This window comes from Heptranchias perlo, chromosome 17 (assembly GCF_035084215.1).
Source record: "Heptranchias perlo isolate sHepPer1 chromosome 17, sHepPer1.hap1, whole genome shotgun sequence".
In the NCBI taxonomy this organism is placed as follows: domain Eukaryota; kingdom Metazoa; phylum Chordata; class Chondrichthyes; order Hexanchiformes; family Hexanchidae; genus Heptranchias; species Heptranchias perlo.
Window position 1 is genome coordinate 24,307,553 of NC_090341.1, and position 70,649 is coordinate 24,378,201.

The 70,649-nt window shown below is 45.4% G+C and overlaps 2 protein-coding genes across 3 annotated transcripts in view; one reads left to right on the forward strand and one right to left on the reverse strand.

The window, feature by feature from the left end:
* The window catches only part of LOC137334404 (interleukin-17 receptor B), a 34,631-nt gene extending 23,205 nt beyond the window's left edge, over nucleotides 1–11,426 (forward strand). The window contains exons 10-12 of one of the 2 annotated variants that reach the window (XM_067999117.1): nucleotides 110–157; nucleotides 8,658–8,744; nucleotides 10,169–11,426. In XM_067999117.1, coding sequence (XP_067855218.1) covers nucleotides 110–157; nucleotides 8,658–8,744; nucleotides 10,169–10,851 — 818 coding nt within the window. In that variant the 3' untranslated portion in view covers nucleotides 10,852–11,426. The remainder of the gene's footprint in view (nucleotides 1–109; nucleotides 158–8,657; nucleotides 8,745–10,168) is intronic. The other variant, XM_067999118.1, reaches the window with a different exon arrangement.
* Nucleotides 11,427–28,519: 17,093 nt separating this feature from the next.
* Nucleotides 28,520–51,351, reverse strand: actr8 (actin related protein 8). Its single transcript, XM_067998740.1, has 13 exons — nucleotides 51,093–51,351; nucleotides 44,610–44,780; nucleotides 42,981–43,091; nucleotides 42,325–42,429; nucleotides 41,257–41,430; nucleotides 38,509–38,602; nucleotides 37,235–37,367; nucleotides 35,760–35,913; nucleotides 34,445–34,540; nucleotides 33,596–33,736; nucleotides 33,105–33,369; nucleotides 30,569–30,732; nucleotides 28,520–28,908 (listed from the first exon to the last, which is right to left on the reverse strand). Exons 1-13 carry the CDS (start codon nucleotides 51,204–51,206, stop codon nucleotides 28,765–28,767), a joined length of 1,866 nt encoding a protein of 621 aa, XP_067854841.1. The 5' UTR covers nucleotides 51,207–51,351; the 3' UTR covers nucleotides 28,520–28,764.
* Between the last annotated feature and the right edge of the window lie 19,298 nt (nucleotides 51,352–70,649).

The window sequence follows — 70,649 nt, forward strand, 5'->3', positions numbered from 1 at the left end:
CAAAATATTCAATTCAGAAATGTTTCCACTTTTTTTTGCATGATAAATATTAAGACATTTTTAGATATAATAGTGGCTTTAAATACTAAATGAAAAGTTTTAATTCCAGACAAGATCTCAAACAATTTCACTGGAGATTGGGAAGAACCGAGCAATGGTAAGTATAAGAGCGAGACAAATGATCATCTAAAAGAGATTGTTTTCACATCAATGAGGAAAATCAGACACTCTATTCCTCAATTTTTATTCTATCCAGTAAAAATTTGAAGAATGAGTTTGTTGTTCCCTGTGTGGTGAACTCATGGGTGGGAATTTGCTCAGAACTGCTCCTGCTCCTTTGCCTGAAGTGTGGCATAAACAGGATTTCTGCATAAGTTATAGTGTTAGAGCAGGAGCAATTCTGAGGAAATTCCTAGCCTATGACATCATTGATATGTGGGAGCGGGTGGGGCGGAATAAAATGTGTAAACTTCACATAAAGACGAACAAATCAAAGCTCACACTTTTGCTGACTGCTCACAGTAGATATAGAGTGGGAGATGACATACAACAGCAGCTATTCAATTTTCTTGCCTCTGGTGATGATTTATGTTGGAGTAAGGTTCTAGCATGCTGGGTCCCTCTGGTGAGTGGTGGTAGACTAGTTGACTGGGGGACAGGGTGCAGCACATCACGAATGTGCCTTTGTCATTGAATATCCACATTTCAAAACTTTTCAGTGAGGTCATTGGGTGTGAATGAAACTTAGCTTTTTTTCTTCCTAGCCAAAGACATAGGCAGGCTGACAGTGGAGTCAAGAAATTTGCAGAGATCAGCTAACTTGGCACAATTGTTTTGCAGCAGTCAGACAACCAAAGTATTACCCTTCCTCTTCTCTGTAGCTCAGTACTACATCATGTGGTGTATTTACCCACTGAGCCATCGGGGGAGCATAATACCCAATTTATTAGACAAGATTTTTATCTGTGATTAATAATGTATCTTGGACTCGTGATAAACTGGGCACTTCATTGGCACTAATACAATATCATCTATGAAAGTACAGAGATGTGGACAAATACACTTTTAATGATTAAATACATACAGTAGCTAAAACAAAGAATAGAAGAAAATATTGACAATGCATGATTGGACAGTAAGTAGGTCAAATGTCCAATCACTTATCTAATACATCCTGTCATATGATACTGCTTTCTCAGTATTTGACTATCTCGCTGTGGCTTTTCAAACCATCACTCGCCTAATTTCCCACAAAATGCCTACAATTCTTAAAAGTTCCTATCAGCTAGTTCTTAGAATTGCATTTGCTATGGTATGTGCACAGCTCTAATTGCCCCCCTTTCCACATTGAGGCACAGAAAACAGAAACGGAGGAACCAGAGGAAATTTCTGGGTTAAGGGGATGTCTTTTCCTTTGAAGTTCAAACAATTTCTTTGCAGCAGTGAGGCAACTAAAGTATGAACAAAATGTAGCCAAAGAATGGCCCAGGTATTTTGTCTGCTCTTGGGTGGTATTCGCGCCCTCCTAGGCAGATTGGATTATATCCAACAGGAAATTACATTTTTGGACTTTTGCCAGAGATTAATTGATATAAAGTGAAGGATTCGAAGGAAACAATGTATTTGGGGAGCCTGCCAGGAATACAGCAAACTAAATGGATAAAGAGATAAGGGTAGAATTGAAACTAAAAAAAAGACATACTCCAAGTACATTTTTAAAATTTGTTCATGGGATGTGAGCATCGCTGGCAAGGCCAGCATTTATTGCCCATCCCTAATTGCCCTTGAGAAAGTGGTGGTGAGCCGCCGCCTTGAACCGCTGCAGTCTGCGTGGTGAAGGTTCTCTCATATTGCTGTTAGGAAGGGAGTTCCAGGATTTTGACCCAGTGACGATGAAGGAACGGCGATATATTTCCAAGTCTGGATGGTGTGTGACTTGGAGGGGAACGTGCAGGTGGTGGTGTTCCCATGTGCCTACTGCCCTTGTCCTTCTAGGTGGTAGAGGTCGTGAGTTTGGGAGGTGCTGTCGAAGAAGCCTTGGCGAGTTGCTGCAGTGCATCCTGTGGATGGTACACACTGCAGCCACAGTGCGCCGGTGGTGAAGGGAGTGAATGTTTAGGGTGGTGGATGGGGTGTCAATCAAGCGGGCTGATTTGTCCGTAGACAATAAAGGAGAGGATGACAAAAGGGAATACGAAGAGGTTAGGAAAGATATCAAAAAAAACAATCAGTAAAGCAAAGAGTGAGCTATGAAATTAAATTATCAAGGAATATAAAAAGAAATAGTAAAGTATTCTACAGACACATAAATAAAATAAATTAAAAGTAAAATCAGGATAGGGATAGGGCCACCAAGGGATGCACGAGATAAACTCACAGGTAATGACAGTGAAATCGCAGAAATATTGATGTTACTTTGCCTCAGTATGATATTAGAAAAGATCAAAAAAGGTATAAAAACATTTATGATAGAAAGGGGGAAGATAATTGATAAAATAATCAAACTTAGAGAGGATAAAACCCCTGGTCCAGGTGGATTGTATCCACGAATATTAAAAGAAGTTAGGGAGGAGATAGCAGAGGCACTATTACATATATATAAAAATTAACTTAATTCCTATATTTAAAAAGGGAGATAGAACTAGTCCAGGGAACTATAGACCAGTTATCTTAATGTTGGTGGTAGGAAAGATAATGGAATCCTTACTCAAAGATGTAATAGAAAAACATTTAGAAAACAAAAATATAATCGAGTAGTCAGCATGGATTTCAGAAGGGAAGGTCGTGCTTGACCAATCTTATTGAATTATTTGAAGAAGTAACAGAAGGGCAGACAAGGGTAATGCAGTAAATGTAATATACATGGATTTTCAGAAGGCCTTCAATAAGGTATTGCATTGTGGACTCATGACTAAGGTCAGGGGACAAGTAGCAGGATGGATAGCAAGCTGGTTACAAAACAGAAAACAGATAGTAGGGGGTAAGGGTAGTTACTCAGACTGGCAAAAGATGGGAAGTAGTGTTCCACAGGGATTGATGCTGGGACCACTGTTCACAATTTACATCAATGATTTGGATGGGAATCGAAAGTACAATTTCAAAATTTGCGGACGACACAAAATTTTGGTGGGGCGGGTGGTGGTGGTTGGAGTTAATACAAAGGAAGAATGCATTAAAATGCAAGAAGACATTAATAAACTTGCACAATGGGTGTGTAATTGGCAAATTAATTTCAATATTGATACGTGTGAGATGGTGCACTTTGGTAGGAAGAATAACAAGTCTAAAGGGGGTAGAGGAGCAAAGAGATCTCTGGGTACAGATACACAAATCACTAAAAGTAGCGACGTAGCTTAATAAGGCCATGAAAAATGCAATCCAAGCACTGGGGTTCATTTCCAGAGGGATAGAATTGAAAAGCAGAGAAGTTATGTTAAACTTGTATAGAATCTTAGTTAGACCACACTTGGAGTACTGTGCACAGTTCTGGTCTCCATATTATGAAAAGGATATAGAGGCATTGGAGAAGGTTCAAAAAAGATTCACAAGGATGATACTGGAACTGAGAGGATATCCTTATCAGGAAAGACTAAACAGGCTGGTTTTCTTTTCTCTTTTTAAAAAAAAGGAGTGACCTGATAGAGATCCTTAAGATAATGAAAGGGTTTGATAGGGTAGATGTAGAGAAAATGTTTCCACTTGTGGGGGAGTCCAAAACTAGAGGTCATCAATATAAGATAGTCACTAATAAACCCAATAGGGAATTCAGGAGAAACTTCTTTACCCAAAGTGGTAAGAATGTGGAACGTGCTACCACAAGGAGTAGTTGAGGCAAGTAGTGTAGATACATTTAAGTGGAAGCTTGATAAGAACACGTGGGGGAAAGGAATAGAAGGGTATGCTGATAGGATTAGATGAAGTAGGGAGGGAGGAGGCTCATCTGGAGCATAAACACCAGTTGGGCCGAATGGCATGTTTCTGTGCTGTAGACTCAATGTAAAAATATGCGATTTGAGAACCTTTTCATTCATTCATCTGACGAAGGAGATAATCTCTGAAAGCTTGTGATTTTAAAATAAATTTGTTGGACTATAACCTGGTGTTGTAAGATTCCTTACAAATGTAAAAATAGTTCTAGGCCAGAAATTCAGATTGAATAGTTGATGAGGATGAATTGCCTGCAAACCAGCTGTGGCTGGAGAAATATTTTATTTATAGTTGTAAATAATCCTTCAACTCTTTGCACAGCCTTTAAATTGATTCCAGAAGCTTAGCTAGCCATCATTAGATAGAGATATGTCTTGGCTTACATAACAGGTGTAATTTTGCAAGATTCTGTGTGGCATTTCACGAGATGGGAGCATTGGTCAGGGTAGGGCTGTAACACTATTCTAACACTATGGTCTCATCAACTGAGTTTCCGTGCTAGGAGCAGAGCCTCACAAAGTTACTATAAACACTTCCAATCAGTTGATGCTGCTTTGTGATGCAATTCCAGTTGGATATTTCAACACATTTATCCACACAGTGGTAGGGGTTGTAATTTACTCAGAAGTGGTAGATTTGTAACTTTTGTCTTTGACCTATTAGCTTGAATTGAGCCCAAGGTGATGGGATCATTGTAGGTACAGCACAGAAGGAGGCCATTCGGCCCATCGTGCCTGTACCGGCTCTTTGAAAGAGTTATCCAATTAGTCCCATTTCCCTGCTCTTTCCCCGTAGCCCTGTAAATCTTGAAAGTCTCTTTCTGCTGGCTGTAAAGGTACTCCTTGTTATATTACCAAGGGATATTGCATTTTGCCAGTGTATTGCGTGCATGTGTGGAAGAATGTGCACTGTATGATGCAGGCACTTAAGTAAAACAGTGATCCCTTGCAATGTGCCATAAGACTGCTTTTGAGTGACTGGTTGCTTCTGCAAAGAACTCTTTTGGCTCTTGGTCAGGTTCCTCTTCCACTTATGGTTGACATAGTTTTCTCCTTCACCATGATCCACAACAATGACCCTTTGCAGGGTGAAGTTGTATAAGATACTGCAGACCAAAGCCAAGCTATCCTGTAACAATCTAGGATAGCTTGGCCAAATTATGCAGTAACACTTCCCCTGCCGTGTAGAGGTATCTGAACCTTAGTTTCCTTATTCGGATGGTTTATTCCACTAAGACGACCCTGATAACTGCACCTTATTGCATCTCTCTTCGGGTCACGCTCTTGGGTGTGTTAAAAGGGTTATTAATTAGTGGTCCAAGAGGATAACCCTGGTCCCCTAGCAGCCATGCTTGGGGAAAGTAATAAAATAACTGGCTTGGGCAAACAATGCATTTGACACCTGTAGTACAGGTTAGTAGATTTAACAGACATCACCTGTTGTTGCTTAGAATGACCTAATGGTGTAAAAATTCAAAGTAGCAGTCACCTTGACAACCACTGTTCAAAGTGGTTTGAAGATCTGTCTGCACTAGGTTGCATAGTTGTGTCATACCCACCTTAATAAATTGTGCTCTCCATGTGCAGGAATGAATGCCTTGACCTGTAAACACAGGTGGCAGCATATAGCGGGACCTTCTTGAGCACTTAAGCTGTAAATGCACCTGCCTTGCTTGCCTCCACTGATTCTCTTCCTCCTCCAGAACCTAAATGGAGAGGAATGCCCAGTGGAATACCTATAGGCACAAAGAGACTCCATAAAATTGCAGTTCCCATCACTAACATCTGTAGATAAGAGATGTGGTGTTGCTTGAAGAAGATGTGCAAAGCTTCAGTAGTGTAAGAAAAACAATAGAAATTGCTTTGTCAAAATAGAACTACTTTCTACAATTACCAAGCAGACTCTTTTAAGAAAGAGCACCCAATAAGGCTGATATTGGGGCATAGCATCCAATACCCAGTTAAATGGGCACTGCACAAGTGCAGTGTTATTCAGGCACTGAGAGCACATTATGGGGCCGTCATTACATACTTTTGGGCCTTCAATAAGGGGCACTTCTGTAACACATTTTGGCACATTATGTGCAACAAGTGTACAGCAGGCCTCAGTGCCTGATAATATAGGTTACCTGTGTAGTAGTGCTACAGTTAAATTTAGCATAGTTAGATTTAGCATGGTTATGGAAAAGGACAAAGATAGAACAGGAGTTAAAGTTCTCAACTGGGGAAAGGCCAATTTTACAAAGCTGAGAAGTGATTTAGCAAAAATGGACTGAAAGCAGCTACTGGAAGGTAAATCAATGTCAGAACAGTGGGAAGCATTCAAGGGGTTCAGTGTAAACATGTTCCCACAAAGAAAAAGGGTGGGACTGCCAAATCTAGAGTCCCCTGGATGTCAAGGAGCATACAGGGTAAGATAAGGCAAAAAAGGAAAGCTTATGTCAGACACCAAGAACTCAAAACTACAGAAAGCCTAGAGGAGTATAAAAAGTGCAGGGGTGAAATTAAAAAGGAAATTAGGAAAGCAAAGAGAGACCATGAAAAAATATTGGCATGTAAAATCAAAGAAAATCCAAAGATGTTTTATAAATACATTAAGAGCAAGAGGATATCTAAGGAAAGAGTAGGGCCTATTAGAGACCAAAAAAGTAAACTATGCGTGGAGGCGGAAGATGTTGGTATGGTTCTTAATGAATACTTTGCGTCTGTTTTCACAAAAGAGGGGACGATGTAGACATTGTAGTTGAGGAGGAGTGTGAAATATTGGATGGGACAAACATAGTGAGAGAGGACGTATTAAGGGGATTAGCATCTTTGAAAGTATATAAATCACCAGGCCCAGATGAAATGCATCCCAGGCTGTTAAAAGAAGCAAGGGAGGAAATAGCAGAGGCTCTGACCATCATTTTCCAATCCTCTCCGGATACAGGTGTGGTGCTGAAGGATTGGAGAATTGCTAACATTGTACCATTGTTTACAAAGGGAGCGAGGGATAGACCGAGTAATTACAGGCCAGTCAGCCTAACCTCGGTGGTGGGCAAATTATTGGAATCAATTCTGAGGGATAGGATAAACCGTCACTTAGAAAGGACAGTCAGCATGGATTTTTTTAAAGGAAGGTCGTGCCTGACTAACTTGATTGATTTTTTTGAGCAGGTAACAAGGAGGGTCGATGAGGATAGTGTGTTTGATGTAGTCTACGTGGGTTTTAGCAAGGCGTTTGACAGGGTCCCACATGGCAGACTGGTCAAAAAAGTACAAGCCCATGGGATCCAAGAGAAAGTGGCAAGTTGGATCCAAAATTGGCTCAGTGGCAGGAAGCAAAGGGTAATGGTCGACGGGTGTTTTTGTGACTGAAAGGCTGTTTCCAGTGGAGTTCCGCAGGGCTCAATACTAGGTCCCTTGCTTTTTGTGGTATAAATGATTTGGACTTAAATGTAGGAGGCATGATTAAGAAGTTTGCAGATGATACAAAAATTGGCCGTGTGGTTGATAGGAGGAAAGTTGTAGACTGCAGGAAGATATCAATGGACTGGTCAGGTGGGCAGAAAAGTGGCAAATAGAATTCAACCCAGAGAAGTGTGAGGTAATGCGTTTGGGGAGGTCAAACAAGGCAAGGGAATATACAATAAATGGGAGGATACTGTGAGGTGTAGAGGAAGTGAGGGACCTTGGAGTGCATGTCCACAGATCCCAGAAGGTTGCAGGATAGGTAGATAAGGTGTTTAAGAAGGCATATGAAATACTTTCCTTTATTAGCCGAGGCATAGGATATAACAGCAGGGAGGTTATGCTAGAATTGTGTGAAACACTAGTTAGGCCACTGCTTGAGTACTGCGTACAATTCTGGTGACCACATTACAGGAAGGATGTGGTTGCACTAGAGAGGGTACAGAGGAGATTTATGAGGATGTTGTCAGGATTGGAGAATTTTAGCTATGAGAAAAGATTGGATAGGCTGGGGTTGTTTTCTTTGGAACAGAGGAGGCTGAGGGATGATTTTAATTGAGGTGTACAAAATTATGAGGGGCCTAGATAAAGTGGATAGGCAGGACCTATTTCTTTTAGCAGACAGGTCAATAACCAGGGGGCATAGATTTAAAGTAATTAGTAGAAGGATTAGAAGGGAGCTGAGGAAAAATGTTTTCACACAGAGAGTGGTAGGAGCCTGGAACTCACTGCCTGAAAGGGTGGTAGAGGCAGAAACCCTCAACTCATTTAAAAAGTACCTGGATATGCACCTGAAGTGCCGTGACCTACAAGGCTACGGACCAAGTGCTGGAAAGTGGGATTAGGCTGGGTGACTCATTTTCAGCCGGCACGGACACGATGGGCCGAATGGCCTCTTCCTGTGCTGTAAATTTTCTATGATTCTATAGACTCAGTATCACATTATTGGCCAATTGGCATTAATAGCCTGCTATTATGTATCACCAAAATCATTAGCAGGAACACCAGTGATGCATGTATTGAAATAAACAGATGCGATACAGCCATTACAGTGAATTTAAACACACTGTACGGTTCAAATAGTGTGAAGAGGTGCTTCTATTTGCCCTTTATATAATTTTGGTTTGACTGATGGACGAAGGTTCTAAAAAAGGGCTGACAACATTTCCAAATTTAGTACTGGTACTCTTTTTAATTATATGTGTGATTAAAGGATACATAATAAACACGATACAATTGCAAAAATGTACACCTTGTTTTAAAAAAATAATTTCTGTATAGGTTGGCAATATTTGATCTTGGGTTTCATTGTACTGACTGAGATCCTATTTGCTTTGGGAGCTGGGCTGTTTTTCATTTTTAAACGAGGTAAGTCATTTGAATTCTTTTAAATAAAACTAGTCAATGTTTTTGTAAACTTGGTTTCATGTGTGGAGACATCTAGCTGAAAATAAAATATAGAAATATAAGTTAGTGCACATGCCAGATTTTGCTTTCTTCCAGGTTAAAAAATGTATTTCCCAGCTATTGGAACCCATATCCTAATTCACACCAAGCCCCGTTCACCCATCACCCCTGTGCTCGCTGACCTACATTGGATCACGATCCGCAACACCTCTCTTTTTTAAAATTCTAATCCTTGTTTTGAAATCCCTCTATAGCCTTGCTCCTCCCTATCTCTGTAACCTCCTCCAGCCCTACAACCCTCCGAGATCATTGCGCTCCTCCAATTCTGGCCTCTTGTGTATCCCCGATTTTAATCGCTCCACCATTAGCAGCCGTGCCTTCAGCTGCCTAGGCTCTAAGCTCTGGAATTCCCTCCCTAAATCTCTCTGCCTCTCCTCCTTTGAGATGCTCCTTAAAACCTACCTCTTTGACCAAGTTTGTGGTCATCTGTCCTAATATCTCCTTCTGTAGCTTGGTGTCAAATTTTGTTTGATAACGCTCCTGTGAAGCGCTTTGGGACATTTTACTACGTTAAAGGCACTGTATAAATGCAAGTAGTTGTTGTAATTTAAATAATACAAAATTCTGATGTCAATGAAGCATTATTGGGTACGAGGCATCATATTACAGCAAACATCTATCTGCTGTCCTCTTGTACTACCAGGTGTCATATAGTCCACTACTGTCCAGATCGTCCCTTGCTCATTTTGCCTCTGCAGCATTTTCCTCCACTGTTGTCATTGCTGCCTCCATGTTTACTGCCACTTCTGCCATTTAATTTGACCGCTTGTAGGCTTCACTCTCAGCTCTATAAACTTAAAGTCTGCTCCTTGACTGGTTTATATCCACCAATCAGAGAGCTGCCTTTCCTAATCTTTCTAGCTGAGGCTGAGCCAAAACTCAAGTTGGTGTTGCATGTAAGTGCACAAGGAAGACAGGAACTGTGGGCTGGGTAAAGCTGGATTTGGTCAGAGGACTGCACCATGCATACCCGTGTTAGTGATATTACTATTACCACATGGCATGATTTGAACCCCCAGTAATTTTTTTAACCCCCTACAAGGTAATGAAGTCAGTTTAATTACATATAACTATGCTATCAATTAAATCAGGGCAACTTGGTTAGCCTCCCCCACCCCCAATAGTTTTATCCTATCAAGTATTCCTTTTATAGAGATCTTGAACACAATACTGATATATTTTGATCTTAGTCTTCAGCTGAAACAATCTAATCCATGTGCAGTTTTGATACTGATCTGCATGGAAAACCTATTTTATTTGTGATTTGATTCTGCATTTCTGGAAAAACAATTAAAAATTCAAAGGAAACAACTCTTCTTTTATAGGCAAAGTCAATGAAAGAATCATACTCACCACTGATGCACAACTACTGCAACCAGTTAAAGTCCTACTAATTTACTCAATGGATAATGAACTCTTCCAAAATGTTGTCCTGACTTTTGCTGAATTCCTGCAGAGTTTCAGTGGAATCCAGGTAATCGTTGATATGTGGCAAAAGAGAAACATTGCTGAAATGGGCCCTGTTCAATGGCTTGCCTCCCAGAGGGAGACAGCAGATAAGGTCATTATTGTGTGCTCAAAAGGTGCCAAAATGAAGTGGGATGCCATTTGTTGTAAAACAAATATTTATCAAATAATGAATAATTCAGAGGACATGTATTCTACTGCCTTAAATATATTTTGTAGTGACATGCAAAATGGTTCAAATCTGCATAAGTATATTGTTGTCTATTTTGATAAAATAAGTTCAGCCAAAGATATTCCTAGTATTTTCAGTTCATGTGTAAAATACTGTCTTGGGAAAGACATCAATAAGTTTTACAAAAATCTGCAGGATGCCTCATCGAAAACACCTAATGAATGCTGTATTCGGTTGTCAAATTATAATTACAAGAGTCTATATTGTCATAAGATGAAAAATGCAATTTTGGAGTTTAAAGAATCATTGAATATTCATCCAACTTCATCCAACTTCATCCAATATTCATCCAATATTTATCATACTTGAGATTGTAATGGAGGATTTAGAATTGCAACATGCAGAAAATTTTCAAAGAAAATTGATGTAAAACCCCCTCCCTGATTGCTGTAAGTACTGAGCTATACAGACCACAGAAAGTCTCCGCTTCAATTCTTGATCTATGCTGAGGTGACCAATCTCAATTGCTGGCTTTGTGACCTTGGTGTCCTTGGGCTAAGGAAGGGAAGTACTTTCCATAGTTCCTGGTGTTAATCAAGCAGCTCATACTGGAATTACATGTATGTGAACACTAAGTCAGATTCTAGTTGTGATGACCCTCAGTCAAATATTGTGCTCAGCCAAATATTGTGCTGTCACTTACAGTTTGAACTTGCATATGAGGAATGCCATGGAAATGAGGTGGAACTTCTTAATCATCAAGTCTCACTTTATTGTCATTGTCCCAGAAGATGCATATAGGAATAAGAGGAATATTTTCTTAATTGATCATATTCTGCGTGTAAAATAAATATTAAACACAATTATATGTATACAAAAATACTGTTGAGTGTTTATATGTTGTAACCCTTTTTCTATTTTATGTTTTGAATATTTTAATAAAACTGACTGCTTTAAATGCTGACTATTTTATGAACTTACAAAACCGAGGACAGAGTTTGACCATGACTTTTGTGGAGATGAAAATATATCTGGACGGCTGACATTCACTGAATAGCTGTCCATCTAGACTTTAGGTGGAATGTCCACTTCCAACTACACTAAAATAAAAATAACACAATTTAAAGAGAGACATCTATTAGCATAGAATCACTGTGGATCACTTAATCACAAGGCTAATACAAGTTCTGCACAGATGCCATCAAATATTTACAAAGAACTGGAAAAAAAATTATATGGCTATTTTTGCCATTCTTTTATACAAATTTAGACCACCCCCAAGCATCCAGGTGTGAAATAAATGAAATCAAACAGTATCTGTAGTGTAAAAAGTAATTCAATGCATAAAATAATTGGTATTTTTTAAATTGTTTATAAATTGCATTATTATACCCATCATATCTTTCTTCCTTTTTATTTAAAAAAAACTCTGCCGCCTTGTTCTTGTAGGATAGGAATACGCAAGTATGACCGTAAAATGTCTGAGGCCTTTAAGATAATCTAGATTTTAAAAGTGTTTTAAGAAACATAGCAATGAATCGTCTGAGGTTTCGAAAGCAAATTATGTACATTAGAGCACTCTGCAGTCTTCAGATATTCAGAATTATCATTAATCATAGTCCTTTATAAACCCACAAGATTATCACTTTCTGCCATCTGCACTAGTTCTGTCAATTTATCACCAAACAAATCCTAAAATATGGGTAACAGTTATTAGCGTTTTCAAAAATTTAGCATATTTTCTCAATAACCTTTAAAATTTGTGTTCTAGAAGATTTTTTAAGGTGATAATGGGGAAAAAAATTGTTCAGCGAGTGCAATTCAAAATCAAACGGAAATTTTGCTATCGCCTGATGCACCTGCAGTTTAACCATTAATCAGATAAGTATGTAAAGCACAAAAACAAGAGACCAGAAAGTAGTGAGAGAAAGCTAAGATGATCATCACCAAAGGACAAAAAGTGTTCAGGTTTAAACAACCAGCCATTGTTAACTCAGCTTTAATAAGTACTAAATCTTAATTTGGTGTGACTATATATTCCTGTTCTGCTGCAATGCAGCAGAAATAAGTTGAAATTAAAAAATATAACCAATTCAGTGACAAAAACAAGAACTTACATTTCTATAGCTCTTTCATAGAATCATAGAAAATTTACGGCACAGAAGGAGGCCATTCGGCCCATCATGTCCGCGCCGGCCGAAAATGAGCCACCCAGCCTAATCCCACTTTCCTGCACTTGGTCCATAGCCTTGTAGGTTACGGCACTTCAGGTGCACATCCAGGTACTTTTTAAATGAGTTGAGGGTTTCTGCCTTTCAGGCTCTTTGATGCAACAAAAACATCTGCACACTTACCAAGGTGGATTTTAAGCAAAAAAAAAAGGAAGGTAAATGAAACTGGGGAGCGAAGCTGAAACAGTCAAAGGGTTTTTAGGCAGCTTTAGAAAGCTGAAGATATTTTGAGAGAGAGTTTCAGAGAGTAGATCACTTCCACTGAATGAACAGCTATTGAAACAATTCAGAAATCTTGAATGATAATTTAATAGTCCAGCTGATTTCCCATGACACAACTTACAGGTAATGGTATTGTGGAGCATAGTTGTGATATTAAACTGCTACCCTGGCCTGTCCCTTTAAGGTCATAACACAAGTACCCCTGTAGGAAAATAAGCAAATCCAGGGACAGTGGAATCCTGTTATAGTGAATGATTTAGCTAGTAGCCCAAATGATCACTGTACTAGACTAATCAGTATATATAAGTGTGTACTGAAGATAGTGAGGGTACTGAGTGGAAGACAAAGGGGCATCTGTTTCAACTGTTGATTCATATCTGTACGTGGGGTTCTGATAGATGCCAGCTTCAGCCTGGATACAGTACTTTGTGACCATGCTGAGAAGGGGCGAAGGATACTTTGATCTTTCTCATCTTTCTTCAATGACAGCAAAATCCTAATTCAGGGGTATAAGACACATGATCAAGCTTTTTTCTTTCGTGGTTCAGAATTCCTAGATATGTTATTTTTTAGTAACCTGGAGGGAACATCAGCCTGTTGGGCATGGCTCTTTGCCAAAGGCTTTTTTTGTGTTGACCTAGATTAGCAGTTGATGATAAGTAAGCCCGGTATGCAGCACTGCACTTGGGCTTCTAGAACACTAAGGTGGCCGACATGCTGCTAGTTGTCCTGAGTAGGTCCTTCCACCATTTTGAAAGATGTCCATTCTGTAGCTGATGAGGAACTCTTGAGACTTGGGGGGACAAGTGCTGGAAGATATTAGTTGGAAACAGGGTATAAGAACATGCACTCGGAAATCCAGGACTTGATGCTTATCGTGATTGCATTACAAAGACACAAGCAGTAGCTTTGCACTTCCAACTGGTGGAAGCAGTCCAGAAGAGAACTATTCAAAATCACTGCTTGCACCAGCAGGGTCCTGCCAATTTACAGGAACTGTTGAGATATGAGGAGATGGCCTTTGTAATTTTAGTCTGGATTGTGTGGACGGAGTTGAGGGATTTTGAGCACTTTACTCCTCCTTAGTGTAGACAGCTTTTTGTTGGGAAGGGCCATGTTAACTAATGGTAGGATGGTTGAGGATGGCAATTAAGTTAGCTTTGACGGAAATGTACCAGCAAGTTATTTCTAAGTGTACTGTATGATGTTTCTTTCTTCTGCAAATACTTGTGTAGGAGTTGGATCTGGAAATTACAGGAACCAGTTGTCAATGAGTGATTGCAATCTTAATGGTTGCAGCTCTGCTTCCTGGGCCAATGGATGCGCCCATTTTATGTGGGTGAATGGGTGCAGTGAGCACTTGGAATGGAGCTTGTCAAAAGAACATGAAATTTGGCATGATCGTCACCATAATTAGGATATTAAAATAAGGCAGGCACTAGCAATCATTGCAACTTCCTTTTGACTACAGGTTTTCTTAGCCGGGTCAGCTGTGTCTCAGTGGTAGCATGCTCGCCTGAGTCAGAAGGTTGTGGGTTCAAGATCCACTCCTGGGACTTGAGCACAAAATCTAAGCTGACAGTCCAGTGCAGTACTGAGGGAGTGCTGCCCTGTTGGAGGTGCCGTCTTTCAGATGAAATGTTAAACTGAGGCCCCACCTGCCCTTTCAGGTGGCCGTAAAAGAACCCACGGCACTATTCGAAGAAGAGCAGGGGAGTTCGCCCCGGTGTCCTGGCCAACATTTATCCCTCAACCAACATCACTAAAACAGATTATCTGGTCATTATCACATTGCTGTTTGTGAGACCTTGCTGTGCACAAATTGGCTACCGCATTTCCTACATTACAACATTCGCTTCAAAAGTACTTAATTGGCTGTAAAGTGCTTTGGGACATGCTGATGTTGTGAAAGGCGCTATATAAATGCAAGTCTTTTACTGCAAAATATGGGTGCTACTAAGCCGGTGTGTGGACTCCGATCCAAAAATATTGATCTGATGGGAATTATGGGCACTAAATTAGGCTGTGTAGTGCCCGTTGTTTCGGCGCTACACGGCCTCTTCGACATCCAAGATGGCGTCTTGGACTAGCACGCATGTTTCCAGCGTGACGTGCGCCAGACGCCATCTTGGTATAGGAGTTAGTGCAGGCGCAGATAACGAATGCTGGAATCATGTAAAGTAGGGAGAAAATGGCTTCAATCAGTGTGCAACGCTGATTTCAAGTGATAGACACCATTTTGGAACTCAACGCAGTCTTAAATCCGACCATCTGAACGTGTCTTAGAGTGCCTGAAGGACCCCCCACTGGCGCTATTTAAAGGGACCATGCAGGATTTACAGGTCAGTGGCTGGATTATAGCTTCTGGCTGCGGAGACATTTGTAATTGTTTTTGGAGGTCTGCTACACTTGAATACTAGGACGCGGGGACATAGCCTAACATTTAGGGCCAGGATGTGCAGGAGTGAAGTTAGGAACTGCTTCTACATGCAAAGGGTGGGAGAAGTTTGGAATGCTCTTCTGCAAACGGCAGCTGGTGCTAGCTCAATTGAGAATTCTAAATCTGAGATTGATAGATTTCTGTGAACCAAGGGTATTAAGGGATATGGGGCTAAGGCGGGTATTTGGAGTTAGGTCACAGGTCCACCCTGATCTGATCGAGTGGCGGGACAGGCTCAAGGGGCTAAATGCCACTGCCACTTGCTTCCTCCTGATATGTGCCAGCTTCTCCTGCAAGAAAGTGGGACGTGTATCTGGGTGATGTGCCTATCATGGTTAAATAGCTGCCAGTGCGTGTGGCCTGTGATTTGTGGGTGGGCGGCTTGCAACAATAATAATGTGTAAGGGTGAGAGAGTTGAGTACTGATGGGAAGAGTGTGTTGGTAGGTGGGTGTTGGGGGGTTTAGTGCGTGGAGCAGTGGATGCGGCTAGTGGTGTAGTTGGTAGGAGACGCGACTTGACAGTTGACCTCAATCACCTTGACCACTCATGTCAAAGCATTGAACTTCTTCCTGCACTACGTCCCGTTCATGATGCTGTGCGCCTGGCATTGACTTCATCCCCTACTGCCTTCCACTACCTTTTGGGTGTATGTCTGGACGGCCTCTTGCTCTCCCCCCGCCCCCGCCCTGGATATAGGATGTCCCTCCTTCTGTCCACCTCTTGCACCAAGGCCTCTGGTGCATCAGCAGAGAACCTTGGTGCACGGAGTCTCAAATTGGCAGATTGGGGAGGTCTGGCGTGCAGATTGGAGGATGTGGGATTTAGTGGTGCGCAACCTTTATTCAATGTTTTAACATAACTCATCAGTGTGTAAAAATAGGGATGGGACCTGCATCTGTGCTTTATGTGTGCGATGTCTGATCTTTGTTCATACTCTGTGCAGACAGCAAATAACAGGTACCAGCTACCTTTAAGAGATTTCGAACGGACAGCCTGCTTTTAAGAGATTGGAGCTCCCCCTGCTGGTGGAAAGTGCAAAATTGCATGGAATCCTCGTTCAACGCTGATTTCCAACGCAGATTGCAGGTGAGTCCTCAGTCCTGACAAAAATCTCGACCTACCTGCGCAGGGACCATTGGGTACCGGGTAATGGCGGATAGTGCTATTCCCACCCAAAAACAGGCCCTATCCAATTTTTCCCCTTATATCTCCTAGACCGGTGGCAAAGGAGCAGGAACAGTTAAACGGAGTAGCTCCATTTCCTGCTGATCTACGATTTTAACGCCGCTGCTTTTGGCAGTGGATGACCTTCCCATCGGAGTAATTAATAAATGCAAATCAGAGTCCCATGACTAACATGGGACCCTGATGGAATTTTAACCCACCAGCTGAGATCACCCCACCAGGTGAAGTTTTTTTTTATTCGTTCATGGGATGTGGGCGTCGCTGGCGAGGCCGGCATTTATTGCCCACCCCTAATTGTCCTTGAGAAGGTGGTGGTGAGCCGCCTTCTTGAACCGCTGCAGTCCATGTGGTGAAGGTTCTCCCACAGTGCTGTTAGAAAGGGAGTTCCAGGATTTTGACCCAGCGACGATGAAGGAACGGCGATATATTTCCAAGTCGGGATGGTGTATGACTTGGAGGGGAACATGCAGGTGGTGTTGTTCCCATGTGCCTGCTGCCCTTGTCCTTTTAGGTGGTGGAGGTCGTGGGTTTGGGAGGTGCTGTCGAAGAAGCCGTGGCGAGTTGCTGCAGTGCATCCTGTGGATGGTACACACTGCAGCCACAGTGCGCCGGTGGTGAAGAGAGTGAATGTTTAGGATGGTGGATGGGGTGCCAATCAAGCGGGCTGCTTTGTCCTGGATGGTGTTAAGCTTTTTGAGTGTTGTTGGAGCTGCACTCATCCAGGCAAGTGGAGAGTATATCATCACATTCCTGACTTATGCCTTGAAGATGGTGGAAAGGCTTTGGGGAGTCAGGAGGTGAGTCACTCGCTGCAGAATACCCAGCCTCTGACCTGCTCTTGTAGTCACAGTATTTATGTGGCTGATCCAGTTAAGTTTCTGGTCAATGGTGACCCCCCAGGATGTTGATGGTGGGGGATTCGGCGATGGTAATGCCGTTGAATGTCAAGGGGATGTGGTTAGACTCAGGAAGCCAGCGAGGCCATTGAAAGTAATTCAAAATCCTTAGTGGGGCCTGGAGGAGCAGGAATCCAGGCCTCTGCCGTTCCAGGCTTCCCCTCGCAACACCCCCCTCCTGGACTTGCCTGCTGACGGAAGCCCTCTCCTAATGCCAACTGCTGCTTCCCGCTGGAAACAGCTGAGCAGCTGACAAGCGCAATTCAAATGAGGCAGCAGTTAAAACCTGCTGGGCCTTCGACTCAAACTCCCAAGCGTGAAGCTTTGAATACTTGCGGCAATTTTTGCACGATGAAATTTATAACTCTAACAAGATTATAAACAATGGTTGATAAAGGTTGTGAGTTCTCTCACTTATCAGAAAGTACTAAAATCATGTTAAAAGAAATAAACACAAACCAGATAGTTTTATTAAAAGTATCCTGTGACCATTGTAAATATTTCCACATATTGGTCCTGAACACATGGTTATTATTAGCATATAAGTACACTAGGACTTAGGTTTTCATCACAAAAGTTACAATGAAGTTTAAGGTTAGTTAAGGTTACAATTATGGTTTAGATAATAGAAACGACATTATGTATTACAGTGAAATGCGTTGCTGTTTGAAAATGGTAGTCATTTCACACCGACCCACGTAATTTCTCATTCAAGGTAAATGATTAATGTGTGGGATTGGGAAATACTGGAAACCTGTATAAACGAATTTAATCTGAGTCATTTTTTGATCTGAACCTTCAGATTTTGTTATATTTTGATTAAGTCTTCCACCCACTCAAGAAAAGAACACTGTGATAAGCATGTGTGAATGATGAGCAGAGATGTAATGTTCCTCTCAGATTTCAGTCCCATTACCAAGAAAGTGATCTGAAAGATAATGCCTTCTTAAAAGGAAGTTCCTAGGAATGGTGACTAAGTTATGACATTATCATCTTGGCAACATAATATAACAAAATAAATATTAAAAAACATCTAACACCACATATATTTATAAATCTATAATAAACACATTCATTATTTAATAAATAATAAACAAATTAAGGTTTTGTGGTAATTTCATGCCACCTTTTGGTATGCAGATAATGACTGCCTAGATGTAAAAGTGCATGTGAGCTGGACTCACATAGATTTGTAATTTCCAACACATGTTTAACATGGCAAAGCTTCAGCATAGGTGAACTAAAAGCTATTGAGGAGCAAATTTTAGCAGCGCATTAATTTTTCAGTTGTTACGTGGCATACTTATCTGGAATTATAAGTCACACTTAGACTAAACCTGATTGAAAGTCAGTGTAATGGAGATTTACTTTTATTACTGTACAGAATGTCCCAGTGAAAATGAGTGACTGTGCTCTAAGATGAACATGGTGATATCATATATCAAAACAGACAAGTATCAACCACACTAGTGCTCAAAGCTGTATGAGCAATGAATTCTCTTGCATTAAATTTATGGTGAATTATGTTGAATGCACAGATACTAAGTGGATATACATACAACATCCACACAGAGGATCTAGCTGAGCTTTCACAACTGCCAGCAGACAGGTCAGCTTCTACCTGAGTACTGTCACAGTCCCCAAGAGAAAAGTGTGCATTCTACAATCTGTTTTACGTTCCACCTAGGAGGGTGAAAGCCATCACACTAAATGGTTCCCATCAACATATCAACTTGGTTTGACTCAGAAGAGCAAACATGAACAACTCTCCCACCTAATTGGCTGCACTGCAACTTCTTGTTAGTGCATTTCTTTCCCTCCATAGGTAGATGGAACAAAGCTGGATTAAGTTAATGACTTATCTGTACAAACAAAAGAAACAATATGCAAAACATTCCTTATGAGAGCACAAATTGGAACTGCAGATAGCTGCATGCGTCCTATTGAGACTTACCTATGTAATTGTGGACTCAGAAGGACTTTCTCTGCAGTATCTGAATTGGGGTGTATCTTCACTGTAGTAAAGGCACAAATGACTGGAATGATGTTGGAGGATATATTTCCCTCATTTGCATCTGTTTACAATATATCTGCCCAAATAGGTGCATTTCCCAGCAATTTTTCTGCCCTGCCCCAGTTCCACCAAAAAAAAAAATCAGCAAAGGGAGAATGGCAAATTCTGGCCTTTATATGTAGGGCATATAAGGGCAGGAACAGATAGGACAAATTCAGACCAGGAAACGGGAAGTAGAAAAGCAGTTAGTGACGTAGTTAGCAACTCAGAAAGGTAAAAGAACCCCGAATAGCAAAAGGGAGATAGAAGAACAAATATGTAGGCAAATTTCTGAATGCAAAAATAAGAGGGCAATAATAGTAGGGGACTTCAACTACCCTAACATCAACTGGGATTCAAACAGTGTGAGGGGTATAGAGGGCGCAAAATTCTTGATCGGTGTCCAGAATGTTTTTAGCCAGTATGTGACAAGCCCAACAAGAGGGGATGTAATTCTAGATTTAGTCCTGAGAAATGAAGATGGGCAAGTAGGTGAAGTGACAGTGGGTGACCATATTAGGGATAGTGACCACAATTCAGTTAGCTTTAGCATTATTATGGAAAAGGACAGGGTTAAATCAGGAGTAAACGTTTTAGATTGGAGGAAGACAAATTTTACAGAACTAAGAGGTAATTTGGCAGAAGTGGACTGGACACAACTACTTGAGGAGAAATCAGTGGCAAGCCAGTGGGAGGCACTAACAAGTGAAAGAAAAAGAAAAAGAGTGGCACTGCCAAATTTAGAGCCCCCTGGTTGTTTAGAAGTATACGGAGCAAGATGAAGCAGAAAAGAAAGCTTATGACTGTCACAGAAAACTAAATACTGCAGAAAGCCTAGTAGGTATAGAAAATACAGGGATGACGTAAAAAAGGAAATAAGGAAAGCAAAGAGAGGGTATGAAAAATATTAGCTAGTAAGATTAAAGACAACCCAAATATGTTTTATCAGTACATTAAGAACAAGAGGATAGCTAAGGAAAAGGTGGGACCTATCAGGGATGATAAGGTTAACTTGTGTGTAGAAGCAGAGGATGTGGGTAGGGTTTTAAATGAATATTTTGTCTCCGTATTCACAAAGGAAAGAGATGATCCGGACGTAGTAGTTAAAGAGGAGAGGTGTGAAATATTGGCTAAGGTAAACATAACGAGAGAGGAAGTACTAGAGGGACTGGAATCCTTGAAAGTTGATAAGTCACCAGGGCTGGATGGATTGTTTCCTAGGCTATTGAAGGAAGCCAGGGAGGAAATAGCGGATGCTCTGAGGATCATTTTCCAATCCTCACTAGATACAGGGGAGGTACCGGAGGACTGGAAGACTGCAAACATAGTACCATTGTTTAAAAAGGGTATGAGGGAAAGGCCGAACAATTATGGGCCGGTCAGTCTTACCCCGATGGTGGGCAAACTATTAGAATCAATACTGAGAGATAGGATAAACTGTCACTTGGAAAGGCATGGTTTAATCAGGGATAGTCAGCATGGATTTGTTCAGGGAAGGTCATGCCTTACAAATCTGATTGAATTCTTTGAGGAAGTGACAAGGAGGATTGATGAGGGTAGTGCAGTGGATGTTGTCTACATGGATTTTAGTAAGGCATTTGACAAGGTCCCACATGGCAGACTGGTGAGAAAGGTAAAAGCCCATGGAATTCAGGGAAATGTGGCGAATTGGATCCAAAATTGGCTCAGTAACAGGAAAGAAAGGGTAAATTCGATGGATGTCTTTGCGAATGGAAATCCGATTCCAGTGGTGTGCCACAGGGCTCAGTGTTGGGTCCCTTGCTGTTTGTGGTATATATTAATGATTTGGACGTGAATGTAGGGGGCATGATTGGCAAATTTGCAGACGACTCAAAAATTGGCCGTATAGTTGATAATGAAGAGGATAGCTGTAGACTCCAAGAAGATATCAATGGGTTGGTGGAGTGGGTGGAAAAGTGGCAAATGGAGTTCAATCCGGAGAAGTGTTAGGTAATGCACTGAGGGAGGGCAAACAGTAAAAGGGAATACGCAGTAAATGGGAATATATTGAGAGGGGTAGAGGAAGTGAGAGACCTTGGAGTGCATGTGCACAGGTCCCTGAAGGTGGCAGTACAGGTAGATAAGGTTGTGAAGAAGGCATACGGAATGCTGTCCGTTATTAGCCGAGGTATAGAATACAAAAGCAGGGATGTAATGATGGAACTGTATAAAATGCTGGTAAGGCCACAGCTGGAGTATTGTGCGCAGTTCTGGTCACCACATTACAGGAAGGACGTAATTGCTCTGGAGAGAGTGCAGAGAAGATTTACAAGAATGTTGCCAAGGGCTTGAAAATTACAGCTACGAGGAGAGATTGGATAGGCTGGAGTTGTTTTCCTTGGAGCAGAGGAGGCTGAGGGGAGACTTGATTGAGGTGTACAAAATTATGAGGGGCCCAGATAGAGTAGACAGGAAGTACCTGTTTCCCCTAGCGGAGAGTTCAAGAACTAGAGGACATAGATTTAAGCTGATTGACGGAAGGATTAGAGGGGAAATGAGGAAAAACCTTTTTACCCAGAGGGTGGTGGGTGTATGGAATTCGCTGCCCGAATTGGTGGTAGAGGCTTAAAAAGTACCTGGACCTGCACCTAAAGTGCTGCAAGCTACAGGGCTACGGACCGGGTGCTGGAAGGTGGGATTAGAATGGGCACCTGGTTGTTCTTCAAGCCGGTGCGGACATGATGGGCCGAATGGCCCCCTTCTGTGCTGTATCTTTTCTATGGTTCTATGGTATTGTAGAGATATTTACATTTTGATAAAGGCTTCAGGGTATAGGGGCCCAGCTTAGCCTCCTCCTCCTTAAAAAAATTAACATTCAGTACAGTACATCCTATCTCATATAAGTATGTTATCTTAACCCTTATTCCAAAACAATCAATTTTTAGCATTACTAGATTAGTTAATAAATGTTTCACAACATGCTGTCTGCATCATTCAACTATTTTACATACAATTTTTAAATATTTTCAAGAGGAACATGCAGGTCAACTCTCCACCATCGTAGATTACAATAGAATATGAATTTGAGATTGTGCTAATAAAACAAAGTAGAAAAGGAAGCAATGCTCACAAAAATTCCCCTCCCACGATGTGGAACTGATTACAATCATGCAAATCAAAACTCTATTAGTGCAAAATTTAGTCAAACTTTAGTATTCTTTGATAAAAAAGATCTCATGTGCAAAGTCAATCTACACCTCCTCAACAACACATGCTGGTTCAGTTGGTTTTTTGTTTGACTTTATTTGGCATATTATTTTCAGGATTTAAGCATAAAAAAGACTTAACTTAAAAAGTATAAAGCAAATTATCTAGAATACAGGTTTATATTTTGTTGCAGCTTCTTGTAATTTTTCTGCTGGTGTGCTGTTTACACTACCGACATATTTAAGTACATCCAAAATGAAATTAGTCGTGTTCAATTTGACTAAAAGATGTCCCACTTGGATTACAAGAGTGAAGTTTATAGCTAACTATACAATAGCTCCCTCTAGTGGTGTAGGAGGTTAAAATGAACATGGAGAATGAAAAATTAAGAAACAAAAGCGAAAGAAAAGCCAAATAAAAAGTAGATATTGGAAAGCTGATGAAAAATGAGAAAAGGAATAGAATAAAAATACAAAACAATATAACATTGTATAGAGTGTCCAATTGAATTTGTATTATTTATGAAATGTATTTTAAGATGCCCCTTGTTACAAAAAAGTTAGAATCGATACCCTGACAAAAATATTTACCATGGCCACCAAATTAATCCTGTCAAGGAATCATCAGCGGTTTACCACCTAGTCTATGCCTAATAACTAATGATGCCTAAATTTGGCTAGCTGAACTGTCATACATCAATGAGTATGGATTATATTAGCATTTTTCAGGATCCGCACAAGTTACTGAGTGAATTAGTTAATCCCTTATTGCAAATTATCAAAGAAGTCAGACAACAGCTTGATCACAGAATAAACTTTGGCTGCACTTAATCATTGAGGCCTGGAATTTCCTGTGACGGCATAATCGGCAAGTTACGCTGAAATTTATGCCTGTTGTTACACCGATTTCGCTGACAGCAATTTACACTGGTATTTCCTGCCAATCTCATTAGCATATGCCGGAATGTAAAAATGTTTACTATGATGAGCTATGTCCCTCTGTGCCGCTGCCCCCGTTTTATTCAAGATAATGTCACATGATGAATTATATCTCAGTGAGCAAGTCTCTTTCCACTCTGTATCTCCTCTATCTCCCCATCACTTCTCACTCATGTTCTTCAGCTTTACTTTTCAGTCCAGATATTGGGATGCTCTCAAGATAGGTCAAACACGCAGAGTCAGCATGAAAGTAAGTGGGCCGCAAAACACTTGGGGCAGTGGGGGGGAAGGCGGCAGCAGAATTTTGCAGCCTGGTCTGCCCCAAGCTATTCTTGATCCCCGCCCCCATTGCCAATTTTCTCCTCAGCTGTGTAAGGACTATGTCGCTGCACAATTCTGTTGTCAAGTAAAGTGAATAAAATGCTGTTGGGGGATATGAACAAAGTGGCATTGTGTTCATTTGAAAAATCTTACAAGTGCTTTTGTGGCTCTGGGAATGACTTTAAGTTCTTCAATGTCATGAGTGGGAAGTGAAACATAACAAATGTGGATAATGGGCTTGAGACCCAACAATAGATATCGATGAGATGAGGAAACTTGGCGGCAGGCATGTGGGTAGGTCACACCCTGATGCGAGAATCCGGTGTGGGCAAGTGGAGAGAGCAGAGGGTAAGTAACCCCGAAAATGCAACTTTGAGAGCTGGGAAGAAAAAACCGAGGCCAGGAGAGGGGTTGAGTAGGCCCAAAATCACAACTGAGCAGCTAGAATGCAGTTGGCAGGCACAGGTAAAGTGGTGTACCTAGGCCCCCAGTTTGAATGGGATGGCCAACAGAAGTAGAAGGGCCGCAATAAAAGCACAAAGATAAAGGGCAGACAGACCTGCAAGTTGGGGCTTACACGATCCTCTCCAGCCAATTGGTCAAGTATAAGTAATGTAGTACTGCCACAATGCCATTTAATTTGGGGGGTTCAACTAAGCGGCTCGAATCAATACATTAAAATAAAAAGGAAAATTGAAATGTGACAGCAATGTGATGGAAATAGTGTGATTACATAGCATGTTACAAAAATAGTGATGGAATTGAACACTACAGAAACCATGAGACCGACAGGAAGTGCATATGCAAAACTTTTATTATAGAAGGAAAGAATTTGCATTTATATAGCACCATACTGGATGTCCCAAAATGCTTCACAGTGAGATACTTCTGAAGTGTAGAGACTGTTGTAAGCAAGGTCTCCCAAACAGCACTGAGACACAATGAAATAAATAATCTGTTTTGGCGGTGTTGGTTGAAGGATAAATGGTGGCCAAGACATGGAGAAATCCTCTACTTTTCATTAAATAGGGCCTTGGGATCTTTTACATCCACCTAAGAGGGCAGACAGGGCCAAGGTTTAATGTCTCATTTGAAAGATGGCACCTCTGACTGTGCATTGAAGCACTGCACTGAAGTGTCAGCCTACATTATGTGTTCAAGTCTCAGTGGGGCATGAACTCATAACCTTTGGACGCAGAGGTGGGAGTGCTTTGAGTGAGCCAAATCGGACACTTATGTAGACAGGTGTGTGAAAAAATCCCTAATTGCTACCCTACCATGTTAAGGCAGATAATGGTTTCCAAAGGGGACACATTCTCATGTGTAGATTGTCAGTCTAGGATTAGAAGTCCTTGCAATCCATTAAATAAAACACAGCCTCATATTTCGAGAAATATCTGCAACATAGGAGGCAAATGTAAGAAACAATAGTCTTACCCTCCAAAATCCAACTGTTTACAATGTACTTGTGGAAGAGGTCACAGAAATTCTGTTTTCCCATGTCATTAGAGTCCATGCGATGATCACTGTACTAATTTCATAGATACAACTTTCTATGGCTTTTACAAATGCACGAAAATGACAGACAGGAAAAGACCATCTGGTCCATCGAGCCTGTCCGATAGTTATGTTGCAATTAAGCATCATGCTCCCCACCCACCAGCAGTCATGTAATCTCCTGTGGGAGGAGAAAAGACAGATTAAAACAAACCAGAGGCAAATTAACGAGGAAAAATTTCCGAAAAATTCCTCTCCAACCCCCAAAGGACATCCAACACATTCCAGGAGACCAGTGACGATGAGGCACATCACCCAACATCCCACCTACCTTCAGTACACAGTGGCATTAGCCTCAGCCAGGGACTCGTCCAGCTTCCTTTAGAACACTTGCAGTGAATCTACACTCACTACACAAGCCAGGAACTTGTTCCAGAGGTCAGTGGAAAAAAAACTCCTGACATCTAAAATAAAAGCAAAATACTGTGGGTGCTGGAAATCTGAAATAAGAGCAGAAAATGCCGGAAACACTCAGCAGTTGCTGCCTGACCTGCTGAGTGTTTCCAGCATTTTCTGTTTTTGCTTCTGACATCTAACCTGTTCCATTGCTTACTTATATGCATGTACCCTGGTTCTCTCTAACTTATCTAATTCAAATAGACTATCCACATGGACATAGTTCATTCCCTTCATTTTTTAAAATATCTCAATCAAATCTCCCCAGTCTATGCTTTCCCAGAGTAAAAAAGCCTAGCTCTCTACACCTATCATGATAACTAAGCTAGGTATTAATCTAGTGGCCCTCCTCAAAATCTTTTCCAGGGCCTCTATATCACCCATGTGAGAGGACTAAAACTGGACTCAGTATTCTGGATGAGGCCTAACCAAGGTCTTGTACAAGGACACTATAGTGCTTTTTGTTTTATACTGGACCTTTGTCCCTTTCACTGTCAGGTCAGATTACCTGAAGGTGCTGGGGATCTGGTTCGGGGAGGCCGGGGCGTGCACCAAGAACTGGGAGGAGCGTATTGCTAAAGTGAAGCAGAAACTGAGACTGTGGGATCGTCGATCCCTTTCGATCGTGGGTAAGAACCTGGTCATCAGGTGCAAGGTGCTCCCGGTGTTGTTGTATGTGGTGCAGGTCTGGCCCATATCTCGCTCCTTTGCTGCGACAGTCACCCAAGACATCTTCCACTTTATCTGGAGATCAAAAATGGACCTTGTCCGCAGGGACACGATGTACAAATCTCCAGAGAAAGGGGGGAAATCGTACCCAATGTCGCCCTCATCCTGATGGCCACCTTTGTGTGCAGCTGCATCAAGCTGTGCGTGGACCCACGGTATGCAAACAAAAAGTGTCACTACGTGCTGAGGTTCTACCTGTCCCCGGTGTTGCAAAGGATGGGCCTGGCCACGCTGCCACGGAACGCTCCATCCAGTTGGACCGTTCCGCCCCACCTGTCCTTCGTAGAAAAGTTTGTGCAGAAAAACATCTTTGACCACAAGTCAATCAGCAAGTGGTCCGCACGTAATGAGACCCCGTGGGAAAAGGAGATGGTGGATCCTGTCGGTTGGTTCCCCGAGCAAACTGTCAAAGTCATTTGGTAGAACGCCTCATTGCCAGAGCTTTCAAACAAGCACCAAGACGTAGCTTGGCTGGTGGTGAGAAGGGCTCTTCCTGTCAGGTCCTTCATGCACTCCCGGGCTCTCAGTGCCACCGTGTGCTGTCACCGAGGAGGCTGCGGTAGAGACGAGACCGTCACCCATCTCCTTCTGGAATGTGCCTTTGCAAAGAAGGTCGAGAGAGATGCAGTGGTATCTGTCCAGGTTCGTCCCAGGCAGCTCTGTAACACAGAAGTCTGTGCTCTATGGACTGTTCCCAGGGACGCACACCAAGACAGACATCAACTGCTGCTGGAAGACCATCAACTCTGTGAAAGACGCCCTTTGGTCTGCCCGAAACCTGCTGGTCTTCCAGTGCAAGGATCTGCCCTCAATCATGTGTGCAGACTGGCACATTGAAAGGTCCAGGACTACGTGCTCAGGGACGCACTGAAGCCAGGTACGGCCGCCGCAAAGGCGCTGTGGGGAAAGGCCACCATTTAGAACATTGTATATACCGAAGGGCTGGAATCAGGGAAAAAAAACTCTCGGGCAGAATGTAAAATAGCAAATGAATGTAATGTATCTCTAATCAATAAGCTGTTTGATTGTAATGCAATGAGGCACCCTAGAGTGTCATGAACTGCAATTATCATGTATGATGTGTAACTGTATCGTTTGAATCATATTTGAACTGTACTTTATGTATCTTGCAAATATGTTTGAAATGTGATATGGCATCTTTATTGTATGTATTGTTACAAATTTTATTCATAAAGTATATTTTTGAAACAAAAAAAATTGGACTGTTCTAGCAATGCATCGCAATACCCTATGAGCTTTTACTATAGCCTCGCGGCACTAATCGTGAATCTTTAGAGACTCATACATTATAACACCTAGATCGCTTTCCCACTGAACAGACTCAAGTTCGAAGTCCTGCATGGCATATACATACATACCATTAACCCCACCCATGTGTACACTACGTTCATCTGTATTAAATGTGATCTGCCAGCTGTGCACCCATTCCATCTAGATCTGATTATGGTCTTTTTTCTCATCCAAGGTTTTAACATCATCACAAACAGTTACAATTATGTCAATATGCAGCAGCATGATGCATTTCCAGTGAGTTGTCTTCAATATGAAGCCGAGGGGAACGCTTCATTCGTAACCTGAATGATTTACCCTCAGCTAAAACAGTACCTAAAACTCTCAGCCAAGACACCATAAGCAGACTGGGAGCAGGAGGCAAAGCAGCCGCAGCTGAGATACTGGTAGTTCACTGGAAGAAATCCCTTGCCTGCCGAGGCAAAATGAAAGGCTGTCTGATTGAAATCCTTTCAAATGATGACAAACAATCAAATAGCGATCAACTCTTCTACCTAGTAATTTTAAATATAAAGGTAATTTCTAAATAGTTTGGCAGATGTGCTTACATGCCTAAAATTTGAGACAAATATGAGATAGGAAAAACTTTATTTATAATAAACAATACAAAATATTTGCACAGTAACACGGATTTGGATAAACTCTTCCTCTTCAATTTCTAAAATACTGTCCATACACCAGTAGGCTTTTTAATAACTTCTGTAACAGTTTTGCAATTGTACTCATTTTATCAAAACAGCAGGAAGACAAACCTAATATTGATATATTTCCATGCTTTCAGAAAAGTCAGTCATGGACTTTTATTATGTAAGGCTCATTGTGGATAGGACTTTTCACCATACAAATGGTGCTCTCTCCCGTAGCATGCGCACTCCAAACCGTTGCCACTCACGCTGGTGTATCCAGAGCTCCTGGGTTGTATCCAGACAAGCCAGAACAGCACCACCTTTCCATGCTATTAAGCGTGGATCCATATCCTAATTATAAAAAGATATAAAGTGAAAACAAATCAGCTTATGAATCTCACCAACAGAAAGGCAACTTAAAACTGTTGTAGTGCTTTTTCTCATTTTCTAGGAACACTGTAGAGGATTTTTAATCCTCTCGTGAATGTTAAAGAGAATAAAAATAACAGAGCGAGCAGGAATGGAGATTTCTTCACAGTGCTAATTAGGATATTCAACTGAATTCCTGAAGGCCAGCATATCTTGTCCAGAGAACGGTATGGTGACCACTTCTGCTTCCTTGGGAAAAGCATAGAAGGTACTTCCACCAGTAGATCCACTCCAATTCTTAAAACTACAAATTATGACCATCATTTCGAATGTTTTCAGGAGTTTGCACACATGTAAATTTCTGTAAGTGATTGAGGATGACCTTTAATCCACTGTCATTTAGTACCAGTTTCCACTACCCCAGATCAGTCTTACTTTTTAGAATGATTTCATATACAAATTAATTTTAATGGAGCAGCAATTCTAAATGAATCAAACTGTATCAATAGTTACAGCTCCTGATTGAAGCTTGATTTTCATTTATTCTATTAACCTATGCTACATTAAATTCACATGTTCTGCAAACTTCAGAACTTAGCTGTACTTATTGTGGACCAGTGCTCCCAGTGAATTTAGTTGCGTACATGCCAACTCATCTCTCAACAGCGGGATCGATTTTAACTTCCCCCACTTGTCGGAAACCAGGTTTTGGGGGGGGAGGGTGGGGACAGTTAAAATGGAGCGGGAGACTTACCCACTCCTTCCCCACTCCGATCTTGCTGACTGCAATTTTAAATTGCAGGCGATAAAGACAGCCGCCCCAAGTTCTTTAAATATGCAGATCGGGCTCCAATGGTGTCCTCAGGGGAGATTTTAACCTGAGGCCAGAATGGGGGAACAATGGTGGCTTGCCTGCCAGGGCCAGAAGACCAGTAAGGTGAGTTCTAAAAAAAAAATGTTTGAAGAAGTTTCCTCATGGGCTAGGAGGATTCCCCTCCCAGAACACTTACCATGTGCCAGAGGCCATTCCCCTGGATCCGCTGCAGAGGTTTCCTACTGCCTAATTTTAATGGCCGGACAGCCGATTTTTTTTGCTAACTTCCTGGTCCTTTGTTCGGGAAATCAGCAAGCGGCATGCTAATCAGGCCGCACCTACCTGCTGCGGCTCCCAGACAGGACTGCCACTCGCTTTGCTGCCTTCGCCCACGGAGTTAAAATGACCCCTATATTTCTACATGTGGGTGAATTCTGTTGGACTAATAATGAAGCAACCATCAGCCAGTTGAAGCCTTTGATGAGGTAGGTAAAACAGTGTAACTTTGGTGGTGAACTGTCAGTAACCCGGGTCAGGCAGAACTGTCAGTAACCCGGGTCAGGCAGAACTGTCAGTAACCCGGGTCAGGCAGAACTGTCAGTAACCCGGGTCAGGCAGAACTGTCAGTAACCCGGGTCAGGCAGAACTGTCAGTAACCCGGGTCAGGCAGAACTGTCAGTAACCCGGGTCAGGCAGAACTGTCAGTAACCCGGGTCAGGCAGAACTGTCAGTAACCCGGGTCAGGCAGTTATTTAAACTGACCCTTTAATAATATAATTCTATACCCTTATATGTTCTGATACAGTATGAAGGAGATATTTTTCTCACCTTGGGTCTTGTGATAACTTCAACATTCTCTACTATTCTTCTGAATGATGGTGGCATCTTGTTCAGAATTCTGTGTTGTAAAAATTCTTGAGCACCATGGAACATTAGACCTCCTCCAATCACCAAAATGGAACTGTACATTTTCTTTTTTGTTTCATCAGAACCTGAAAGTGTACAAAAGGTTTTTCTTATGTGATGTACAGTACCAGGAGAATATTAAAATAGTACACATTTCAAATGTTTCTTCCTTGAATTATACAAAGGGCTTTTGTTCAGAACAATTTTAATAAATTAATCCATTAAAAGTCACATACTCAAACTTCGTCCAAAATTTAGATAGTTATATTCCTTATGAGGAATTTCAGTTATTCTATTACTGCAATTTCACAAAAATAACTCGCCTCCATAAATGTGGGATGTCAGACAGAAACCTGAGCTCTACTGGTCCATCATACAGCATGCTTATATACAAATGTAGAGTGCCACTAAATTGCTATGTCAATTTAAATATACAGACTCATTTTTAAACACTTATCCTTACTAATCATATATAAATCACTCAAAGAATTCTTCGCTGAAGCATTCATACAAGACAAGGAATTAGTTTGGGGGTGTTTAAGATGAATCTGGCGCACAATTCCTGTCTTTGGTTGCAATGTTGACTTAGAGCTTTGGCTCCTTAAATTTTCTCGGTCTGGTGAATTAGAAAAGGCTGCTCCCTGCTTGGTGGATTAAAGCCAGTGAAGGAAGCAGTCATTTTGCAGCAATCAGGAATTAGCCCTTAAAAGTCCTCCAGGCTAAGGAGGTTTAAAGAGTTGTGAATGCAGCTTTCAAGTTTTGGGCAGCAGCAAATACAGAAACAGGAGGGGAGGAAATCAGTGGGAAGCAATTAGCAGTGGAGTATAGTGGATGGCAATGGACTAGATCAAGCAAGGAGCAAGAAGAGGACAGTGGACATCAGGGGAAGCAGATCAGGCCAGGCAGTGAATTGTAAAAAGGTAAGTATAGGCAGCCAACCAAGTTTTATAGCGAAGGTTTAAATTAGTGTGTTTAGAGAACTTTGTTTTTTTGTGTGTATGGTGAGCCTGGATTTTTGTGTACAAATTGTTTGTATATGAGGGTCTCACATTTTTTGTGAGATCACTGGTTTTAGCATACATATCTGGCTCGCAGGAAGAAAATGGAACAGATTAACTTTCTGCCTAAATAATAATAGAATCATAAAGATTTACAGCAAAGAAGGTGGTCATTTGGCCCATCATGTCTGTACCAGATTTTTCTTAGTAATCTGAAACTAATCCCATTGCCCTGCTCTCTCCCCATAGCATTGTATTTTCCTCTGCTTCAAATATTTAAACAATTTTCCCTTAAAAGAATGCCATGGTCTCTGTCTTAATCATTCCATGGCAAAGCATTCTATACTCCAACAACCTTCTGTGTAAAGAAATTTCTCCTTACAGGTGTCTTCATTCTGTGAACTTTTTAAATTGATACCCCTTGTCACCGACTCCCTTGACAGGGGAAATGGTCTTTTTCTAATCACTCATCAATACCCTTCATAATTTAAAAAACCTCTATTAAATCTCCTCTTAGCCTTCTCTGCTGCATTGAAGAGTGGCAACAACAACAATGAGAGAAGTAGAAAGGCAGAGAGGTACGGGAGGGAATTCCAGAGCATAGGGCATAGACAGCTGAAGGCATGGCCACCAATGGTGGAGCAATGAAAACCGGGAATATGCAAGAGGCCAGGATTGGAGAAGTGTTGAGATCTCGAAGGGTTATAGGGCTGGAGGAAGTTAGAGACAGGGAGGGGCAAGGTCACGGAAGGATTTGAAAATAAGAATGAGAATTTTTAAATTGAGGCGTTGCCGGACCAGGAGTCAATGTAGGTCAGCGAGCACAAGGGTGATTGGTGAACGGGACTTGGTGCTAGAAAGGATACGGGCAGCAGAGTTTTGGATGAGCTCAAGTTTACAGAGTGTGCAGGGTGGGTGGTCGGCCAGGAGAGCACTGGGAATAGTCAAGTCCAGAGGTAATAAAGGCATTTATGAGGGTTTCAGCAGCAGGTGAGCTGAGGCGGGGTGGAGACGGGCGATGTTATTGAGGTGAAAGTAGGTGGTCTTGGTGATGAAGCAGATATGGGGGCAGAAACTCATCTCAGGGTTTAAGAGGACAGCAAAGTTGCGAATGGTCTGATTCAGTTTCAGACAACGGCCAGGGAGAGAGATGGAGTCACATCATCTCAAGTCTCTCCTACTATAGTTTCCCATTCCAGGCATCATCCTAGTGAATATTGTACAATTTCTATGGCTTTATTGTCCTTTCTATAATGGGATGCCCAAAACTGCAGTTATTACTACTTCTTTATTCTTGTGTTCTGTGCCCCTATTTATAAAACCCAAGATGCTATTCACCTTTTGTTTTAATGGAATTATATATAACCTTCCTGTAAATGTAATATCCATTGAGACCAGTTTTTAAGTGAATTCCTGATTTATTTTTATGAAATTACAGTACTTTTCATAATTATTCTTACCACAGCAATCAATACTATGCAGTATTGATTTATCAAGCCCCAAAGCCTTTCCTTCAAATTGTGACACAGTTGTTTTTCTGGCCATCAGAGCTGCTGGTAGATCCTCAGAATCATTTCCTGCCAGTAGGCAATCATGCTGAGAAGTTCCAAGTTCTAGTTCATGAGAATGACTCTTCTCTGCACTGTCAGAATTCTGAGCGCCTGATTCTGCTTCATATCCAGCATACTTAGCCAGTGCTTTCCTCTCGGCAATAGCTTTGGCAGCCTAGGCAATTGTAGTGGTAACAAATTAACTGACTTGGTATAAAATATATGTAACTATTTCAAAGAAATTACAAGCACAGAACCATTATGATTAGCTCTGCAGATTCTTCAGCAAGCTCATATATACTCTTTTGCAGTAATGATTTAGTAGTTTCTCTTCTATTTTACTGAGCATGTCAATTTAAATAGGCTTTCTTGTTATGTGTTACCAAACTCACAATTCTTACCTGTTCCTGTTTACTCTGGGTTGCCACTAAGTAATGTTCATCATGTGGATCTTCTGAATCACCATGTGATCTGTGTTGTAATGAGGTTATCTTCTGTCCCACAATTCCAAAGGTAGCTGGATAAAACAAGGCCATTGGTGCCTATTGTACACAAATATTTAATTTATTAACTGGCATTCATAGCTCAAAATAGTTTGTCTTATTTGGTTATGAATAAGCACTCTTGATGGAAGCTTACAGGCAAATATCCCTAAGTACCTATCAAAGACAGCAAGTTCTCATTCTGTCCGAAATAAAGCAAGTCCAAAGAAGTCCCATTTTAAATTCAGAAATAAATTTATCATGGAAATATTGATAATGTATTGAGAAATGCCTTTTAAAGAGAGATTTCAGCTCATTAAAAAACTTGTAAGCTTCTTTAGTTTACTCGCAATCACAATCATCTTCCTGATGATCTCAACAATTTGCTGCTGCGATGCGGGGAAAGCACATTCTGCTTGTAACAATGCATTTTATCCACCATTAAAAGATGCTGCTACTTTTCCTTTACAATACATATTGGGAGACTGTGGTGGCTGGTTTGTTCTTTACAACTATCTTTAGACTTTCAACTGAATTTTGCTGCATGGAAATTTAAAGTTTTTGTACCCAGAAAATACTAAGATAAGAAAATAATGGCATCCACCTGGAGTGTAAAATTCAATATTGCTATTTCTCCAAAATACAATATATGGCTCAGATTGAACTTGAAATTCTTCTTTAGAAAAAAGACCAGAATAGAATTCTTCAGTCATTACAAATTATAAAGTTATTCAAAGAAAATATCTTTAAAATACACATTTCAGTCACCTGTAGCTTTTCATCTCCTTGTCGTAACTGGTATAATAATGCTGGAGAATCCGGGTGACGGATCTTGAACTCATGATCCTGAATTCCAGAGATATCCTGTTTAGTGAAGTGGAACAATAGAAAGGTTTTATTCCACACCTTTATAAAATTTTCAGCTTAACATCATCATTCAGAAAGTGTAATGACAGAATCAAGATACTTAAAACTTATCATAAAACAATCTTCCTTAAATCTTTGGGAGGTGGGGTGGGGGGGGGGTGGGAGGGCAAGAGACAGGAAGGGGTGAAAGAGGGTCTGAGAAACTCCCATTTTAATCTAGTTTATTGATGTAATCCCCAACAGAGTTATATCCTAATTACTTAAAAGGTTCCCACTAATCAGTATGGGATTACTTGTAAAGTTGAAAATTAATTTAGTATTTTAAGGGCTATTCTACAGAAGACTCAAGTCATGCTTGACAGGTGTCCCTTACAAAATGCAGGATATTAAAAAAAAATTTAACTTTATTTCAATAGCAGACCCATATACTTGGATGAGTGCAGCCTTTTCCTGCAGCCCTGCACTCATTTTAGGAGAATGACAGAATATTGGACGCAAGGGAAGATTTTCCTAGGTCTGTGTCCAAATGCACTGGATCAGTTAACTGCAGCGAATATTAGAAAATTGGGTGGGTCAGAGCACAGACCTTTATAGATACCCATCATTTTTCTCCATTAAATTGGTGGAGGAAAAATTAGAGTTCCTTTACAGACATGTGCTCCAATTTTGCACATCTAATTTTCCGACATTCACTGCACCCAGGTGATACAACGTGCCTGGGCACAGGCCTAGGAAAAATCTTCCCTTGCATCCAGCACTCTCTAATTTCAGTGCTGAGTTTTTTTATAATCTCATGAAAGGTGTCTGGGATAGCAGCACGCTAACAGAATGAAATTGAGTAAACTCTTGACTCACACTGGATTCAGCGTCGACCACTCTTAGATCATTATGTATCATTTCAGAGTTTGAGCTCTCGCTGAAATTTTGTGCAATAAAGGACTGGTTGCATTTTTCCACAATCCGTGGAATTGCAATTGGAAAATTAAAAGGTGGGTTAACTTCAAAAAGCAAAATACACCTAAATCTTATTTTCAAAATTATCTTTCAATTTATAAGGAAATATTTATATAATCAACTTTGACAGCCTTTCACCAAAATATTATTTAAAACATTGATGAACTATTATTTTACTCAAGATTACAAGATCTAGAATTATATTTTTCACTTGTTTTCCTGGAGTTTCCCCATTTAGACTTTTACTGGAGCCATGCTTAACCTGGTCTAGATGGCAGAATGTCTCTTTAAGGTGCTGGAGAAGAAGACAGTCCATTCGATTGAATACTTGACAATCTCTATATGGGAAACCGGACCGCTGCATAAGCCAGAAGAAACATCTGGTCACATCAGATCCTCCATATGCTAAACGCAGTCTGTAGGTCACAGATAAATCAATTTAGTCAACATACACGTTACCTTCAATTATACACATTTATTGGTGGTATAGCATTAAAAAAAATGTACAAATCTAAATAAACTGATTATTAAAAAAACTCTTGGACAAGCACATGTTCATTAAGATTTACATATATGTAAATCCTATTCATAATTGTACCCTCCCTTTACTCCACCATTGGCAGCTGTGCCTTCAGCCATCTCGGCTCCACGCTCTAGAATTCCCTCCATAAGCCCTTCCACATTGCCACCTCCCTCTCTTCCTTTAAGATCCTCCTTAAAACCACCTCTTTTACTAGACTTTTGGTCACCCCTCCAATGTCTCTTATTTTGGCTAGGCACCTATTATCGTCTGATTATGCCTCTGTAAAGCTTTTTGGGGCATTTTTCTATGTTAAAGGCACAATATAATGCAAGAAAAATATATATTCCTTTAAGTTTCACTGTATAAGGCACTAGTTCAATAAACCCAAATAAGTTTAAAAAATGAAAACAAGGTGAAGGACAGCCAAGATCACATGTCTCCCTGGACAGTAACGCACATGCTCAAAGCAGAGATGGCAATGTGCGCTTGAGGCCTGGTCTTGTTCACTTTCTTTCCCCATCCCAGATCTGTACCATCAGCCTTCGTCATAAGGTCAGAACAATCTAGTTCATGAAAACTCCTTGCTCAAAGAGCTAAAAGGCACACAAATATTTATCTTCAAATGTGCCAGATGAGACTGGTAAATGTGGTGTTCTAAGCTAAGTCCAAATGAAAAGTTCAGTCACTGTTGGAATGTGAATAGGTCTCCCAGTCAACAGCCCAACACCATAGCTGTTTTGCTGCTGTGTCACCTGTTGCAGATTTTTAAACAAGGTTTTCTTTTGACATTACAGCAGCACCAGACCAACTGTCACCATTGTGACTTAAAGCTGCAAGCTGTGGCAATGTTGTTAACATCAGGAAAATCTTAGGAGTGCAATTCATGATCAAAAACAGCAAGTCAGATTGAAAAACCATTTAATTATATGGAGCAGTGTTTAGTTTTTGAAAGTGGCATATATTAAATAAGTTACCAGTATGAGTGGAGTTGTACTCCAAATGAGTGAGACCTGACAGATCTGGATTGCAGATATTTCTTTTCTATAGTTAGTGCCTGCTTAAAAAAAATCTATGCCCAAGTTGAAACACATATGAGCTTCTTTTTCTTCAGATATAACAATACACAGCAGGTTAGGTTATTCCACTGGTTACATGGATCCAAACGACTCAAAAGAAGTTTTAATCCACCATTAAAAATGGAACATCTATCTGACCTGGTACTTCGATGTGAAACTCCATCCTCTACACAACACACGCTGGTCTTCTGGTCCCCTACATCTACAACACAAGCACTGCTTAAACCACTTCCAAATGTAGCACAGATTGATTCCTGATGGACAACAACACCTGGAAAACATTATAAAAAAGAAAATAACTAAAAACGTTCATAATCAAAAGGTGTTAAAACTGAGAAGATATGCATGAATGAGCAAATATATTTTTAAAAAGATACTTAAAAAAAATTCTGCTGATTCTCATTTAACTGAACATTAATTACCTCATTTAAAAAATGAGCAGTTATTAATCTTTTGGTTTGTCTTAAGTTCCAGTGGCATTACCTTCTGTCCCCGAGAAAAAAACCTACTCCCAGCTCCCTATCTAACTCTGTCTCCTCCACTCGTCACAATGCTGCTGCTTCCATCAACCTACATAACAAGTCTCCTGCCTCTGCTTTTAACATCTTTATCCAACCCTATACCAACTCATCCCAAACTCTGCTGCCACATCCTATCCTGGACAAAATCCCACTCACCCATCACTGATCCTCATTGACTTCCAGATGCTTCCTGTCCCCCAGCGCGCTGACTTGAAAATCTACATTCTCACATTCAGATTTTTTTCACTGCCTCATTCCTCCCTATTTTTATAACCTCCATGAACGCCTGCTCATACCTTCCACTCTTCCAGTGCTAAGATTTTGTGTTTTCCCTCTTTCCGCTGTACCAACTTGCCTCCACACTCGAACTCCCAACCTAAACTCCTTTGTCTTGCTATATCTCTCCCATCTTCAAAATCCTCCTTAAAAACCTCTTCAATAGCATATCTAGCCATCTCCTAAAGTCCCCCTCCTACTTCAGCTCAGGTCTAACCCCCAGCTGTAAAATGCCTTGTGATGCTTTGCTACATCAAAGGTACTGTATAAATGTAAGTAGTTGTTAGTGTGAATTACTTACCCATTAATTTAAATATTCTCCTCTGTTAATCCTTTCAAATAGGAAAATCATTTTAGACTTAAAATGAAAAATCATGAATGTGAAATAGAAACAGAAAATGCTGGAAATGCACAGCAGATTCATCGGCATGTGAAAGGGAAAGTAAGATTAAAGTTTAAGATTCTGAGGAAGGATCACACCCAAAACTTTACCCTTTCTTTTTCTTACAGAAACAATTTAGGAGTGCTCGTCTGTTGAATATTTTGATATAGGTCCACAGTAAAATTAAATTTGTGTGTGGCCAGAACAATAATAAATATACTATGTATGCTTACCTGAGAATCCTATATTGTTCAAAAGTAGGTTTATCAGCTCTTTAACATGTTGTCTGTTGTAGATATCTGGGATTAGCAGAATACACCTGTAATACTTGTGTAATCAAAACAAAAGAATTAAATAAATCCCAGAATTATAGAAATATTTTTAGAAGTTCAATACAAAAAGAAAAATGTGTCAACAGAAAGTGTCTTAATGTATTTATTATATATTAAAAATGTTGAATGGGTCGCAACATTGTTTCAAAATGCTTTGAAAACTCTATGTTCTAGCTATCTATGGCAAAATACACTTTAAAAGTTTAAAGCTTAATATTTTGCCCCAAATGCTCTACATGGACTTCACCACATAATCTAAGTTGACACTTCAGTGCAGTATTGAAAAAGGGCTGTTTTCTCTGCTGTTCCCTCAAAAGATGGCTTTCCAATTGTAAATATTGATGCTGTATTTGCGAAAGGTCCATTTGTGCTGGATTAATGGCTGCCACTGAATCTTCATAGTCAGTGTGAAGAAAAGGTAATATAGACATAGCTTACTTGCATACATGTGGAATTTACACATAATCAAATACAAACGATCAGCAACAGTTGATGTAACAAATTTGGTAACCTACAAATTTCTTTAAAAGCAAATATGGCTGCAAATATCTCCTACATGTTGATTTGATTAGTTATATTGCTTACAACGAAGACATGTCTCTCAAGTGAAGAAATTAAAATACCCCCCCACCCCCCATGTAGTGGATATGCGGAATAGATTCCCAGCAAAAGATGTCAACGCTTTATCAGTTAGCTCTTTCCAAAAAAGGGCCAAATAAATATTTTGTTAGGAATGGGATTGAAGATTATGAAGAAAGAACTCGCACTTTTATGTCCTCATGATGTCTCGAAATGCTTCACAGCTATGGAATTGGTTTTGAAGTGCAGTCATTGTAGTTTTGTAGGTAAATGCAACTGCCAATTTGCATATAGCAAGGTACCGCAAACAGCAACAAGACAAATGACCAGTTAATCTGTTTTTGATTGAGGAATAAATGTTGGCCAGGACACAAATAGTACCATGGGATCATTTACGTCCACCTACACAGGCAGTTGGGGCCTCAGTTTAACATATCAACTGAAAGACGGCTCCTCCAATAATGCAGCACTTCTTTAGTATTGCATTGAAGTGTCAACCTAGGTATGTGCTCAAGTCCCTGGAGTGGGACTTGAAACCACGACCTCCAGGTGACAGTACTACCAGTGGGCCAAGCTGACACCTATTAGGGATAAACATAGTTACAGTTGATCAAATATTCTATGGGACATGATGGTTTCGTGGTCACAGAAGCCACCTGTTAAAAGCAACTTGACAGGTTTGAATAGTGGAGGTGTAATTGTTGATGGATATTTGTATTTTTACTGGACTGTCTTTGGGTCAGAGAAATTTCTGCAGACTCTCCGTTAAGAGATTAAACAGAACAGAATTCATGATGGGGCAGATTGAACACAGCCTCTGGATAATAGTCTTGATAGACCAAATAGTTTTCAAATTCTATGCAATGTGTTCTTACATACTCAGACAATACGAACACATTCTAGCTTGGGTGCCTGTGTATATGTATCTAGGATAGTCTGAAGTACTAACTTCCAGTTACTGTTTAGAAGTACTCCTGTACACATCCATAACCTGTGTCACTGGAGCAACTTTCAAGTTGTTCATTATGCAAAGTGATTCAAAAGTGGCAGGTGTCCAAAGGAGGGAACAAAAAAATCTTCTACAAATTAGAAATATTTTTTATGTAGGTGGGGACAGTACTTTATTCTGAAATTTTGTATATATGTTCTGTAGAATTAAATGGAAGATCTCCTTTAAGTGATTTTTTTTTGGGCCAGATTACATATTTTAATAAGCTTACCATTATCTTCTGCATAAGATGTTACTGCATTTCTCAATTTTACTGTAAAAACAAACTCCAGCAAATGAACCTTCAGTGTGTTGGGTACACACTTACTCATATGGGTGTGATCATTTACTGAGAGCTGCCGCTGACTTTGTACATCTAGTGTAAAGAATCTTGATTTGCTGAGAAACCAGTCTTGCAGCCAATTTTCAGCAAGTAAAAGCTCAAGTTTTTGGAAGTTGCTGACACCTCCAAAATGGACGATGGAAACCAGGAGGAAGAAAGGTATAGAAAAGATAGATGAGGATAGGTTAAAGGGGGAAAAAGTAAAAATAACATTAGAAAAAAAGAGGGAGAAGGGGAAATAGGGTTCAAGTGTTTATTTTTATTCTGAATTAAATTTCTAGTACGGTATTAATTTTACTCCTGAAAATTGTATTTGTGCCTGTTCCACCATCACAGTGCATCATTTCCCCGGACTTGCTGAGAATCTAATGGTTGAAAGTGGAAATGGTACACTGTTGACACAAACACATACAACAATAAAAAGTACGGAAGAAATTATGTAATAAAAAAAATCTTAATGTTGTTTCATTGAACTTCTCATGAATATAGCAATTTTTGATAAAGGCTTATCAGGAATTAGTTGTATAACTGAATTAATTAGAAGAGAATTATGCAACAAAAGTGAATAGCTTACAATCCATTTGATTTTTTAAAGTTGAAATGCAGCTTTATAATAAAACATTCTAACTATAGCATATGATTGACGGCAGTGGTCAATAATTGAAGTATTTCATAATAGAATAAATCCTGATACACTTCAGAGTTTTACTGTTTTCATCAAGAAAGTTCAGTTATTAACCTTTAAATCTTTACAGGGAATTTCTAGGAACTTCTGAATAACATACGTCCATACAGTCTCCAGATCAGCTAGTACTGCAGTGAGAGAACCTCCAGGTCCTGCATGAAGGTTAAACTGACCTCTGCGAATTGGCCAATGTATATTGTAGCAGTCTGATGGATTTACATACAACGCCTGTTGGAACAGAATGGGAGGATAATACTGTTCATCATGTTTAACTTTGGATTGTACTATTTCAATTCTATTATGAAACAAATTTGCTGCTCTATCAGTTACTAAATTAATTAAAAAGCTAGACAGATCAAATTCTAATAACACCGATGCAGACCAGCTGGGCTGAATGGCCTGTTTTTGTGCTGTAAATTCTATGTAAATAAAAGTAGACAGAACAAGAAGAAGAGGCTAACATGACAGATTAGAAGACGAGTGAATTAGGTACTTCAGTGGTTGGGATAGATCTCTGAGAAACCACTATCATTACTGCCTAATGATCAACAGTTGCCACAGTGAAGAAAATCACACTCTTTCTTATTAGTAAAGTTACACAAAGAACCTTAGAACAAGTATAAAATAATTTTCACAACATTGGTTGGTTAAACTAAAATGAAATTGTTAATACCAACATTTCCAACTGCAGAAGAAAAAATGTGATAACCAGCATGATTATGAAGTTTGTATATTTGGTGGCATAAGAGGCTATGAAGAAACAAAACAGCAGAATGGCTCACAAATCATACCCTAGTACAAGCACAAAGGTCCAGAGAAAATGTGCTAGAGTGTCAACGGGTAAGCCCAGTCTTCCTGTTGTCTCAATGGATGTAAAGCAAGCAAGTTAGCCCTACATTTGAACTTTTATGTACAATAAACAAATAGAAAGAAAAGAAAGAGAACTCAGACAATCAAGAACTTGCATTTAAATGGGGCCTTTCGTGAACTCAGGACATCCCAAAGCATCTAACAATGCACACAGTAATCCACATCAGTGGCAGAATGTCTATTTATATAGAACACACACACACACATAGGACTACCCAAGGTTTACATATAAAAGTAAAAAAAAAGTTTTACCTCTTCTCCTACAAGAAACTCAGGTTGATGTGAGGTGTTTGTCCATTTGACCCCAGAATTGGTGTCCAAGACTGCCGGTCTCATCTGCTTGTTATATGCCCTCACCTGAAAAGTATATATAACGTTATAATGTGCCCTCCACTACTCGGAATGCTATCAAATGCAACCATATCTACTGAGGAAACATTTGCACCGCCAACTGCTGGAGTTTCAAACAAATGTCTGTTTCCGTGCACAAATATTTACAGTCTAGACTCTATGGAAAATGTCAAATTATAAAGTGAGTTGCCGATCACACTTTATTGTATCAAAGTTATATTTTAATACATAAAGCTGCCCAGGCCCTAAGCTCTGGAATTCCCTCCCTAAACCTCTCCGCCTCTCTCTCCTCCGTTAAGACGCTCCTTAAAACCTCTCTCTTTGACCAAGCTTTTGGTCACCTGTCTTAGTTTTGTTTGCGAATCGCTCCTGTGAAGTGTCTTGGGACATTTTATTATGTTAAAGGCGCTATATAAATGCAAATTGTTGATGTTGTTCAATAAGGCATGCAGATATTAACCAACAGGTTTTTTTTAAAAGAAGAGATGTCCACATTTTCCCATGTGCAAAATCAGTGCTGTGACAAAATCTTACTCCAGCAAACTGTATTACTCTACCTGGTCTGGGGGAGCTGGTATTCGCCTCGCACCATTTGACATCTTTTTGGACCATATGGCCTGATCCACCATTTTAAGACCATTCTGTCTTTGGTCATTACTTTCTGGTTTCTAAAAAAAAAAGAAACAATTTAATTTATTTGTGGATTTTCAAATTTAGATTATCTTCATGTTGGCAATTAAATTAATCATTAGGCAGTAATGATAGAGATTTCACTAAAGTAGCAATCACTGAGAAGATATAAAGGCAATGCTAAAACATACAATACTATAGTACAATTCCTGCTGTGCTATACAATTCCCTTCCTGTAGTTAGTTATTGGAATCTAATCATTTTTATTATAAAAGGTTTTAAAAAGGCTTTAAATGACTGCTTGCTGTATCAGCACTGAGCAGAATATTTACATAGATCTGCTCTGACAACACGATCAAAAGCATCCAACGTAACATTCTAAGTATAGCAAATGTCTCACACAAATGAGATATGGCACTGATCTTATTGTGTACCAGTTCGGTTTTATCCCCACAGTGAAATTTATTGTCCTACTATGCCTTTGTCTATCATTTGATAGTTCAATTTTTCTACCTTCTGGCTATTAATTTTGATTCCAAAAATCTTCTTTGTGAAGAAATAGCTGGTTTTTCTATTTCTAATTTAAGTTTATTTTTGACTGATAAGCACTTGCTGCATTGCAGATTTTGCCTCAGAACTGCACTAGAAGATCATTAAAAGGTCTTTTCATGCACAAATTATGTACCTTTTCTGGAGTTTCTGTGCCGGTCAAGTTAATGATTGTCAGAGGTTGGGATTGGAACTCTCCCACATTTTTAACCCAGTGTCAAGCATGGTCAGGTCAGGTATAACACAACCAAATGCAAAGTAAAGCTCCTTCTACTGTTCCAGAATAATGCACCTGGACCCCAACCTTAGAACCTAACGCAACATTGTAAGTTTTCATTTCCCAAAAAAACCTGACGCTAATTTATGCCGAGTGAGCACTCACTTGGAAATGGGCTGTGACAAAACCAAACTTATTTCGTGAGCTGGCAAGGATATAAGACTTTTATCCCAACTATCTGGGTTAAATTCAGACCAAGATTCCAATACTAATTTTTGAGGAAGAACAAGGAAAAAACTGTTTATTAAATTTGGTGATAATTTAAAAGTGAATTTTCAAGCTATTGTGTTGATGTATAACTTCTTACAAATTGGGACACTTGAAGAATTGGGTATTTTTACAATGTTTATTTCTGGATCAAAGAGCAGTCAAAGCTTCAGCAGTCTCATGTTGTCATTTATACTTCCCTTCCCCCCACTGCAAACGATTCAAAAACATCAATTATCTAACTAAAATCTATATAAATGGTGTGAAGATCAATAAGTTTAATAGTGAGCTGCAAAAACAAAGTCCGTATGCTATGTTACTTGTGTGCAGATTGAAAATCATAATGAGGAAATAAAAAACACATTTCTCCAGTGAAAATGAAATTGGTCTTCTCAGGCAAAAATTGGCTCATAGGATTTAACCCTAAACATGAATTCTTCACCTTGTCACAACCCAAATGTCAGCAGACTAAAAGGCTGAACTCAATCACTATAAAGAGGATAAAGCGAAAAAGCAAGCTTACATTGAGACCATCCCTTTGGAGCCATGGGTCCTCATATCGAGTCTGTCCTTGTTGTTTATGTCTTCGGGCGATGACATGAGACACACCAACAGGAAGTGTATCTGCAGCTCGACCAATCCTCAGAGTGGATGAACCAGGATGAATAACCACTATGAAGTTACTCTGGATTGGCTTCAAAAGTAAATATTAAAAGGCTCAGTTTATAATCCATCATATGAACATACAAAAGAAAAACGAAGGATGAGAAAAGGCATTGAAGTTCAACCTTCTAGTACCCTAACCCCTGCTGGTAGATTATTCCAAACATTTATTAATCTTTGGGTAAAGTTTTTTCTAACATTTTTAAAATTCACTTTTCACTAATTTGTTTTAAATTCTCTGATCCCACTTTCCTGTCTTAGATAAGGTAAGCCTAAAGTACGTAATTAAGTATACCTCCCTTAACTGCTTTCTTTCTAGACTGTACAGCTCAAGTTTAAAGCACTTTGGGTCACTTGCATTGGGCTAGATTTTGCTGTCAAAATAACGGTGAGGCTAATGGCCCTCGCCGTTATTTATGCGTAAATGGTACAGTACCTACAGGCAAGGGGCTGGTTAAATGCCAGTATCCAAAAGCGTTAGCTTTGTGAAAACAGCATTTTGCTGTCTGCCTCACCATTGGCATGTATTGAACGTCATGAAGTTGCTGTATTTGTACGGTAGATACGAACTAACCCGCCGCAGACATTTAGGGCTAGTAATTACAAGCACCCTTATAAATACCCTTGTAACGACGTGGTAAGTGTTAATGACTGCCAATCAACCTCTTCGACACCAAAAATTATAAGTGTAGAGTCTCATTCCTTCAGGTTTTGAATTGTTTTAGGGAGATTTTAAAAATGTTAAATTTAATTTTAAAAAAAAATTTCTTAATTTTTCTTTCTCACTTTTTACTCTCTCTCTCTTAATCCAATCTTTCTTTTCGTCTCTTAAATTTCTCTTTCTGTACCTGATTTGACATCACTAGGTGGGAAAGTAATCTGTGAGGAGGACACAGAGTCTGCAAAGTGATATAGACAGGTTAAGTGCATGGGCAAGAAGGTGGCAGATGGAGTATAATGTGGGGAAATGTGAGGTTATTCACTTTGATAGGAAGAATAGAAAATCAGAATATTTTTTAAATGGTGAGAAACTATTAGATGTTGGTGTTCAGAGAGACTTGGGTGTCCTCATACAAGAAACACAAAAAGTTAGCATGCAGGTACAACAAGCAATTAGGAAAGCAAATAGCATGTTGGCCTTTATTGCAAGGGGATTGGAGTACAAGAGTAAGGGAGTCTTGCTACAATTGTACAGGGCTTTGGTGAGACCTCACCTGGAGTACAGCGTACAGTTTTGGTCTCCTTATCTAAGGAAGGATATACTTGCTTTAGAGGCAGTTCACTAGATTAATTCCTGGGATGAGAGGGTTGTCCTACGAGGAGAGATTGAGTAGAATGGGCCTATACTCGCGGGAGTTTAGAAGAATGAAACATATAAGATTCTGAGGGGGCTTGACAGGGTAGATGCTGAGAGGTAGTTTCCACGGCTCGAGAGTCTAGAACTAGGGAGCGTAGTCGCAGGATAAAGGGTCGGCCATTCAAGACTGAGATGAGGAGGAATTTCTTCACTCAGAAGGTTGTGAAGCTTTGGAGTTCTCTACCCTAGAGGGCTATGGATGCTGAGTTGTTGAGTATATTCAAGGCTGAGATAGATAGATTGTTGGACTCTAGGTGAATCAAGGGATATGGGGATTGGGCAGGTAACTGCAGTTTAGGTCAAAGATCAGCCATGATCTAATTGAATGGCAGAGCAGGCTCAAGGGGCCGTATGGCCTACTCCTGTTCCTATTTCTTATAAATTCATACCCTTTAATTCACTCCCCCTTCTGCTGTTTATTTCCCAATCCTTAAATCTCATTGGTTATGGGGATACCCTGTTATTTGCCCTGTTCACTCAGGTCCCAGATGCCCTGTTTCCCTCGCTGTGTCTTTATTGCAAGGGGATTGGATCAGCTCATATTTTCAGCAACTTAGTGGGCAAGAAAATGTTGAGCTGAAGGGTGCAGGGGCTAGTTTAACTAACAGCAGACACCGTTAGATGGCCTGCTACAGCAAAATCTAGCTCATTATGTTGACAGTGGTATATATGTTATCCTCAGTCATAACTCATCCCATATGCACTTGGAGACTCATTGTGTTGCTCGCCTATATATCCTTTCCAATGCATGTGTATGTTTTTCTAAGTTTCCTTCAACACAATCTCAGGATTAGGCCTGTTTGTTGACAATTCCAGTATTCAACTCCTCTGATAATGAAGCAGGCAATGCTATCCTACAGCGGAACTGAACATCTTAGCTTACCATATAAATGCCAGGCAAAGAAGCCCAGCCACCTCCCCCGACCTTCAATGGCACCACCACAGCCAAATCCCTTACCACCAACATCCTGGGGAGGGGAAGGGGGTCATCATTGACCAAGAGCTTGACTGGACCAGCCATATCAATACCACAGTGACAAGAATAGGGCAGGAGTTGGGTACTCTGTGATGATAGCTCACCTTCCTGATTTCTCAAATCCTTTCCACCATCTAAAAGCTCAAGTCAGGAGTGTGATGGAATACTCGCTACTCCCCTAGATGGGTGCAACCACAACAACACTGGAGCTCAACGCCATTCAGAATATAGCAGTCTGCTTGATTGGCATTCATCACTAGATTCAATATCAATTCTCTCAACCACTCCTGCTCACTGACTGCAGTATGTAGTATCTGTGGATGCACTACAGCAACAGACCAACCTTACCATAATGGCATCTCCCAGGCCATGACCTCCACTTTCTTAAATTTCAAAATATACTTTATTCCATAAAATTTAAAGATACACACAGTTTACACACAGTTCAAATAAGGGGCACAAAATGCATCACAGCAGTTCAAAGCAATACAATGCTGATCATATACACTATGATCTCATTGTTACAATTTTAAAACACAGTACATATTTTCTAATACATTCTGTACAATACAAGGTGGAGTGGCTCTATACGGTGGCCATTCCCCACAGAGCCTTTGCATAGGTCGCACCTTCAGTGTGTCCTGCAGCACGTACTCCCTGACCTTTGAATGTGCCAGTTGGCAACAGTCGGTTGTGGACAGCTCCTTCAGCTGGAAGACCAGCAGGTTTTGGGCGGACCAAAGGGCCTCCTTCACCGAGTTGATGGTCTTCCAGCTGCAGGTGATATCTGTCTCGGTGTGCGTCGCGGGGAACAGCCCGTACAGCACAGCATCCTGTGTTACCGAACTGTTTGGGATGAACCAGGACAGATACCAACGCATCTCTCTCCACACCCTCTGCGCAAATGGACAGCCCATCAGGAGGTGGACGACGGTCTCCTCTCCGCCACAGCCTCGAGCGCAGCTCCGCTGGCGCTGAGGTTCCATGCGTGTTGGAAGGACCGCACTGGGAGGGCCTCTCTCACCACCATCCAGGCTTCATTCTGGTGCCTGTTGGTCAGTTCCGGTGAGGAGACGTTCTGCCAAATGGCATCGATCGTCTGGTCAGGGAAGAAGCCGACTCTTAGAATGTTCCAGACAAAGTGGAAGATAACTCGGTTGACTGTGACGGCGGAGTTGTGGGGAATGGGCCAGACCCTGGCCACGTAGAGCAACACCGCGAGTACCTCACACCTTATTACCAGTTCCTGCCGGTTATGGAGAGGGATCGCTCCACCCACATACCAAGCTTTTGTTTGGCCTTGGCGATCCGCTCCTCCCAGTTCTTTGTGCAGGCCAGGGGCCCTCCCGAATCAGATCCCCAGCACCTTCAGACAGTTGGATCTGACGGTGAAGGGGACAAGGGACCGGGCCTCCCACCTGCCAGAGAACTTGGCTAGCTTTTACTTCGGTTCACTCTGGCCCCCAAGGCCAGCTTAAAACGGTCGTAGATGCCCATCAGTGTGTGGACCGACTGCTGATCGGAGCAGAAGTCGGTGACGTCGTCCATGTACAGGGAGGCCTTAACCTGAGAGCCTCCGCTGCCTGGGATTGTCACCCCCCCCTGATGCCTGCGTCCTTCCTGATGGACGCAGCAACCAGTTCAATACAAACTACGAACAAGACCGCAGAGGACAGTCCTGCCTGACTCCAGTTCTGGTCGGAAAGCTCTCTGACTCACACCCATTGATTAGGACTGCGCTATAGATGTCCACGTAGAGCAGTCATAGCCAAACATGGATTCCCTCCCCAAAGCTCATTTTGGAGAGCATGTCCATCATGGACGTGTGGGATATTCTGTCACAGGTCTTCTCCTGGTCCAGGCTGATGAGGCAGGTGTTCACCCCTCTGTCCTGCACGTAGGCCATCGTATCCCTGAGCAGCGCAAGGTTATCAGAGATCTTCCTGCCAGGTACAGTACAGGTCGGATCCGGGTGGATCACCCGCTCCAGTACAGACTTGAGCCAGTTGGCGACGGCCTTGGACAGAATCTTGTAGTCGACATTTAGCAAGGAAATGGGTCTCCGATTTTTGATTTCTTCCCTTTCCCCCTTCCACTTGTAGATGAGGGTGATGATGCCTTTCCTCATGGACTCTGACATGCTTCCTGCCAGAAGCATACTCCTGTTCACTTCCAGTAGGTCTATCCAGTCCCACAGAGCAGAGTACAACTCGACCAGTAAGCTGTCGCTTCCGGGAATTCTGCTCATCTCGAGGTACTGGACGGCCTTTGTCAGCTCGTCCAAGGTCAGTGGCCAATCCATGCTCTCCCGCTCGCTGACCTCTAAGACTTCCATGATAGAGGACAGGAAGGGTTGGGGGGGGGGGGCGTGCTGTCTATGGGCTTCGCGTTATACAGCCCGGCTTAAAAGGATTTTCTGATCCTCAGTATGTCGGCCTGCGAGGATGTCAGCAAGCTGGCTTCCTCTTTCAGGCTGCTGATCACAGAGGTCTCTCTGTGCAGCTTTTGGGAGAAGAAGCACAAGCACTTCTCGCCCTGCTCCATAGAACGGACTCTGGACCTGAAGATGATCTTTGAGGCCTCGGAGGTGAACAGCTAGGCTTGCTGGCCCTTCACCTCTCGGAGTTCCTCCCCGACATCGACTCCCATCAATTGCAGCTGGAGCAGATCTTGCATGCTTTTCTGGAGTTGCGACATTTCCCTCTCTCTCTTGCCTTCTGAACACCTTTGAGGAGGAAGAACCTCTTGATGTTCGCCTTGATCGCATCCCACCAGTGCACCGTAGAATTGAAGAGGGGTTTCGAGGTTCTCCAACCTGCGTAATCCCTCTTTAGTTCCTCGATGTTCTCCGGGGTCAACAGTCTCATGTTCAACTTCCATATCCCCTTGCGATTGACAGTCGGCCAGTAGGAGGCAGTGGTCAGAGAAGAACACCGTGTTGGACATCGGTGGATCTGGCCTTGAGCGTTGGGGACGCAAAAAGGAAGTCTATCCTAGAACGGATGAACCCATCTGGCCTGGACCAGGTGTATCTCTGCGGCGCTCCATTTGTAGGGTTGCTGAAGACGTCGCAAAGCTTTGCGTCTTTCACCACCTCCATCAAGAGTTTGGACGCGGTGTCCAGTATAAACGTCGCCCCTGCTGGATCTTCCAGCCGCAACGACAATGCAGTTAAAGTCACCGACGAGAACGATTGGTCTGGAGGTCGCCAGCAGTATAGGGTGATGCTGGAAGACCTCCATACACTTGCTCCTGAGGGTCGGGGCATACACACGAGCCTGCTCCGCCATTCAATAAGATCATGACCGATCTTTGACCTCAATTCCACTTTCCCACCCGATCCCCATATCCCTTGATTCCCCTGGAGTCCAAAAATCTACCTATCTCAGCCTTGAATATACTCAACGACCGAGCACCCACAGCCCTAGCCCTCTGGGGTAGAGAATTCCAAAGCTCCATTACCACAATAGCTGCAGTTCAAGGTAACTTGGGAGGAGCAATAAATGCTGCCTTAAAAGCATCGTTTAAATCCCGTGCAGATTTTTTTTTAAAGTTTAAAGCACCTTGTGCTGATCTCATTAGATGAAAGGTGGCAGACAAGTGCTTTCCCAATAGTCACAACTCATTCCCATTGCTCTTGAGCTGCACTCGCCTCTGCATCCTCTTCAACATATTTTTAAAGAGTTTGATTTTAACTTTTCCCCCTCTAATTAAAGCTCAGAGTAAGCTGTGTTGCTGCTCTAAGAAACCACTCGTGGGCAGTTTATGGAAGAAAGGTACATATTTACCCGATACGTTTGACAGACTCCCATCACTTTGGTACTGAGATACCGAGGGGAGGAGCTGCAGGTTGGAGACAACCGCAAGGGCCCGGCCCCAATGCCGAGCAGACGGAGGCCGCGATGTTGGATGTAACGATGCGACTGTCTCCGCCAAGCGGCGGAGCTTCGTCGCCCCGTCTCTGGCCCTGCCCCGGGCCCGTGGTCCGCCCTGACTTCTCTCGGACTCACCTCGAGTACGGACTCTGGGATGGCGGCGGGGACGATCGGCCGCTTCACCCCGCGCTGCTCCTTCTCCTTTTCTTTCTCTTTTTCTTTGCCGTTTTCCTGCTCCACTTGCGTCATTTTACCGGCCCAGGCCCAGGCCTAGCGCCCCGCAGCAGGTTCCTCTCCCGGGATGGTGCCCCTGGCTCTGCCCAAAATACTTCGCACTGGTCACCGTTTCAGAGTGTCTCTGCAGCCCGTGCTGCTTCCTGTGTTTGTGTCTCTGCAGCCCGTGCTGCTTCCTGTGTTTGTGTCTCTGCAGATCCTGTGCCCGTGCTGCTTCCTGTGTTTGTGTCTCTGCAGATCCTGTGCCCGTGCTGCTTCCTGTGTTTGTGTCTCTGCAGATCCTGTGCCCGTGCTGCTTCCTGTGTTTGTGTCTCTGCAGATCCTGTGCCCGTGCTGCTTCCTGTGTTTGTGTCTCTGCAGATCCTGTGCCCGTGCTGCTTCCTGTGTTTGTGTCTCTGCAGCCCGTGCTGCTTCCTGTGTTTGTGTCTCTGCAGATCCTGTGCCCGTGCTGCTTCCTGTGTTTGTGTCTCTGCAGATCCTGTGCCCGTGCTGCTTCCTGTGTTTGTGTCTCTGCAGCCCGTGCTGCTTCCTGTGTTTGTGTCTCTGCAGCCCGTGCTTCTTCCTGTGTTTGTGTCTCTGCAGCCCGTGCTGCTTCCTGTGTTTGTGTCTCTGCAGATCCTGTGCCTGTGCTGCTTCCTGTGTTTGTGTCTCTGCAGATCCTGTGCCCGTGCTGCATCCTGTGTTTGTGTCTCTGCAGATCCTGTGCCCGTGCTGCTTCCTGTGTTTGTGTCTCTGCAGATCCTGTGCCCGTGCTGCTTCCTGTGTTTGTGTCTCTGCAGCCCGTGCTGCTTCCTGTGTTTGTGTCTCTGCAGCCCGTGCTTCTTCCTGTGTTTGTGTCTCTGCAGCCCGTGCTGCTTCCTGTGTTTGTGTCTCTGCAGATCCTGTGCCCGTGCTGCTTCCTGTGTTTGTGTCTCTGCAGCCCGTGCTGCTTCCTGTGTTTGTGTCTCTGCAGATCCTGTGCCCGTGCTGCTTCCTGTGTTTGTGTCTCTGCAGATCCTGTGCCCGTGCTGCTTCCTGTGTTTGTGTCTCTGCAGATCCTGTGCCCGTGCTGCTTCCTGTATTTGTGTCTCTGCAGATCCTGTGCCCGTGCTGCTTCCTGTGTTTGTGTCTCTGCAGCCCGTGCTGCTTCCTGTGTTTGTGTCTCTGCAGATCCTGTGCCCGTGCTGCTTCCTGTGTTTGTGTCTCTGCAGATCCTGTGCCCGTGCTGCTTCCTGTGTTTGTGTCTCTGCAGATCCTGTGCCAGTGCTGCTTCCTGTGTTTGTGTCTCTGCAGAACCTGTGCCCGTGCTGCTTCCTGTGTTTGTGTCTCTGCAGCCCGTGCTGCTTCCTGTGTTTGTGTCTCTGCAGCCCGTGCTTCTTCCTGTGTTTGTGTCTCTGCAGCCCGTGCTGCTTCCTGTGTTTGTGTCTCTGCAGATCCTGTGCCTGTGCTGCTTCCTGTGTTTGTGTCTCTGCAGATCCTGTGCCCGTGCTGCATCCTGTGTTTGTGTCTCTGCAGATCCTGTGCCCGTGCTGCTTCCTGTGTTTGTGTCTCTGCAGATCCTGTGCCCGTGCTGCTTCCTGTGTTTGTGTCTCTGCAGCCCGTGCTGCTTCCTGTGTTTGTGTCTCTGCAGATCCTGTGCCTGTGCTGCTTCCTGTGTTTGTGTCTCTGCAGATCCTGTGCCCGTGCTGCTTCCTGTGTTTGTGTCTCTGCAGATCCTGTGCCCGTGCTGCTTCCTGTATTTGTGTCTCTGCAGATCCTGTGCCCGTGCTGCTTCCTGCGTTTGTGTCTCTGCAGATCCTGTGCCCGTGCTGCTTCCTGTGTTTGTGTCTCTGCAGATCCTGTGCCCGTGCTGCTTCCTGCGTTTGTGTCTCTGCAGATCCTGTGCCCGTGCTGCTTCCTGTGTTTGTGTCTCTGCAGATCCTGTGCCCGTGCTGCTTCCTGCGTTTGTGTCTCTGCAGATCCTGTGCCCGTGCTGCTTCCTGCGTTTGTGTCTCTGCAGATCCTGTGCCCGTGCTGCTTCCTGCGTTTGTGTCTCTGCAGATCCTGTGCCCGTGCTGCTTCCTGCGTTTGTGTCTCTGCAGATCCTGTGCCCGTGCTGCTTCCTGCGTTTGTGTCTCTGCAGATCCTGTGCCCGTGCTGCTTCCTGCGTTTGTGTCTCTGCAGATCCTGTGCCCGTGCTGCTTCCTGCGTTTGTGTCTCTGCAGATCCTGTGCCCGTGCTGCTTCCTGCGTATGTGTCTCTGCAGATCATGTGCCTGTGCTGCTTCCTGCGTATGTGTCTCTGCAGATCCTGTGCCCGTGCTGCTTCCTGCATTTGTGTCTCTGCAGATCCTGTGCCTGTGCTGCTTCCTGCGTATGTGTCTCTGCAGATCCTGTGCCCGTGCTGCTTCCTGCGTTTGTGTCTCTGCAGATCCTGTGCCTGTGCTGCTTCCTGCGTATGTGTCTCTGCAGATTCTGTGCCCGTGCTGTTTCCTGCGTTTGTGTCTCTGCAGATCCTGTGCCCGTGCTGCTTCCTGCGTATGTGTCTCTGCAGATCCTGTGCCCGTGCTGCTTCCTGTGTTTGTGTCTCTGCAGATCCTGTGCCCGTGCTGCTTCCTGTGTTTGTGTCTCTGCAGATCCTGTGCCCGTGCTGCTTCCTGCGTATGTGTCTCTGCAGATCCTGTGCCCGTGCTGCTTCCTATGTTTGCATCTCTGCAGATCCTGTGCCTGTGCTGCTTCCTGTGTTTGTGTCTCTGCAGATCCTGTGCCCATGCTGCTTCCTGCGTATGTATCTCTGCAGATCCTGTGCCCGTGCTGCTTCCTGTGTTTGTGTCTCTGCAGATCCTGTGCCCGTGCTGCTTCCTGTGTTTGTGTCTCTGCAGATCCTGTGCCTGTGCTGCTTCCTGCGTATGTGTCTCTGCAGATCCTGTGCCCGTGCTGTTTCCTGCGTTTGTGTCTCTGCAGATCCTGTGCCTGTGCTGCTTCCTGTGTTTGTGTCTCTGCAGATCCTGTGCCCATGCTGCTTCCTGCGTATGTGTCTCTGCAGATCCTGTGCCCTTGCTGCTTCCTGCATTTGTGTCTCTGCAGATCCTGTGCCCGTGCTGCTTCCTGCATTTGTGTCTCTGCAGATCCTGTGCCTGTGCTGCTTCCTGCGTATGTGTCTCTGCAGATCCTGTGCCCGTGCTGTTTCCTGCGTTTGTGTCTCTGCAGATCCTGTGCCCGTGCTGCTTCCTGTGTTTGTGTCTCTGCAGATCCTGTGCCCGTGCTGCTTCCTGCGTATGTGTCTCTGCAGATCCTGTGCCCGTGCTGCTTCCTGTGTTTGTGTCTCTGCAGCCCGTGCTGCTTCCTGTGTTTGTGTCTCTGCAGATCCTGTGCCCGTGCTGCTTCCTGTGTTTGTGTCTCTGCAGATCCTGTGCCCGTGCTGCTTCCTGTGTTTGTGTCTCTGCAGATCCTGTGCCCGTGCTGCTTCCTGTATTTGTGTCTCTGCAGATCCTGTGCCCGTGCTGCTTCCTGTGTTTGTGTCTCTGCAGCCCGTGCTGCTTCCTGTGTTTGTGTCTCTGCAGATCCTGTGCCCGTGCTGCTTCCTGTGTTTGTGTCTCTGCAGATCCTGTGCCCGTGCTGCTTCCTGTGTTTGTGTCTCTGCAGATCCTGTGCCAGTGCTGCTTCCTGTGTTTGTGTCTCTGCAGAACCTGTGCCCGTGCTGCTTCCTGTGTTTGTGTCTCTGCAGCCCGTGCTGCTTCCTGTGTTTGTGTCTCTGCAGCCCGTGCTTCTTCCTGTGTTTGTGTCTCTGCAGCCCGTGCTGCTTCCTGTGTTTGTGTCTCTGCAGATCCTGTGCCTGTGCTGCTTCCTGTGTTTGTGTCTCTGCAGATCCTGTGCCCGTGCTGCATCCTGTGTTTGTGTCTCTGCAGATCCTGTGCCCGTGCTGCTTCCTGTGTTTGTGTCTCTGCAGATCCTGTGCCCGTGCTGCTTCCTGTGTTTGTGTCTCTGCAGCCCGTGCTGCTTCCCGTGTTTGTGTCTCTGCAGATCCTGTGCCCGTGCTGCTTCCTGTGTTTGTGTCTCTGCAGATCCTGTGCCCGTGCTGCTTCCTGTGTTTGTGTCTCTGCAGATCCTGTGCCCGTGCTGCTTCCTGTATTTGTGTCTCTGCAGATCCTGTGCCCGTTCTGCTTCCTGCGTTTGTGTCTCTGCAGATCCTGTGCCCGTGCTGCTTCCTGTGTTTGTGTCTCTGCAGATCCTGTGCCCGTGCTGCTTCCTGCGTTTGTGTCTCTGCAGATCCTGTGCCCGTGCTGCTTCCTGTGTTTGTGTCTCTGCAGATCCTGTGCCCGTGCTGCTTCCTGTGTTTGTGTCTCTGCAGATCCTGTGCCCGTGCTGCTTCCTGCGTTTGTGTCTCTGCAGATCCTGTGCCTGTGCTGCTTCCTGCGTTTGTGTCTCTGCAGATCCTGTGCCCGTGCTGCTTCCTGTGTTTGTGTCTCTGCAGATCCTGTGCCCGTGCTGCTTCCTGCGTTTGTGTCTCTGCAGATCCTGTGCCCGTGCTGCTTCCTGCGTTTGTGTCTCTGCAGATCCTGTGCCCGTGCTGCTTCCTGCGTTTGTGTCTCTGCAGATCCTGTGCCCGTGCTGCTTCCTGCGTATGTGTCTCTGCAGATCCTGTGCCCGTGCTGCTTCCTGCGTATGTGTCTCTGCAGATCCTGTGCCCGTGCTGCTTGCTATGTTTGCATCTCTGCAGATCCTGTGCCTGTGCTGCTTCCTGTGTTTGTGTCTCTGCAGATCCTGTGCCCATGCTGCTTCCTGCGTATGTGTCTCTGCAGATCCTGTGCCCGTGCTGCTTCCTGTGTTTGTGTCTCTGCAGATCCTGTGCCCGTGCTGCTTCCTGCGTTTGTGTCTCTGCAGATCCTGTGCCTGTGCTGCTTCCTGTGTTTGTGTCTCTGCAGATCCTGTGCCCGTGCTGCTTCCTGCGTATGTGTCTCTGCAGATCCTGTGCCCGTGCTGCTTCCTGCGTATGTGTCTCTGCAGATCCTGTGCCCGTGCTGCTTCCTATGTTTGCGTCTCTGCAGATCCTGTGCCTGTGCTGCTTCCTGTGTTTGTGTCTCTGCAGATCCTGTGCCCATGCTGCTTCCTGCGTATGTATCTCTGCAGATCCTGTGCCCGTGCTGCATCCTGTGTTTGTGTCTCTGCAGATCCTGTGCCCGTGCTGCTTCCTGTGTTTGTGTCTCTGCAGATCCTGTGCCCGTGCTGCTTCCTGTGTTTGTGTCTCTGCAGCCCGTGCTGCTTCCTGTGTTTGTGTCTCTGCAGATCCTGTGCACGTGCTGCTTCCTGTGTTTGTGTCTCTGCAGATCCTGTGCCCGTGCTGCTTCCTGTGTTTGTGTCTCTGCAGATCCTGTGCCCGTGCTGCTTCCTGTATTTGTGTCTCTGCAGATCCTGTGCCCGTTCTGCTTCCTGCGTTTGTGTCTCTGCAGATCCTGTGCCCGTGCTGCTTCCTGTGTTTGTGTCTCTGCAGATCCTGTGCCCGTGCTGCTTCCTGCGTTTGTGTCTCTGCAGATCCTGTGCCCGTGCTGCTTCCTGTGTTTGTGTCTCTGCAGATCCTGTGCCCGTGCTGCTTCCTGTGTTTGTGTCTCTGCAGATCCTGTGCCCGTGCTGCTTCCTGCGTTTGTGTCTCTGCAGATCCTGTGCCCGTGCTGCTTCCTGTGTTTGTGTCTCTGCAGATCCTGTGCCCGTGCTGCTTCCTGTGTTTGTGTCTCTGCAGATCCTGTGCCCGTGCTGCTTCCTGTATTTGTGTCTCTGCAGATCCTGTGCACGTTCTGCTTCCTGCGTTTGTGTCTCTGCAGATCCTGTGCCCGTGCTGCTTCCTGTGTTTGTGTCTCTGCAGATCCTGTGCCCGTGCTGCTTCCTGCGTTTGTGTCTCTGCAGATCCTGTGCCCGTGCTGCTTCCTGTGTTTGTGTCTCTGCAGATCCTGTGCCCGTGCTGCTTCCTGCGTTTGTGTCTCTGCAGATCCTGTGCCCGTGCTGCTTCCTGCGTTTGTGTCTCTGCAGATCCTGTGCCCGTGCTGCTTCCTGCGTATGTGTCTCTGCAGATCATGTGCCTGTGCTGCTTCCTGCGTATGTGTCTCTGCAGATCCTGTGCCTGTGCTGCTTCCTGCGTATGTGTCTCTGCAGATCCTGTGCCCGTGCTGCTTCCTGCATTTGTGTCTCTGCAGATCCTGTGCCTGTGCTGCTTCCTGCGTATGTGTCTCTGCAGATCCTGTGCCCGTGCTGCTTCCTGCGTTTGTGTCTCTGCAGATCCTGTGCCTGTGCTGCTTCCTGCGTATGTGTCTCTGCAGATTCTGTGCCCGTGCTGTTTCCTGCGTTTGTGTCTCTGCAGATCCTGTGCCCGTGCTGCTTCCTGCGTATGTGTCTCTGCAGATCCTGTGCCCGTGCTGCTTCCTGTGTTTGTGTCTCTGCAGATCCTGTGCCCGTGCTGCTTCCTGTGTTTGTGTCTCTGCAGATCCTGTGCCTGTGCTGCTTCCTGTGTTTGTGTCTCTGCAGATCCTGTGCCCGTGCTGCTTCCTGCGTATGTGTCTCTGCAGATCCTGTGCCCGTGCTGCTTCCTATGTTTGCATCTCTGCAGATCCTGTGCCTGTGCTGCTTCCTGTGTTCGTGTCTCTGCAGATCCTGTGCCCGTGCTGCTTCCTGCATTTGTGTCTCTGCAGATCCTGTGCCTGTGCTGCTTCCTGCGTATGTGTCTCTGCAGATCCTGTGCCCGTGCTGCTTCCTGCGTTTGTGTCTCTGCAGATCCTGTGCCTGTGCTGCTTCCTGCGTATGTGTCTCTGCAGATTCTGTGCCCGTGCTGTTTCCTGCGTTTGTGTCTCTGCAGATCCTGTGCCCGTGCTGCTTCCTGCGTATGTGTCTCTGCAGATCCTGTGCCCGTGCTGCTTCCTGTGTTTGTGTCTCTGCAGATCCTGTGCCCGTGCTGCTTCCTGTGTTTGTGTCTCTGCAGATCCTGTGCCTGTGCTGCTTCCTGTGTTTGTGTCTCTGCAGATCCTGTGCCCGTGCTGCTTCCTGCGTTTGTGTCTCTGCAGATCCTGTGCCCGTGCTGCTTCCTGCGTTTGTGTCTCTGCAGATCCTGTGCCCGGGCTGCTTCCTGCGTATGTGTCTCTGCAGATCATGTGCCTGTGCTGCTTCCTGCGTATGTGTCTCTGCAGATCCTGTGCCTGTGCTGCTTCCTGCGTATGTGTCTCTGCAGATCCTGTGCCCGTGCTGCTTCCTGCATTTGTGTCTCTGCAGATCCTGTGCCTGTGCTGCTTCCTGCGTATGTGTCTCTGCAGATCCTGTGCCCGTGCTGCTTCCTGCGTTTGTGTCTCTGCAGATCCTGTGCCTGTGCTGCTTCCTGCGTATGTGTCTCTGCAGATTCTGTGCCCGTGCTGTTTCCTGCGTTTGTGTCTCTGCAGATCCTGTGCCCGTGCTGCTTCCTGCGTATGTGTCTCTGCAGATCCTGTGCCCGTGCTGCTTCCTGTGTTTGTGTCTCTGCAGATCCTGTGCCCGTGCTGCTTCCTGTGTTTGTGTCTCTGCAGATCCTGTGCCTGTGCTGCTTCCTGTGTTTGTGTCTCTGCAGATCCTGTGCCCGTGCTGCTTCCTGCGTATGTGTCTCTGCAGATCCTGTGCCCGTGCTGCTTCCTATGTTTGCATCTCTGCAGATCCTGTGCCTGTGCTGCTTCCTGTGTTTGTGTCTCTGCAGATCCTGTGCCCATGCTGCTTCCTGCGTATGTGTCTCTGCAGATCCTGTGCCCGTGCTGCTTCCTGTGTTTGTGTCTCTGCAGATCCTGTGCCCGTGCTGCTTCCTGTGTTTGTGTCTCTGCAGATCCTGTGCCCATGCTGCTTCCTGCGTATGTGTCTCTGCAGATCCTGTGCCCTTGCTGCTTCCTGCATTTGTGTCTCTGCAGATCCTGTGCCCGTGCTGCTTCCTGCATTTGTGTCTCTGCAGATCCTGTGCCTGTGCTGCTTCCTGCTGATGTGTCTCTGCAGATCCTGTGCCCGTGCTGTTTCCTGCGTTTGTGTCTCTGCAGATCCTGTGCCCGTGCTGCTTCCTGTGTTTGTGTCTCTGCAGATCCTGTGCCCGTGCTGCTTCCTGCGTATGTGTCTCTGCAGATCCTGTGCCCGTGCTGCTTCCTGTGTTTGTGTCTCTGCAGATCCTGTGCCCGTGCTGCTTCCTGTTTTTGTGTCTCTGCAGATCCTGTGCCTGTGCTGCTTCCTGTGTTTGTGTCTCTGCAGATCCTGTGCCCGTGCTGCTTCCTGTGTATGAGGCTATGCAGCCCGTGCTGCTTCCTGTGTTTGAGTCTCTGCAGATCCTGTGCCCGTGCTGCTTCCTGTGTTTGTGTCTCTGCAGATCCTGTGCCTGTGCTGCTTCCTGTGTTTGTGTCTCTGCAGATCATGTGCCCGTGCTGCTTCCTGTGTTTGTGTCTCTGCAGATCCTGTGCCCGTGCTGCTTCCTGTGTTTGTGTCTCTGCAGATCCTGTGCCCGTGCTGCTTCCTGTGTTTGTGTCTCTGCAGCCCGTGCTGCTTCCTGTGTTTGTGTCTCTGCAGCCCGTGCTGCTTCCTGTGTTTGTGTCTCTGCAGATCCTGTGCCTGTGCTGCTTCCTGTGTTTGTGTCTCTGCAGATCCTGTGCTCGTGCTGCTTCCTGTGTTTGTGTCTCTGCAGATCCTGTGCCCGTGCTGCTTCCTGTGTTTGTGTCTCTGCAGATCCTGTGCCCGTGCTGCTTCCTGTGTTTGTGTCTCTGCAGCCCGTGCTGCTTCCTGTGTTTGTGTCTCTGCAGATCCTGTGCCCGTGCTGCTTCCTGTGTTTGTGTCTCTGCAGCCCGTGCTGCTTCCTGTGTTTGTGTCTCTGCAGCCCGTGCTGCTTCCTGTGTTTGTGTCGCTGCAGCCCGTGCTGCTTCCTGTGTTTGTGTCTCTGCAGATCCTGTGCCTGTGCTGCTTCCTGTGTTTGTGTCTCTGCAGATCCTGTGCCCGTGCTGCTTCCTGTGTTTGTGTCTCTGCAGATCCTGTGCCCGTGCTGCTTCCTGTGTTTGTGTCTCTGCAGCCCGTGCTGCTTCCTGTGTTTGTGTCTCTGCAGATCCTGTGCCCGTGCTGCTTCCTGTGTTTGTGTCTCTGCAGATCCTGTGCCCGTGCTGCTTCCTGCGTTTGTGTCTCTGCAGATCCTGTGCCCGTGCTGCTTCCTGTGTTTGTGTCTCTGCAGATCCTGTGCCCGGGCTGCTTCCTGTGTTTGTGTCTCTGCAGCCCATGCTGCTTCCTGTGTTTGTGTCTCTGCAGATCCTGTGCCTGTGCTGCTTCCTGTGTTTGTGTCTCTGCAGATCCTGTGCCCGTGCTGCTTCCTGTGTTTGTGTCTCTGCAGATCCTGTGCCCGTGCTGCTTCCTGCGTTTGTGTCTCTGCAGATCCTGTGCCCGTGCTGCTTCCTGCATTTGTGTCTCTGCAGATCCTGTGCCTGTGCTGCTTCCTGCGTATGTGTCTCTGCAGATCCTGTGCCCGTGCTGCTTCCTGCGTTTGTGTCTCTGCAGATCCTGTGCCTGTGCTGCTTCCTGCGTATGTGTCTCTGCAGATCCTGTGCCCGTGCTGCTTCCTGCATTTGTGTCTCTGCAGATCCTGTGCCTGTGCTGCTTCCTGCGTATGTGTCTCTGCAGATCCTGTGCCCGTGCTGCTTCCTGCGTTTGTGTCTCTGCAGATCCTGTGCCTGTGCTGCTTCCTGCGTATGTGTCTCTGCAGATTCTGTGCCCATGCTGTTTCCTGCGTTTGTGTCTCTGCAGATCCTGTGCCCGTGCTGCTTCCTGCGTATGTGTCTCTGCAGATCCTGTGCCCGTGCTGCTTCCTGTGTTTGTGTCTCTGCAGATCCTGTGCCCGTGCTGCTTCCTGTGTTTGTGTCTCTGCAGATCCTGTGCCTGTGCTGCTTCCTGTGTTTGTGTCTCTGCAGATCCTGTGCCCGTGCTGCTTCCTGCGTATGTGTCTCTGCAGATCCTGTGCCCGTGCTGCTTCCTATGTTTGCATCTCTGCAGATCCTGTGCCTGTGCTGCTTCCTGTGATTGTGTCTCTGCAGATCCTGTGCCCATGCTGCTTCCTGCGTATGTGTCTCTGCAGATCCTGTGCCCGTGCTGCTTCCTGTGTTTGTGTCTCTGCAGATCCTGTGCCCGTGCTGCTTCCTGCGTTTGTGTCTCTGCAGATCCTGTGCCTGTGCTGCTTCCTGCGTTTGTGTCTCTGCAGATCCTGTGCCCGTGCTGCTTCCTGTGTTTGTGTCTCTGCAGATCCTGTGCCCGTGCTGCTTCCTGCGTTTGTGTCTCTGCAGATCCTGTGCCCGTGCTGCTTCCTGCGTTTGTGTCTCTGCAGATCCTGTGCCCGTGCTGCTTCCTGCGTATGTGTCTCTGCAGATCATGTGCCTGTGCTGCTTCCTGCGTATGTGTCTCTGCAGATCCTGTGCCTGTGCTGCTTCCTGCGTATGTGTCTCTGCAGATCCTGTGCCCGTGCTGCTTCCTGCATTTGTGTCTCTGCAGATCCTGTGCCTGTGCTGCTTCCTGCGTATGTGTCTCTGCAGATCCTGTGCCCGTGCTGCTTCCTGCGTTTGTGTCTCTGCAGATCCTGTGCCTGTGCTGCTTCCTGCGTATGTGTCTCTGCAGATTCTGTGCCCGTGCTGTTTCCTGCGTTTGTGTCTCTGCAGATCCTGTGCCCGTGCTGCTTCCTGCGTATGTGTCTCTGCAGATCCTGTGCCCGTGCTGCTTCCTGTGTTTGTGTCTCTGCAGATCCTGTGCCCGTGCTGCTTCCTGTGTTTGTGTCTCTGCAGATCCTGTGCCTGTGCTGCTTCCTGTGTTTGTGTCTCTGCAGATCCTGTGCCCGTGCTGCTTCCTGCGTATGTGTCTCTGCAGATCCTGTGCCCGTGCTGCTTCCTATGTTTGCATCTCTGCAGATCCTGTGCCTGTGCTGCTTCCTGTGTTTGTGTCTCTGCAGATCCTGTGCCCATGCTGCTTCCTGCGTATGTGTCTCTGCAGATCCTGTGCCCGTGCTGCTTCCTGTCTTTGTGTCTCTGCAGATCCTGTGCCCGTGCTGCTTCCTGCGTTTGTGTCTCTGCAGATCCTGTGCCTGTGCTGCTTCCTGCGTTTGTGTCTCTGCAGATCCTGTGCCCGTGCTGCTTCCTGCGTTTGTGTCTCTGCAGATCCTGTGCCCGTGCTGCTTCCTGCGTTTGTGTCTCTGCAGATCCTGTGCCCGTGCTGCTTCCTGCGTTTGTGTCTCTGCAGATCCTGTGCCCGTGCTGCTTCCTGCGTATGTGTCTCTGCAGATCATGTGCCTGTGCTGCTTCCTGCGTATGTGTCTCTGCAGATCCTGTGCCTGTGCTGCTTCCTGCGTATGTGTCTCTGCAGATCCTGTGCCCGTGCTGCTTCCTGCATTTGTGTCTCTGCAGATCCTGTGCCTGTGCTGCTTCCTGCGTATGTGTCTCTGCAGATCCTGTGCCCGTGCTGCTTCCTGCGTTTGTGTCTCTGCAGATCCTGTGCCTGTGCTGCTTCCTGCGTATGTGTCTCTGCAGATTCTGTGCCCGTGCTGTTTCCTGCGTTTGTGTCTCTGCAGATCCTGTGCCCGTGCTGCTTCCTGCGTATGTGTCTCTGCAGATCCTGTGCCCGTGCTGCTTCCTGTGTTTGTGTCTCTGCAGATCCTGTGCCCGTGCTGCTTCCTGTGTTTGTGTCTCTGCAGATCCTGTGCCTGTGCTGCTTCCTGTGTTTGTGTCGCTGCAGATCCTGTGCCCGTGCTGCTTCCTGCGTATGTGTCTCTGCAGATCCTGTGCCCGTGCTGCTTCCTATGTTTGCATCTCTGCAGATCCTGTGCCTGTGCTGCTTCCTGTGTTTGTGTCTCTGCAGATCCTGTGCCCATGCTGCTTCCTGCGTATGTGTCTCTACAGATCCTGTGCCCGTGCTGCTTCCTGTGTTTGTGTCTCTGCAGATCCTGTGCCTGTGCTGCTTCCTGCGTATGTGTCTCTGCAGATCCTGTGCCCGTGCTGTTTCCTGCGTTTGTGTCTCTGCAGATCCTGTGGCCGTGCTGCTTCCTGTGTTTGTGTCTCTGCAGATCCTGTGCCCGTGCTGCTTCCTGCGTATGTGTCTCTGCAGATCCTGTGCCCGTGCTGCTTCCTGTGTTTGTGTCTCTGCAGATCCTGTGCCCGTGCTGCTTCCTGTTTTTGTGTCTCTGCAGATCCTGTGCCTGTGCTGCTTCCTGTGTTTGTGTCTCTGCAGATCCTGTGCCCGTGCTGCTTCCTGTGTATGAGGCTATGCAGCCCGTGCTGCTTCCTGTGTTTGAGTCTCTGCAGATCCTGTGCCCGTGCTGCTTCCTGTGTTTGTGTCTCTGCAGATCCTGTGCCTGTGCTGCTTCCTGTGTTTGTGTCTCTGCAGATCATGTGCCCGTGCTGCTTCCTGTGTTTGTGTCTCTGCAGATGCTGTGCCCGTGCTGCTTCCTGTGTTTGTGTCTCTGCAGATCCTGTGCCCGTGCTGCTTCCTGTGTTTGTGTCTCTGCAGCCCGTGCTGCTTCCTGTGTTTGTGTCTCTGCAGCCCGTGCTGCTTCCTGTGTTTGTGTCTCTGCAGATCCTGTGCCTGTGCTGCTTCCCGTGTTTGTGTCTCTGCAGATCCTGTGCTCGTGCTGCTTCCTGTGTTTGTGTCTCTGCAGATCCTGTGCCCGTGCTGCTTCCTGTGTTTGTGTCTCTGCAGATCCTGTGCCCGTGCTGCTTCCTGTGTTTGTGTCTCTGCAGCCCGTGCTGCTTCCTGTGTTTGTGTCTCTGCAGATCCTGTGCCCGTGCTGCTTCCTGTGTTTGTGTCTCTGCAGCCCGTGCTGCTTCCTGTGTTTGTGTCTCTGCAGCCCGTGCTGCTTCCTGTGTTTGTGTCGCTGCAGCCCGTGCTGCTTCCTGTGTTTGTGTCTCTGCAGATCCTGTGCCTGTGCTGCTTCCTGTGTTTGTGTCTCTGCAGATCCTGTGCCCGTGCTGCTTCCTGTGTTTGTGTCTCTGCAGATCCTGTGCCCGTGCTGCTTCCTGTGTTTGTGTCTCTGCAGCCCGTGCTGCTTCCTGTGTTTGTGTCTCTGCAGATCCTGTGCCCGTGCTGCTTCCTGTGTTTGTGTCTCTGCAGATCCTGTGCCCGTGCTGCTTCCTGCGTTTGTGTCTCTGCAGATCCTGTGCCCGTGCTGCTTCCTGTGTTTGTGTCTCTGCAGATCCTGTGCCCGTGCTGCTTCCTGTGTTTGTGTCTCTGCAGCCCATGCTGCTTCCTGTGTTTGTGTCTCTGCAGATCCTGTGCCTGTGCTGCTTCCTGTGTTTGTGTCTCTGCAGATCCTGTGCCCGTGCTGCTTCCTGTGTTTGTGTCTCTGCAGATCCTGTGCCCGTGCTGCTTCCTGCGTTTGTGTCTCTGCAGATCCTGTGCCCGTGCTGCTTCCTGCATTTGTGTCTCTGCAGATCCTGTGCCTGTGCTGCTTCCTGCGTATGTGTCTCTGCAGATCCTGTGCCCGTGCTGCTTCCTGCGTTTGTGTCTCTGCAGATCCTGTGCCTGTGCTGCTTCCTGCGTATGTGTCTCTGCAGATTCTGTGCCCGTGCTGTTTCCTGCGTTTGTGTCTCTGCAGATCCTGTGCCCGTGCTGCTTCCTGCGTATGTGTCTCTGCAGATCCTGTGCCCGTGCTGCTTCCTGTGTTTGTGTCTCTGCAGATCCTGTGCCCGTGCTGCTTCCTGTGTTTGTGTCTCTGCAGATCCTGTGCCTGTGCTGCTTCCTGTGTTTGTGTCTCTGCAGATCCTGTGCCCGTGCTGCTTCCTGCATATGTGTCTCTGCAGATCCTGTGCCCGTGCTGCTTCCTATGTTTGCATCTCTGCAGATCCTGTGCCTGTGCTGCTTCCTGCGTTTGTGTCTCTGCAGATCCTGTGCCCGTGCTGCTTCCTGCGTTTGTGTCTCTGCAGATCCTGTGCCCGTGCTGCTTCCTGCGTTTGTGTCTCTGCAGATCCTGTGCCCGTGCTGCTTCCTACGTATGTGTCTCTGCAGATCATGTGCCTGTGCTGCTTCCTGCATATGTGTCTCTGCAGATCCTGTGCCTGTGCTGCTTCCTGCGTATGTGTCTCTGCAGATCCTGTGCCCGTGCTGCTTCCTGCATTTGTGTCTCTGCAGATCCTGTGCCTGTGCTGCTTCCTGCGTATGTGTCTCTGCAGATCCTGTGCCCGTGCTGCTTCCTGCGTTTGTGTCTCTGCAGATCCTGTGCCCGTGCTGCTTCCTGCGTATGTGTCTCTGCAGATTCTGTGCCCGTGCTGCTTCCTGCGTTTGTGTCTCTGCAGATCCTGTGCCCGTGCTGCTTCCTGCGGATGTGTCTCTGCAGATCCTGTGCCCGTGCTGCTTCCTGTGTTTGTGTCTCTGCAGATCCTGTGCCCGTGCTGCTTCCTGTGTTTGTGTCTCTGCAGATCCTGTGCCTGTGCTGCTTCCTGTGTTTGTGTCTCTGCAGATCCTGTGCCTGTGCTGCTTCCTGCGTATGTGTCTCTGCAGATCCTGTGCCCGTGCTGCTTCCTATGTTTGCATCTCTGCAGATCCTGTGCCTGTGCTGCTTCCTGTGTTTGTGTCTCTGCAGATCCTGTGCCTGTGCTGCTTCCTGCGTATGTGTCTCTGCAGATCCTGTGCCCGTGCTGTTTCCTGCGTTTGTGTCTCTGCAGATCCTGTGCCCGTGCTGCTTCCTGTGTTTGTGTCTCTGCAGATCCTGTGCCCGTGCTGCTTCCTGCGTATGTGTCTCTGCAGATCCTGTGCCCGTGCTGCTTCCTGTGTTTGTGTCTCTGCAGATCCTGTGCCCGTGCTGCTTCCTGTTTTTGTGTCTCTGCAGATCCTGTGCCTGTGCTGCTTCCTGTGTTTGTGTCTCTGCAGATCCTGTGCCCGTGCTGCTTCCTGTGTATGAGGCTATGCAGCCCGTGCTGCTTCCTGTGTTTGAGTCTCTGCAGATCCTGTGCCCGTGCTGCTTCCTGTGTTTGTGTCTCTGCAGATCCTGTGCCCGTGCTGCTTCCTGTGTTTGTGTCTCTGCAGATCATGTGCCCGTGCTGCTTCCTGTGTTTGTGTCTCTGCAGATCCTGTGCCCGTGCTGCTTCCTGTGATTGTGTCTCTGCAGATCCTGTGCCCGTGCTGCTTCCTGTGTTTGTGTCTCTGCAGCCCGTGCTGCTTCCTGTGTTTGTGTCTCTGCAGCCCGTGCTGCTTCCTGTGTTTGTGTCTCTGCAGATCCTGTGCCTGTGCTGCTTCTTGTGTTTGTGTCTCTGCAGATCCTGTGCTCGTGCTGCTTCCTGTGTTTGTGTCTCTGCAGATCCTGTGCCCGTGCTGCTTCCTGTGTTTGTGTCTCTGCAGCCCGTGCTGCTTCCTGTGTTTGTGTCTCTGCAGATCCGGTGCCCGTGCTGCTTCCTGTGTTTGTGTCTCTGCAGCCCGTGCTGCTTCCTGTGTTTGTGTCTCTGCAGATCCTGTGCCCGTGCTGCTTCCTGTGTTTGTGTCTCTGCAGATCCTGTGCCCGTGCTGCTTCCTGCGTTTGTGTCTCTGCAGATCCTGTGCCCGTGCTGCTTCCTGTGTTTGTGTCTCTGCAGATCCTGTGCCCGTGCTGCTTCCTGTGTTTGTGTCTCTGCAGCCCATGCTGCTTCCTGTGTTTGTGTCTCTGCAGATCCTGTGCCCGTGCTGCTTCCTGTGTTTGTGTCTCTGCAGATCCTGTGCCCGTGCTGCTTCCTGTGTTTGTGTCTCTGCAGATCCTGTGCCCGTGCTGCTTCCTGTGTTTGTGTCTCTGCAGATCCTGTGCCTGTGCTGCTTCCTGTGTTTGTGTCTCTGCAGATCCTGTGCCCGTGCTGCTTCCTGCGTTTGTGTCTCTGCAGATCCTGTGCCCGTGCTGCTTCCTGTGTTTGTGTCTCTGCAGATCCTGTGCCCGTGATGCTTCCTGCGTTTGTGTCTCTGCAGATCCTGTGCCCGTGCTGCTTCCTGCGTTTGTGTCTCTGCAGATCCTGTGCCCGTGCTGCTTCCTGCGTTTGTGTCTCTGCAGATCCTGTGCCCGTGCTGCTTCCTGCGTATGTGTCTCTGCAGATCATGTGCCTGTGCTGCTTCCTGCGTATGTGTCTCTGCAGATCCTGTGCCGGTGCTGCTTCCTGCGTATGTGTCTCTGCAGATCCTGTGCCCGTGCTGCTTCCTGCGTATGTGTCTCTGCAGATCCTGTGCCCGTGCTGCTTCCTGCATTTGTGTCTCTGCAGATCCTGTGCCTGTGCTGCTTCCTGCGTATGTGTCTCTGCAGATTCTGTGCCCGTGCTGTTTCCTGCGTTTGTGTCTCTGCAGATCCTGTACCCGTGCTGCTTCCTGCGTATGTGTCTCTGCAGATCCTGTGCCCGTGCTGCTTCCTGTGTTTGTGTCCCTGCAGATCCTGTGCCCGTGCTGCTTCCTGTGTTTGTGTCTCTGCAGATCCTGTGCCTGTGCTGCTTCCTGTGTTTGTGTCTCTGCAGATCCTGTGCCCGTGCTGCTTCCTGCGTATGTGTCTCTGCAGATCTTGTGCCCGTGCTGCTTCCTGTGTTTGTGTCTCTGCAGATCCTGTGCCTGTGCTGCTTCCTGTGTTTGTGTCTCTGCAGATCCTGTGCCCGTGCTGCTTCCTGCATTTGTGATTCTGCAGATCCGGTGCCTTTGCTGCTTCCTGCGTATGTGTCTCTGCAGATCCTGTGCCCGTGCTGTTTCCTGCGTTTGTGTCTCTGCAGATCCTGTGCCCGTGCTGCTTCCTGTGTTTGTGTCTCTGCAGATCCTGTGCCCGTGCTGCTTCCTGCGTATGTGTCTCTGCAGATCCTGTGCCCTTGCTGCTTCCTGCATTTGTGTCTCTGCAGATCCTGTGCCCGTGCTGCTTCCTGCATTCGTGTCTCTGCAGATCCTGCGCCTGTGCTGCTTCCTGCGTATGTGTCTCTGCAGATCCTGTGCCCGTGCTGTTTCCTGCGTTTGTGTCTCTGCAGATCCTGTGCCCGTGCTGCTTCCTGTGTTTGTGTCTCTGCAGATCCTGTGCCCGTGCTGCTTCCTGCGTATGTGTCTCTGCAGATCCTGTGCCTGTGCTGCTTCCTGTGTTTGTGTCTCTGCAGATCCTGTGCCCGTGCTGCTTCCTGTGTTTGTGTCTCTGCAGATCCTGTGCCTGTGCTGCTTCATGTGTTTGTGTCTCTGCAGATCCTGTGCCCGTGCTGCTTCCTGTGTTTGAGTCTATGCAGCCCGTGCTGCTTCCTGTGTTTGTGTCTCTGCAGATCCTGTGCCCGTGCTGCTTCCTGTGTTTGTGTCTCTGCAGATCCTGTGCCCGTGCTGCTTCCTGTGTTTGTGTCTCTGCAGCCCGTGCTGCTTCCTGTGTTTGTGTCTCTGCAGATCCGGTGCCCGTGCTGCTTCCTGTGTTTGTGTCTCTGCAGCCCGTGCTGCTTCCTGTGTTTGTGTCTCTGCAGATCCTGTGCCCGTGCTGCTTCCTGTGTTTGTGTCTCTGCAGATCCTGTGCCCGTGCTGCTTCCTGCGTTTGTGTCTCTGCAGATCCTGTGCCCGTGCTGCTTCCTGTGTTTGTGTCTCTGCAGATCCTGTGCCCGTGCTGCTTCCTGTGTTTGTGTCTCTGCAGCCCATGCTGCTTCCTGTGTTTGTGTCTCTGCAGATCCTGTGCCCGTGCTGCTTCCTGTGTTTGTGTCTCTGCAGATCCTGTGCCCGTGCTGCTTCCTGTGTTTGTGTCTCTGCAGATCCTGTGCCCGTGCTGCTTCCTGTGTTTGTGTCTCTGCAGATCCTGTGCCTGTGCTGCTTCCTGTGTTTGTGTCTCTGCAGATCCTGTGCCCGTGCTGCTTCCTGCGTTTGTGTCTCTGCAGATCCTGTGCCCGTGCTGCTTCCTGTGTTTGTGTCTCTGCAGATCCTGTGCCCGTGATGCTTCCTGCGTTTGTGTCTCTGCAGATCCTGTGCCCGTGCTGCTTCCTGCGTTTGTGTCTCTGCAGATCCTGTGCCCGTGCTGCTTCCTGCGTTTGTGTCTCTGCAGATCCTGTGCCCGTGCTGCTTCCTGCGTATGTGTCTCTGCAGATCATGTGCCTGTGCTGCTTCCTGCGTATGTGTCTCTGCAGATCCTGTGCCGGTGCTGCTTCCTGCGTATGTGTCTCTGCAGATCCTGTGCCCGTGCTGCTTCCTGCGTATGTGTCTCTGCAGATCCTGTGCCCGTGCTGCTTCCTGCATTTGTGTCTCTGCAGATCCTGTGCCTGTGCTGCTTCCTGCGTATGTGTCTCTGCAGATTCTGTGCCCGTGCTGTTTCCTGCGTTTGTGTCTCTGCAGATCCTGTACCCGTGCTGCTTCCTGCGTATGTGTCTCTGCAGATCCTGTGCCCGTGCTGCTTCCTGTGTTTGTGTCCCTGCAGATCCTGTGCCCGTGCTGCTTCCTGTGTTTGTGTCTCTGCAGATCCTGTGCCTGTGCTGCTTCCTGTGTTTGTGTCTCTGCAGATCCTGTGCCCGTGCTGCTTCCTGCGTATGTGTCTCTGCAGATCTTGTGCCCGTGCTGCTTCCTGTGTTTGTGTCTCTGCAGATCCTGTGCCTGTGCTGCTTCCTGTGTTTGTGTCTCTGCAGATCCTGTGCCCGTGCTGCTTCCTGCATTTGTGATTCTGCAGATCCGGTGCCTTTGCTGCTTCCTGCGTATGTGTCTCTGCAGATCCTGTGCCCGTGCTGTTTCCTGCGTTTGTGTCTCTGCAGATCCTGTGCCCGTGCTGCTTCCTGTGTTTGTGTCTCTGCAGATCCTGTGCCCGTGCTGCTTCCTGCGTATGTGTCTCTGCAGATCCTGTGCCCTTGCTGCTTCCTGCATTTGTGTCTCTGCAGATCCTGTGCCCGTGCTGCTTCCTGCATTCGTGTCTCTGCAGATCCTGCGCCTGTGCTGCTTCCTGCGTATGTGTCTCTGCAGATCCTGTGCCCGTGCTGTTTCCTGCGTTTGTGTCTCTGCAGATCCTGTGCCCGTGCTGCTTCCTGTGTTTGTGTCTCTGCAGATCCTGTGCCCGTGCTGCTTCCTGCGTATGTGTCTCTGCAGATCCTGTGCCTGTGCTGCTTCCTGTGTTTGTGTCTCTGCAGATCCTGTGCCCGTGCTGCTTCCTGTGTTTGTGTCTCTGCAGATCCTGTGCCTGTGCTGCTTCATGTGTTTGTGTCTCTGCAGATCCTGTGCCCGTGCTGCTTCCTGTGTTTGAGTCTATGCAGCCCGTGCTGCTTCCTGTGTTTGTGTCTCTGCAGATCCTGTGCCCGTGCTGCTTCCTGTGTTTGTGTCTCTGCAGATCCTGTGCCCGTGCTGCTTCCTGTGTTTGTGTCTCTGCAGATCCTGTGCCCGTGCTGCTTCCTGTGTTTGTGTCTCTGCAGATCCTGTGCCCGTGCTGCTTCCTGTGTTTGTGTCTCTGCAGATTCTGTGCCCGTGCTGCCTCCTGCGTATGTGTCTCTGCAGATCCTGTGCCCGTGCTGCTTCCTGTGTTTGTGTCCCTGCATATCTTGTGCCCGTGCTGCTTCCTATGTTTGTGTCTCTGCAGATCCTGTGCCTGTGC

Excerpts from the sequence above, each read along its gene's own strand:
- actr8 (XM_067998740.1), bottom strand. The coding sequence starts at position 51,206 with ATGACGCAAGTGGAGCAGGAAAACGGCAAAGAAAAAGAGAAAGAAAAG. Across the intron at positions 38,603-41,256 it reads TTCCCTGTAAAGATTTAAAG|TATTACAGGTGTATTCTGCT; the intron begins GTTAATAACTGA and ends TGATTACACAAG. Across the intron at positions 30,733-33,104 it reads GCATAGTATTGATTGCTGTG|GTTCTGATGAAACAAAAAAG; the intron begins GTAAGAATAATT and ends GTACACTTTCAG.